Source organism: Uloborus diversus, unplaced genomic scaffold (genome assembly GCF_026930045.1).
Source record: "Uloborus diversus isolate 005 unplaced genomic scaffold, Udiv.v.3.1 scaffold_426, whole genome shotgun sequence".
NCBI lineage: Eukaryota > Metazoa > Arthropoda > Arachnida > Araneae > Uloboridae > Uloborus > Uloborus diversus.
In genome coordinates, this window is record NW_026558600.1 from 35,300 (window position 1) to 107,388 (window position 72,089).

The 72,089-nt window shown below is 33.6% G+C and overlaps 1 protein-coding gene across 1 annotated transcript; it reads left to right on the forward strand.

Annotated features, from left to right (window-relative positions):
• The first annotated feature begins 7,328 nt into the window (after positions 1–7,328).
• On the forward strand, positions 7,329–58,474 carry LOC129233454 (putative extracellular sulfatase Sulf-1 homolog). Its single transcript, XM_054867480.1, has 18 exons — positions 7,329–7,543; positions 9,052–9,291; positions 9,938–10,148; positions 13,290–13,400; positions 23,649–23,799; positions 24,920–25,095; positions 26,407–26,535; positions 29,272–29,340; positions 30,692–30,830; positions 38,838–39,051; positions 39,399–39,523; positions 43,244–43,522; positions 46,287–46,414; positions 48,390–48,589; positions 50,213–50,355; positions 54,833–54,950; positions 55,419–55,476; positions 57,194–58,474. Exons 1-18 carry the CDS (start codon positions 7,369–7,371, stop codon positions 57,273–57,275), a joined length of 2,748 nt encoding a protein of 915 aa, XP_054723455.1. The 5' UTR covers positions 7,329–7,368; the 3' UTR covers positions 57,276–58,474.
• The last annotated feature ends 13,615 nt before the right edge of the window (positions 58,475–72,089 follow it).

The following is a 72,089-nucleotide window of genomic DNA, read 5'->3' on the forward strand; positions in this document are numbered from 1 at the left end:
CGACTGATTACAATAACTGAAATGAATCCAGGACACATAAAATGATGATTTCTTTCAACTAAGAAGCATTTATTTTTGCAACCATAAATTAAAATTACAATAACTCAACTAAGCACAGTTTTAAAGTATAAATTACTAAATTAGCAAAATAGAAGTATCTGAATCATAAAAGGGAAAATTAAAATGTGGTGTGTTTAAACACATAGTAACAAGTGAAATAAAATATGACCGTTTACTTGTGCATCCTTTTTTCTGACATTCGTAAACAACATTTTCAAAGCAGCACGGTTTTGCTTGTTGTTTTAATTTTAATTTAGCTTCACTTTGTTTTCAATCTCGACACGATTTTTTAGCCACTTAAAAATAATGGCTGAGAAATTGTAGCGATGTGAGTAATACAATGACTCGAGGCGGATACAAAACAGACATGTTTATTAAGCTACGGACGATCACACTCTACGCGGGCGGAAACCGCCGACTGTGTAGAGACACAACTGGGCACATGCGCAATAGGCACAAGTGTGACGTATGCGACATCTTCCCCTGTAAAAATAAAAAAAACAGAACATACAATATTACAAGAAACAATTAAAGAGAGTTTATAAGTCCAATCTATTAGGTGGCCTGACAATGCGGCCCGATTTGGTTTGGACATGTTTGGGAGAAAGTTCGGAGAGTTTTGTTGGTGAGGTGTGTCTTAGAGCTGGTGAAGTTACTGGAGGTGGGGGCGATGAATGGACTTCTGCAGGTGACTTGTCGAACTTAAAGTCAACAAAACTTTTATGGGAAACAGGAAGGTCTGCTAATGTTGGGGCTACTTGAATAGTGTTTCGCCGGAATACTTGCTCTCCACTTTTAATGATAGCGGATCTTGGATTAACCATTTTTTCCACCTCATCTCCGATCCATCTTTTATGATCTTTTTGCACTCTGATGTGATCCCCAGGACTGAATGTATAAGCGGGATCTTTTGTATGTCGATTAGCGAATTCTGTCTTTTTCATCCGTGCTGCTTCCAGTAATGCAGACGCATTTTCAACAACTTTTGGCATTAGAGCTTCTTTAGTAGTGGGCAGAAGTGATCTGGTTTTTCTGCTCATTAAGCGTTGATTGGTGGACATGAGATTGTTTTCTCTTGGGGTGTTACGGATATTTAGCAGAGCTAAAGCAATGTCTGTGTTATTTTTATAACATTTTTGAAGAACAGTTTTTGCTGCTTGAACAGCTCTTTCTGCTAAGCCATTCGATTGAGCATGATATGGACTGGAGGTTTCTCTTCTTATATCCCAGTCTTTTAGAAATGCTTTGAAAGGTCTGGAAGAAAATTGGGGTCCATTATCTGATTCCAAGACTTCGGGAATTCCGTGTACAGAAAACCACCTTTTTAACACTTTTATGCAGTCATAAGAAGTAGGACATTTCAATTTTTGAAAGTCGTAGAACCCGGAATAACTATCTGCGATAACAATGTATATTTTTTTATTAAACTCGAAAAGATCTGAACCAACCCTTTGAAATGGGTATTCAGGTATAGGCTTCATCAAAACCGGTTCTTTTTGTTTGTTTGGTTGATGTGACTGACAAATCGTACACTTTTTAATCATTTCTTCAATGTCATGGCACATCATGTACCAATAAAAGGATTCTCTTGCTCTTTGAAGTGAGCTTTGGATACCCATATGCCCCTGATGAAGTTGATTTAGCAATTTATTCTGCAAAGATTTTGGTACAACTATTCTTTCACCTTTGAAAATTAGTTCATCATAAATTGATAGTTCCTCTCTAAAGTTCCAGTACTTTTGCAACTCTGGTGGCACCCTAGCTTTTTCATCAGCCACCCAAATTCGATAGTTTTTTTAAGTTCATTTAATTCAAAGTCATTTTCTGTCTCAGTTTTAAAATCTGTTAATGCCTTTTCAGACATAGGCATTACGATATGTACTACGTAAGTATCATTATCATCTTCAGTTTCTAGACAATCTCGACTCAATACGTCTGCAACAGGAATGGATTTACCCTCTTTGTAAATTATTTTAGGGTTATATTGTAAGATATCGTAGAAAATTCTTTGAAGCCGTGGTGGGCCCTGATTAATTGTTTTTTTTTTCTAATAATTTCTAACAGTTTGTGATCAGTTTCAATTGTTACTTCTTTCCCATAAATGTACTGGTGGAATTTTTCGCACCCAAATAAAATGGCTAACGCCTCTTTTTCAATTTGGGGGTAATTTCTTTGAGTTTTTGTCAAAGATTTAGTGGCATAAGCGATTGGTTTACTATTTTGACTTAACACTGCACCGAGTGCTGATAAACTCGCATCAACGGTTACAGTAACCGGGTCATTAACATTATAATAACCTAATACAGGTGCAGATGATACTAGTTTTTTTATTTTAATGAATGCATCATTTTGTTCTTTAGCCCATTCCCACACAATGTCTTTCTCTAAAAGTTTTCTTAATGGTTCGGTAACATGCGAAAAATTTGGAAGAAATTTCCCCAGATAGTTTGCCATCCCGAGAAATCTACGCAATTCTTTAATACCAGTGGGTGTTTTGATGTTTTCAATAGCTTTAACTTTATCGGGGTCCGGAGCAATACCATTTTCATTAAGAACATGTCCTAAGAATTTAACTTCGTTAGAAAACAAAATACATTTTTCTTTATTTAAACGTAACCCTGCCAAATAAAGTTTTTTCATAACTTTTTCTACTATGCCATTCAATTGTTTTTCATTTTCAGCGTATAACAAAATATCATCCATAGAACATTCGACATTCTCAAAATCTTTCAATAATTCTGACATTTTCTGCTGATAAATTTCAGGTGCAGAAACTAACCCAAATGGAATTCTTTTGTAAGCGTACCTTCCCCAGGGGGTATTAACTGTTAGGTATTTTGAAGTTTTATCAGTGACTCGTATTTGCCAAAAACCTCGTTTACAATCTAATAATGCAAAACATTTTGCTCCTTTAATTTTTACAGCAATTTCCTCAACAGTTCTTAACAGAAAATGACGTCTTTTTACATGCTTATTTAATTTGGAAGGATCAATACACACTCTTAATTTACCATTTTTTCTAACAATTACTAATGGACTTACACACAAACTAGGTTCAGTTATCGGTTCAATTACACCCAATTCTATCATTCGATCAATTTCTTGTTTTACACTGTTTTCAATGGCATAAGGAATTTTTCTAGGCGGGCATACATCAAATTGAGCTTTTTCATCAACATCAATATCATATTCAAAGTCTTTTAAACAACCTAGCCCCTCATAAATTTTTGTTTTCCAATTTGCTGGAACCATTTCGTACTCAGCAGACAGCACTCTTTTTATTAAGCCTAGTTTTACACAAGTGTTACCACCAATAACAGGTTTTACATTACTATTAGCTACAATAAATTTTAAATTAACACTTTTGTTCTTAATTTTACAAGTAACATTAATTTCACCTTTAACGTTGATTTCATGATTACTAAACGAAAACAATTTTTTTACTTTTGTTTTGACAATCGGGACTTCCAGTTCTTTAGCTAATTCATAGCTAACAACGTTACACTGAGCCCCCATATCTAACTTAAATTTAACAGATTTATTAGAAAAATGAACAATTTCATGCCAATCATTATCAATAGAATTTATATTGAAATTTACTTGCACACTGTCTAAGTATACTTTAGACTCACCACTAGAATAACATTTATCATTCTCATTATTGTTGTTCTCAAAATTATTCAAAACATGAATATTCTTAGATTTACAAACTTTAGAGAAGTGACCTACCTTATTACATTTTCTACAGCGCTTGTTAAATGCCGGAACGATTTAACTCCGTGTTTTGTACCACAACGCTGGCACTCGAACTCTTGATTTTTGTAAAATCCACTCCTGTTGTTTCTGATGAGCCGGATTTCTTGATTTTTTTGAAGTTTTGTTTCGATTTGATACGATCAACTTCTAATTTCGGATCGTTCTTTAATTCTTTTAGCTGTTTTGACGCTTGTTCCGAAATACGACAAATTTGTATAGCTTTCGTTAATGTTAGATCTTCCTCTGCTAATAATTTTTCTCGCACGTTGTCATTAATGATACCGAACACAATCTTATCTCGCAAGAGACCGTCGGTCAGTTCGTTAAAGTTGCAGCCTTGAATTCTTTTTTTAGCTTCGGTGACGAATTCATCGAACGTTTCGCTTTCGCTTTGCTTCAATTTAAAGAAATTCCATCTTGTGAAGGATTCATTTTTCTTCGGAACGAAATAATCTTCGAAGTTCTGCAAAATAACATCTATATTTTTGGAATCTTCATCACTTAATTTGAAAGTATTAAATATACTTATCGCTACATGACCTATTGTTGTCATAAGCACTGCCGCTTGAACTTCTGCTGGTTTTGCTTTCAGATTAGAAGCTACGGAGTACCATTGAAACTGTTGCTTGAAGTCATTCCAAACGTCTGCCATATTATCTTGGCGAATTTTGAGCGACATCGGTGGTTTTAAACCACTCATTCCTGCCTCTTGCTGTGTCATTTATTATTTTAATTATTACTTTTGACACCATGTAGCGATGTGAGTAATACAATGACTCGAGGCGGATACAAAACAGACATGTTTATTAAGCTACGGACGATCACACACTACGCGGGCGGGAACCGCCGACTGTGTAGAGACACAACTGGCACATGCGCAATAGGCACAAGTGTGACGTATGCGGCAGAAATGTTTAGTTCTTCTGCAGCATTTCTTTGACTCATCATAGATAAATTGTCCAAGCTTTTAAAAATGTCATTTTTTTAAATTGACAGTTAAAACATTGAGCTTTTTCTCCATGGCTAAAATGTTTGACTGTTTAGAGTGAAGTTTTAAGGTAACAGGACAGGGAGAAAAATTTTTCTGCTTTACTAATAAGAAGGGAACTTGTTTTCACGGAAGCTACATTCATTTTCTTAAAGTGACAGGAGATCACCACCTGCAACCATGCAGATCCTACATCCATACCTGCAACATGTCCAGCGACTGAATTTTTGCATGTGCAAACCAAAGGCATCTTAGGGGGAATCTGTGGTCACTGAGAATGAACTTTTGTTGTTTCATTTCTAAAAAAATTACACTGCTATTGAAAACCCCAAAATAATACACAGAAAGTTAGTCATTGTCAAGGTGTGCCATTGTATTTCTGTTAATTGATGAACAAAAACGGGGAAAAAATTGAAATTTTATGCAAAAGTGATAACATTAAACGAAGATGTTGATTACAATATCCGAGTTTTTTTAACACGTGTTAACATACAAATGTTCCGAGACTTTGTGGTTCTGATAACAATAAGCAAATGAAAACATTAACTGTGATCACATTAAGCGGCGCCTACTGTATTAAAAATTCTCATTGGCTTATCGCTGCTGTTTCAAATAATGGATGTCAAATCCGACCACAACATGCAGTGCGTTTTTGAACGAAAAACAGAAAATCCCCAAAAATGCCCCTCGCTTTGATCCTTATTCTAACTTTAATTCTGTTAGAAAATTAACCCAGGTTGAGAAAATATAAAAAGTATCACAACATCTGTGTGGGCTGCGGGGTCTTAGATGTTTCTCAGCTAGAACAAAAACTTGAAACTTCTGCCCTTCCTATGTTATTAGGTTGGGTTTCAATGGGGGAAAATAACAAGAATAGGTGAATTTACCGCCCCACAGAAGTTGCCGCCCGGAGCAAGGGTCCGAGCTATTTCTGTCTCGCCCCATTGATCCAGTACTGTGCAAGATAATTGTGATTTTTAAATTTCTTGAGAGCTTATTGTATTTCCGGGTTGGGCACAGTCGACTCATCCGTTTCGTGGGTTGATAAAATGAGTACCAAGCGTGCTTGGGAGCTAAACTAAGGGGTGATCCACAACTGGTTGGCCACCCCAGAGCCCCTGGTGTTGTAAACTGATAAGGACACTGTAGACCTTGGCCTCTCATGAGGTATTAAGCCACTGAGTAGAGTGCTTGGGGTTGAGGTAGAACAAGGCTTCAATCCCTTTGCTAAAGGTCTGGCCTAGTTGAATAATGAGTTGTGATTTGGCCTATAACAATTTATATTGAATTATAAGAAAATATTCTTTTATGCAGAATTGTACTTTAAAATTTAACTAGCTTTATCACAGTGTGGTCCAGGTATCCAAATTAAGGCTACGTGTCTCACAGACAAACAAAAAATTGAATTCACTTTACATAGGGTTAAAAAAAAAAGAAAGAAAGAAAGAAAACACTCGGATTGAAAAACTTTATCTGGTGTTGATTTACACGCTTTTACGTGATATGAATTTCAAAACTTAAAAGAAAATTTTTTGTGTAGAAAAGAGTAATTTTATCTCCTTTTATGACTTTGAATTTGAACATTTGAGACTTCTCGACTTCTTAAAATTTTGAAATTCTCCGTACGTGAATTTCTTGGGCAGCAAAATACCACCATACCAAATTTGGTGAATGTCTGATGTAAACTGGATTTGTGTATGGAACATACATTCATACTTTTATAAACATATATTGCTGTTTATTTTGAAAGTGGGACAATTCTTTTCTTTTTTTTCCTTTTTTTTTTGACAAAAATGAAGATAATGGTGATTTTGCTAAAACTGTTTGATCTTATTCGTCTGCACAAGAAACCAGGGATCAATTGAAAGCATTCAATGAAGCATCGGTTGGTGAACAATCGGTGAATAACCTCTGACTTCATTAGCTGTGATGTGATCAACCGACCGATAGCAGTATGCAAACAAAACCACTTTTAACATCCCACAAAAAAATAAACTTGCTCCACTTTCAAACTGAATGACTTATGTATAAATTTAAAAGTGCATTGATTTTTCATTGGTTTCGTATTGTGACTAAAAACTTATTCTCAAATTTATCAAAGATAAGAAGCAAGATGTATCAGATAGAGAAGCAGGCCCATCATCTAGGGGGTCAGGTGTCTCCTTCGCCCCACTTTGGAAAATTAATGTAGTTACATGAAAGTGGGCGTGGTTTTGCAGTCTTTTTTGGTATAATTTACATTGAGTTGTATCCTTTGCCGCACCCAGGAAAAATTTCAAATGTCGGGCCTGTACAGAAGTATTCGTTTGAGCAGTTGTCTAAAAAAAAAAAAGACTATGAGCTTTAAAAAAAGAAAAAAAAGTTAGTGGTCAAAATATAATTAAAAAAAAAAAAGCTTGAAAATAGTCTTTCAATTTTGGAAGTTTCTGGATTTTAGATTTCCGTGTTTTTGAGGATGTACGAATGAATCCATTTGAATTAAATAAAATATTTACATTTATAAGTAAATTATTACACTTTATTAAAAAATATATGTATTTCTTGTGTGTTTATGATAAAGAGATATGTCATTAAATGCAAACTTTCCAACTAGTGGGCCCTATGACTACGAACAAAGTCGTTTTCCTCATCATGGCTTTGTAAGGAAAGATGGCCGAAACAGAAAGACAACTCAGCTCTTAAGAGATAAGAAACCTAACATAATTCTTGTTCTTACTGATGATCAGGATATAGAATTAGGTGAGTTGAATAAAAGATTCCTCCTTGGAACATTTAATGGTTTTAAAAATTCTTTGCTTGGTACATAATTGGGTTTTGTCCTTTTTTGAGACTAGAATTGGAACAATGGCTTTAGTTTTTCAATCGATTTTTAAGCTCACATTCAATAGGATGCAGCCTTTTTTAAAAATTATTTGCTCATCATTTCTTGAGGAATATTTATGCAAAAAATAGCTTATTGAAATGATTCCATCAGTTTAATTCGCTTTATCAGATTATGCTCATTTGTTTTACCTTCCTCAAAATTGTAATCAAAGCCAGAAAATTCATTTCGGATCCTCTTTGTTTTAGAAGGTTTGCTAATGGTGTTTTGACTTGGCTTTTATTCAACACGGCTTTGTCGTAGTAAAAAATTAAAAGGTCATTTGGTTTGCCTGAATATTTAAAAATAATGGATGATGAATTTCTCGCCAATGTGCTATGTTCATTTGCTCCCATATGTTACGGTTCCATGTTATGATAACTTGGTAGTTTACTCGTCTATCTTATGATAATTTTGCTCGGGAAAATGTTCTTAAAATTGGAATAGAAAAAGAACAAAATTGAATTTTCGAAAAATCACTTCGAGGTGCTCAACTCTATGCTACAAACTAATTCTATGCCAAATTTCATGAAAATTGGCCAAACAGTCTAGGTGCTATGCACGTAACAGACATACAGAGGTCCAGAGACACAGACTTTCAGCTTTATTATCAGTAAAGATATTAGTAAAGTCGATGTTCGTATTACAACCACTGTCGCCTAACAAAATCGGTTGCTGACACCAATGAACAAGATATTGTGTGGTCTTAGTCATATTAAAACACACTGAAAGATCTTTTACAAGTTATGCTTTATTTTAAAGCAGATTCAAGAAACTAGTAAAATAATCAATAATTGCTGGTAGAAAACAGTAAATACTACCTCAAATTACCCACAGCTTTAGAGCAATACTGTTCATGACAAAATAAACTTAAAATAACTGACGATAATGTAATTATTTGTTAATTTAAAGCTGGTTCTTTGCTTTGAGATTTACTAAAATTATTTTTTATTTTTAATGTTAGAATTTCACTTCTTATTTAGATACTATTGTAAAAAACTTCTGCTTTGTTTTTTCCCCCCCGACTTTTTCTAAGAAAATATTTTCTTATATCTATCTTTTGAAAGGTTTTCATCAATTGTTTGACCTTTTCATCATGGAAATCCCTCTTGAGATTCTTAAATATTAGTTTTCAGATAGATAATCTTGAAAATTAAAAATAAGTTGAAATTCCTTAACTATGGATGCTATGCTGGAATGAACAATTCCATTTGGGCATTCTGGAAGACATTAAAATAGCATTGCATTTTTGTGAATAGCAAATGGGGCCTAATGCACTGGTCACTATGATGTTAAGATTGCAGTCATGGGAGATAGTTCTGAAGAACTTTGATTATGATTTACTTTGTATGAAAACTCTGATAAAAGATTCCTTTTCTTTTCCAAGGTTCTATGAATTTTATGCCCAAAACGCTCCGCATCTTGGGGGATGGAGGTGCTCACTTCTCCAATGCTTACGTCACCACTCCCATGTGTTGTCCCTCCCGCAGTTCGTTGCTGACTGGCCTTTACGTACACAATCATCAAGTTCATACAAATAATGACAACTGCAGCTCACCCTGGTGGCAGCAAGAGCATGAAACAAGAACTTTTGCGACATATTTGAATAATGCTGGATACAGAACTGGTGATTCCTATTTTGTTACTTGTGTTTACACTTGCATAAATGTGAATTAAATTATTTATGTGTGTGTATGTATACAATAATTTCTTTTCTTTCCTAAACCAAATAAATGACTAAATTGGAACCTCTTAACTATTTCATCCTTTGAGCTGGTAAATATTTTTAAAAAATTGCATACCATTGTGCATTTTTTTTGTTATCAAAAAAATAAATAAATAAATAAATAAATAAATAAAAACAACAACAAAAAAACTAGATATTACACCATAATTTACCTTTAACCAATGGTTAAAGGTAAAATAACTTATAGCTTTTATACAGACAGGTGGTTTAAAGGTATTCTACTGTAATATATTCTTTTTTTTTTTTTGAATATAGGAACACTTTTTAACATAGACCTAAAAATCTCTGATGACCAGTCAAATTTTTCCATAGAACAGTGCATTTTAATCGACTCGGAAATGAGCATAAATTAAGTTTTCTTGTAAAAACGTATTTAAACACTTTTATGTTTAAATTTTTTATTCAAAACCTTTTGGTAATATCCATGAATATAAGACTATGTTGTCATATAATATGAATTTTAACATTTATTTTTACAAATTGAATTCTATTGTTATGCTTAGTTTCTTTATTTTTGTATTTTCAGCTTATTTTGGCAAATACTTGAATGAATACAATGGTTCTTACATTCCTCCTGGTTGGCGAGAATGGGTGGCTCTAATTCGCAATTCGAGATTTTATAATTACTCTATTAATGTGAATGGCAACAAGATAAAACATGGAGATAATTATTTTAAAGATTATTATCCTGATTTAATTGCCAATGACAGCATAAATTTTCTTCGTAGATCTAAAAGGTAACTTATAAAGATTCTATTAAATAAGATTAAGTCAATGTATATTTTCCTGTCATATTCGAACAAAATGGGAGTAAAGCATTTTTTTTTATTGATAAACTATTTTTTTTTGCAAGATGGTCAAAAATGTACATTCTCTTCTCTCTTCCCTAACAAAGCAGTTAATGTTTTCTCTCACCCTTCCTGGTTTGAGCACGTATGGCCATTGAGATGATAAATGCCATCTGCTTCTTTTTTTACAAAAATAAAAATTCAAGAAAAACCAGCTGTTTAATCACAGTTTTATTTGTTTCACTCTAGGTGCTTGTTGTTGTAATGGGAAAGGTACCAGGGTTTGCCGATATATATCAGTCGATTTATATCATGATATATATCACGATATATATACAATATTTATTTTGAAAATATCATGATATTTTGATACTTTCGATATTGATTTTTTCAACTACGGTATTTTCTACATAAAAATTAAATTTATCATAGTAATATTGTTTATTTTTTATTAAAAATAACCAAAATGTTATTTACTATATTTTTATGATGTATTAATACATCATTAAAATAACTTATTTAAATTCTTAAAATTATTAGAAATGTAACAATTTTAATTCATATAAAAAGTGCCTAATTAAATAATACATGTTGGTATGAAAGAAAGAAAATGTCTGATGACTGTGCAGTAACTAATGCATATTTTTTATTTCTGAATCATATAACTGCCAAAAAGTAGCTAACAGAAGAAAAATAAGGAAAACAGCTAATTCTAAATTAACTCCATTAAAATGGATAAAAATGTTAAATGAAATACTATATATAAGTAATAAGAGAAACCTTAAATTTTTAGTCTACATATTGCAATAACAATATAAGGAAATAAAGAGTGATTTGAGATGTATTTATTATTTTAAAGACTTTAGTTTACTGATTGAAAATATCGGATATATATCAAAATATCCGAGATATATATCAAAATATCAGATATTTTCGATACTTTCGAAAATATCATGATATTTTCGAACCCTGCCTAGCTCTATTTTTATAAATTTTTGACTTATTCTAAGAGATGTAACTTTATGTGCTGTTAATATTAAAATAAGTACTGTAGTTTTTCTTTATTATCAACAAATAAGTTAAATTGTTATCATTTGTCAGAATTATTAAGTACACAGTAGACTCCCGATTAATCTGCAGCCTTTCCCACATTAAAAAAAATTTTTTTTTTCAGCGATGATTAATAGAATGTAAATAAATGTACACATTTTAAATTAACAAGTGCAAAACCTGTTTCAAGATGCATTTTTGGTTTAACCTAGCTTGATCTGTTCACCATTTGGTCCCGTATGTGTGCAGGGGCCAATCCAGGATTTTTTTCTCGCTACCTACTTTTGTGAAAGTATTGCATCATTCTATTTTTGGGAAAGTTTTTTTTTTATCAGCATTGTTTTTTTTTTTTTAATTTTAGAGGCATCCTAATTTTTGTAAAAGAGAAGTAGAACAAGTGAAATTTTAGCTCAAAAAAGTGTAAATGTCATCTAGTATTATTTTAAACAGATTTCGTTTTTTGGGGAGGGGGGGGGGAGCAAAAAAACCTAAGAAGTGCGAAAAATATCATCCTAATTTTAGCTTAATGGGCTATGTACTGTGTACAAAATAGGAAATTATGAGAAAAACGGTTTCCCAAAACAGATGTTGAAAGTTTGCAATAATATTGCATAAATACACTTTGGCGAGAAACAGCTAAAAATTAATTAAAATACTACAAAACGTTTTCTATTTAAGCGATTGTTCATATAAACCTGCTTAGAATTTTATTTTATGAGTAAATTTTGTTTTAAACAGAGAAACAAATTTTATATTTTAAAACGCGAATTTTTGTGAAATTTTCGATGTTTTTGTGAAGCCACTGATTTTATAACTTGATTTTTGTGAAAGTACCGATTTCAAAACAAGATTTTTGTGAAGGTACCGAAAAACAGTAGCAAAATCAGCCTGTATTGGACCCTGGTGTGCAATCCATTTGCAAAAATAAGCTATACGTTTTAAACTTTTACATTTATTTTTTACAAACCATTATCATTTTAGCTATAGTTTAACTGTATGTGCATGTTATTGATCTTTCTAAAATTATTGCATACACGGGTACCTTTTTTTTACTTTGCAGATTATCGAAGAATTTGATTACCCACCGTTACAGTGCTACCCAGGGCCGGCTCTAGTAGTTTTGCCGCCCTAGGCGATATTGACAAGTGCCTCCCCCCATTCAATAATAATGATAATAATAATAATATATTTAAAAAATAAAAATAATAGTAAAGTGCTTAAAATTAAAGTGAGTTTCTAGTTAAATTCCAAAATGGGTTTTACATATCCAAGCACTGATACACACTTTAAATTATCTTTTTTATCATTAAAGTAGTGCATCTTATGGCATTGAAACAGATATCAGTATTTTCAAAAAGACTTTTAAATCACGCAATTTGCCGCCCCTAAAATTAAATTGAATTTCTACTTAAATTCCCTATTTTGTCTTGCATATCCAAGCACTGGTACCTCTTTTTTTTCTTTTTTTAAGCATTGAAGCTAAGAATTATACCGCTGAAACTCAAATTTGGTATCAACCTTCATCGGCAAACCTTCATCTTATGTTGCCAGATGCAACAACTTACATTACATCTCCCCCTTAAAAGTTCAGTCTGGACGGTTCGTGAACAGTTCTACCGCTCCAAGTGTTATATGGCACAGTGTCAGGAACTCCATTAGGAGGATTCATACTCAAAAAAAAAAAAAAAAATGAACTTCTAGATTTGCCCCCCCCCCCCCCCAAAATCTGCAGCCCTAGGCAGCCGCCTAGGTTGCCTACCCAAAGAGCAGGGCCTGGTTCCACCTTATTCCATGAATAATCGGCAGTTTTTTGTTTTTAATTTGTTGAGTTTAATTTTGATCTGTCAAGAGTCGTGCAATTTCTACCTGTCATCTGAAAGTCTTAAATGTGTTAATGACTCACAAAAATATTTATCAAACTATTAATGCTGCTTAATATTATCATCATCTTGTATAAAAATAAAAATTAGGAGTATGAAATTTACTGGCGCTTTATGCCGTGGTAAAATGTTTCTTCATTGTTATATTTCTTTCATTTAGACATTTTGTTAACAAGCCTGTGATGATGGTTCTTTCATTTCCTTCTCCTCATGGACCAGAAGATGCAGCTCCCCAGTACCAAAATTTATTTCAGAATGTCACAACACACAGGTAAGATAGAAAAGATTTTAGCAAAGGATGAAGTTTTGCAAATCAAAACTCAGTCAGAAAACCAGAAATTTATTAATTCCTCCCTCACCTGTTAAATGTAGGGTCAGATACAAACTCGCATTTCAGGGAGATCATGCTGGGAACTATGAAGTTTTGTGAGAAAAAAAAGATCTGGCATTGTTTGGGTATCAATAAAAAGCACCAAATCATCCAGGAATAAGGTGTCAAATAGGGCATAAAGTTTATTGAACAAATTCAGAACACAATGTGAAATAATGTTTTAATGATATTTTACATCATACTATCTTTCATACAATTATTAAATTATGATGTTGTTGTTGTCTTGTGTCAGCTAGGCTGGCAATTTGGGGTGCATTGCTTCATTTTTCCAACTGTACTGTAATTTGGTATGTCAAGTCCGACTTCTACAGTATGTAATGTTACTCACAAGTACTTTAAATTGGTTTATTACATAAGACAACACAAGCACACGATACATACAGCTTACAGCAATTCAACATAAAAGCAAAAACCCTCCAGAGTCCCTGATAAGTCTCTTCATCGGATGTTGCCAGATGCAACAACTTATATTACATCTTCTCCTAAAAGTGTTCAATCAGTCTGGACGGTTCGTGAACAGTTCTACTGCTCCAAGTGTTATATGGCATAGTGTCAGGAACACCATTAAGAGAATGGGTATGGCCACGGGATTACTGATGGAATCTTCTTCCCGGGAGCTGTCATACCCCACTGTAGAGTCGGGAGCACTGTCCTCATTCATAAGGGTATCTTCACTCTCCCAGGAGAATGATTTTGGCACCGGTGAGGGATGGAGGTACCTGCGATTCCTTCTAAAAACACCTCACGGAGTCTCGATTATATATGATCTGAGAGCCTGGTGAGCCTCTTTTTTTTACCTTCCCATATGTCCGCATGTCGCACACCCACACCTGTTCGCCGATATTCAGTTGTGGAAGTTGTCTAACTTGATGTTGTCGATCGAAGTAAAATTTCTGCTTCGAAATCCTTTCTTCTTTTTTATGTAAGAATTCCTCATCCAATGCCCTCAGTTTAAGCTTCATGCTTAGCGTAGGAATCAGTGTCCTTAAACATCTTCCCATTAGAAGCTCAGCTGAACTATCCCCATTTTCGAGTGCCGTGGCTCTTAGTGCAAGCAGCATAGGATAAGGATCATCTTTTTCAGCTTTTATGAAGTGTAACTGGAAGTTTTTCACCATGGATGGAATGAAACCGTTACTTTGAGCATACATGGGACTAGATGTTACAATGGAAAACTTATATTGATTGGCAAATTTCCAATACTTAGAATCTATTATTGCTTGGGAAAACTGAGGGCCATTATCACTTCTCACCACTTCTGGAATCCCGTGGTGGGCAAATATAGACTTCATGTGGTTAATGACTGCTTTAGAAGAAAGGCTCTCTAACTTTGCCACTTCAATATATCTGGAGTAGTAATCTGCTATAATAAGATACCAACTACCACTTACTTTGAGAAGATCAGCTCCAACCGTCTGCCAAGGTCTATTTGGAAATGCTGATGAAAGTAGGGGTTCTTTGAAATGGCTTGGATGTTGAATACTCTTGTGACATTTTGAAATGAGATTCTGAATTTTTGTGGATAAACCTGGCCACCGAACAGACTCGTGAGCTCTGGCTCTGCATTTTGTTATTCCAAGATTCATGTATCCTATTTAAAATTTCTTCACTCAGTTTTGGAGGTATAACAATTCTAGAATCTTTCATCAGCAAATCATTTTGAACAGAGATTGAATGACGATATGCCCAGTATTTTAGACATTCTTCAGGTACTTCATTCTTGTCAGGCCAACCATCTTTAGAAAATTTAATCAAGAACTTGCAGACCGGATCATCTCTCTGTAAAGACCATATTTCTGCCAATCTGGCGTCTTATGATGGAAAATTTTCAACAACCATTTGCACATAAGCAGTTATTTCTTTACTTAATTCTTCCTTTCTTTTTTCTGGTAAGGTACTCCGAGACAACATATCTGCAATGATAAGTTTCTTCCCTGGATCGTACTTGATGGTATAAGAGTACTGCATCATTCGTAACTTCATACGCTGAAGCCTAGGAGTTCAATTATCTAATGGTTTAGACATCATAATAAGCACAAGAGGCTTATGATCTGTTTCAATGTGAACTTCCAACCCCATAATGAAATCATGGAATCTTTCACAGGCCCACACGATAGCCAATGCTTCTTTTTCTATCTGTGAGTATCTCTTCTCTGTGTTGGACAATGTTCTAGATGCATAGAAAACTGGACGTAAATTACCATTGTCTTTCTGACAAAGAACTGAACCAAGACCGTAGGACGATTCATCTGCTGAAACGAATGTTTCTTTCGTTGGATCACATAAAGCTAATTCAGGAGTTTGAAACAGTTTCTATTTAATTTCTTCGAACGCCATTATTTGAGAGTGCCCCCAAATCCATGCTATATCATTCTTTAACAACTCGTAAAGAGGTTTCACAACATCTGCAAACTTTGGTATAAATTTATTCAGAAATCTTGCCATCCCTAAGAATCTTTTAGTTCCGTCACGTTCTTGGGTGTTGGAATTCTAGAAATAGCTTCTGTTTTTCCTGTATTAGGTTTGATACCCTTTCCTGAGATAACATGTCCAAGAAAAGTAATAGATTCTTTTGCGAACTGGCATTTTTCAGCATTTAAAGTCCACCCTGCAGCTTGGAGTTTCAAAAGAACTTCATGTAGTCGTTGATTATGCTCCTCTTCGGTTGCACCAAAAATTACAAATTCGTCCATGAAACCAACTACACCAGGACCTTCTCGAATAGTTTCACAAATTTTTTTTGGAACACTTCGGGAGCTAATTTTATTCCAAAGGGCATACGCTTGAACTTAAATCTTCCGAATGGCGTAATAAAAGTAGTTAATTTTGCGGAATCTGGATCTAAGCTTACTTGCCAAAAATCCGCATTAGCATCTATGATACTAAACACTTTAGCATTACTAAACTGATTCAAACTATAGTCGACTGAGGCCATGGTAAAATATTCTCTTTCAGTATTTCCATTCAAGACGGGTAAATCGACACAAATTCTTATATCACTTCGATTTTTTTTTGGAACAATCACCACTGGCGCACACTATTCTGTGGCTTCGACAAATGGTTCTATAATTTCATTTTTTGTCATTTCATCCAATAGTTTTTTCAATTTACCCCTCAGAGCTACTGGAACTCGCCGTGGTACCGAAACTGCGTAAGGCTTAGCATCATCCCCTTAGCTTTATACGGTATGGCTTTTCAACTTTCCCAATTCCTTGAAATAGTTTAGGAAATTCATGCAGCGGGTCTAATTTTGACTTCAAATTAAAAATTTGTGGAATGAGATTTAGATTTTCACTTGCTGTACAACTTAACAATTTGTGCTGCAAATTATTGACCATATGTGCATCATCTTCATAACTAAAATTCTTGTTCTTTAGTTAAACATGAATTATCCCAGCCAAGTTCAAATTATCCCCTTCGGGACCACAGATAATTTTATTTGAACTTTCTAATCTTATATATTGTAATTTTTCTTCATAAACAATTTTGGGAACCACCATCACGTCTACCGCCATATCAATTTTGAACTCCAAAGGTGTGTTTTCCAGCAATATTTTAGCATTCCCACGATTTCCTGGATGATTACGTTTATTGTTAGTGTTCATTATGTGACACATGAAATTCAAACTCTCTGACTGCGTTTTTTCGATTTCATTTACAGGTAATTTTACCTTACACACTTTGGCATAGTGCCCTACTTTTTTGCATGGTTACAGATAGCTTTGCCAGCCAGACAGTCTCATTTGGTATGTTTATTTGGTTTACCACACCAAAAAACATGCATTTGTTTTCATTTCCGAGTTAGATGAATCGGCAGCTTTTGAGTTCTTAAATTGAGTGCTATGTTTATATTTCTTATTCTGCGGTACAGCAACTCTGTTAGCCACTTTAAACGATGTAGAATTATCACTCAGAATGTGTTGTTGATTCTTAATTTTCTCTGCTTGGCGGTCTATTGTAATTGCTTTTTCTAGAGTAAGCTTTATATCTAGTTGTAGATTTTCAGATTTTTTTTATCGCGAATGCTGCAAACAATTCTATCCCTAATCATTTCTGAATGAAAATCAGCAGGAAATTCACATGAGGATACTAATTGTTTCATGTTACATAGTCTTAAAATGTTTAGTAAAGAGATACTTAAACTCCTATAGTACAAAACCAACTAAATCTGTGAATTTATTTACATCTCTGGAATACAGGAATGTTGCCACTCGGGCATAACTAATAACACGTAACATCCTTCCCTTTTTACAGAACTTTCAAACAGTTATTTTTCTTCCATATACATAATGGTGAAATTTTTCTAAACTCCATATAACAGCTAACATTTCTTTTTCAATTTGAGCATAGTTACGCTCCGCAGCATTTAGTGTTCTACTTGCATAGGCAATTGTACCCGAGTCTTGCATTAATACTGCACCAAGCCCAAATTGGCTTGCATCACATTCTACTTGAACAGGTTTTGTAAAATCAAAAATTTTCAAAGTTGGTGCTTCTGTGAGTAGACTCTTCAGCTTCATTAGGGCTGCATCTTGTTTCTCTGTCCAATTCCATGGAATATCATTCTTTAAAAGAGTATACAATGGTTCACTAATAGTAGCATAATCTTTTAGAAACTTCATCTGATAATTACACATTCCCAAGAATCGTTTCAATTCTTCTTTATTATTAGGCTTTTTAAGATCAATAATTGCTTGAATTTTCTTTACATCAGGTTTCACGCCTTCTTTGGAGATTTTGTGACCCATAAAAATAATTTCATCACATTGCAGTTCCATTTTTTCCTTATTGAGCTTCACATTCAGATCTTTGCATCTCTGTAGAAAAAGTTGTACATTTTCATCATGTTCTTTTCTGTCTTTTCCAAAAATTACTACATCATCAGCAATATTGATGAGTCCAGGAAGACCTTCAAATGACTGTTTCATCTTAATTTGGAAAATTTCCGAAGCTACATTCAAGCCAAAAGGCAAGCGCAGAAAACAATATCGTCCAAAAATAGTTTGGAATGTTGTTAGTATACTTGATGCTTCATCAAGAGAAATGTGCCAGTAGCCATTCTGCAAATCAAATTTGCTAAAAACTGTAGCACCATTTAATTCATGTAGCACTTCTTCTAAACTAGGCATAATATATCTTGGTCTTTTAAGAGCTTTATTCAATTTAAGCGGATTTAAACAAATTCTCAACTTACCGTTTGGTTTTTCTACACAGACAATGTTACTAGTCCAAGAAGTTGGTTCAGTTATTTTCCGGATAATTCCTTTTTCTTCAAGTTGGTCCAGTTCCTTTTTAAGTTTATCTCGCAAAGCAATAGGCACTCTGTGTACAGGCATAGTAGAAGGTGAGATATTAGGGTCAGTCTGTAGATGAACAATACCAGGCAAGTCTCCAATTCCTTCAGAAAATATATTATTATAATCAGTTATGTTTACTATGTTTACAGACTGGAATTCTTTCTCTTGGATCGTAATCAATTTCATAGCTTGAATAGCCTTCAACCCTAGAAGTGGTTGTATATGTTCCTTGTCAACAATAGTAAACTCAATATTATACCTTTTGTTGTTCTTCGGATTGATTACATGTTCACGATGAACTCCAACTGGTTCTAAAGTACTACCGTTCCACATCTTTAGAACTTTATGACATGGATCTATGCCAGTAGCATAATGTTTGGGCAAAATATTTACTGTAGCTCCAGTGTCTACCTGAAAAGTTACTTCTTTTCCATTAATTAACATCAGACATTTTATGTCTTTACCTTTGTCTTCAACTTTATTCACCCATTCTTCACTCTCGTGATCTGAATCTAAATGATGAATACTTTCTTTCTTCATTTTGAATGATGATTTTTTTTGCAAAATGGTTCTTCTTTTTACATTTCGAACATGTTTTTCCCCAAGCTGGACAAAGTTCTTTCACAAATTTATGCTTTTTACCACAAAACTTACATGATTTTTCTTGTTTCTCGCTTTCAAAAAACTTTTTAGCTTCAAATTTTTTATTTTGCTGAATTTTGTTCACTATTTCTGGATGAAATTCTTTTCGTTTACTTTGTGCATATTCTGCAGCTCTGCAAGTATCAATGCATTTCTCTAAGGTTAATGTTCTTTCTCTCAAAAGTAGTTCTTGTAACTGGGAGTCCTTTAAACCTAAAATAATTCTATCTCGAAGTAAAGAATCAATACAGTCTTCACAATAATTGCAAGTTTTGATTAACACTCTTATGGCAGATAAAAATTCATCAAATGTTTCACCATCTCCTTGTTTTCTATTATTGAACATAAATCTTTCATATGTTTCATTAATTTCACCGACTACATATTCATCGAACTTTTCAATTATTTCTTCAGTTGTTCTTGCTTCATCATCTGTCGAAAACGAAAAACCATTGTATCTTTGTAATGCAGCGTCACCCAGTGTATGTAATAATAGCGCTACTTGATACTTCATAGTCTGCTTTTCTAAATTGGTAAGAATCGCATAATTCATCCATTTTTGCTTGAACAACTTCCATCTTGTGCATAGATCACTATCGAACAACAACGGTTCAGGAGCTTTGATAATAGGCTTAGCAGCGTCCGTGCTCATTGCGGCTAATTAGAATTTCGATCTAAGTAACTTCTTCAAAGTTATTTAAGAGAATAACAATTTACTTATTTTTCCCGCTGCCACCATGTTTCATGTTACATAGTCTTAAATGCTTAGTAAAGAGATACTTAAACTCCTATAGTACAAAACCAACTAAATCTGTGAATTTTATTTACATCTCTGGAATACAGGAATGTTGCCACTCAGGCATAACTAATAACACGTAACACTAATGCATATAACGACGTGATAAACTGTTCTACCAATTCGCCTTCATCTCGTGTTCTCATATAGAACTTATATCTTTCGCATATAACATTACGTGTAGGAATAAAATAAGATTGAAATTTCTCTTTTACAAATCATACTTTTGATATTTTCTTCGCTTATTTCAAACAATAACAAAATATCTTCAACTTGCGAGCCCATTAGATAAACCAAACTGTTTACCTGTTCTACTTCGTCTTTCGTTGTCAGACCTGACACCAACCGCTCAAATCGATCTTTCCATTTCTGCCAGTCGTCAGGACGAAAAGAAATTGTTCAGGCGCAGGTATTTGATACATTTTTGCTTAAAAAACGCTGCCACCATGTAATGTTACTCACAAGCAGGGCCGGATTTGAAGTGTGGAGGCCCCTAATCAGGGTTCGAAACGATCATCATATTTTCAAAAATATCCGATACTTTGATATATATCTAAATATTTTGATATGTACATATCTGATATTTTCGACCCGTGAAAGTTAAGATATTTTGTAAAAATTTTATTGTGGGTTCCCTTTGTTGTGGAGGCCTTGGGGCAGTGCCCCGCCTGCCCTCCCTAAATCCGGCCCTGCTCACAAGTACTTTAAATAGGTTTGTTACATAAGACATTACAAGCACACAATACATACAGCTTACAGCAATTCAACACAAAAACAAAAACCCTCCATAGTCTCGAACCCAGAGTCCCCAATAAGTCTCTTCATCGGATGTTACCAGATGCAACAACTTACATTACACAGTACACACATGCCATAAGGATCCTTTTAAATGTTAGGTAACCATTCACAGCATAACAACGCATCCACACAAAGAAAGGACAAGGACAGGAGAGAGAAAGTGCGCCCATGCCAGAGCCCAGTGGTGTTCCCATAGGGTATACTCCATATACGCCGTATACTCTCAAACATTTTGTAGACATATAGCGTATACCCTCAAACTTCAAAAATTTTTCTTATGACATATGTATATGATCGCATACACATATTGTGCATAGTGGATTACTGGGAGTTTACCCTCAGAAAAATTGATAGGAACATCACTGCCCAAGCTGGGATTTGAGCCCAGTACCTCCCCATTACTCTCAGACTCCTCTGACAGTGTGGTGGCTTTAAATTATGTATGATCATGTACAATAATGATGGATTAGTAACATTGTTGACAGTTTAGGAGGTCATGACCCTCTCCTTGCATGCATCCCTGGTTAAATATCACAGCATGCACCTGTAATACCGGGTATTAAAAGTCTGAAACAAAAAGATAATAGAAATAGATATCTACTTTCCATTGGTACATTATCGGATTTATTATCAGAAACAGCTATTTTTGTATGGAGAATTCTTTACATGAAGTTTGTTTCAGTATCCAGATCAATTTGGAAGGGGGTGCAGACCTGTCATTTGGACTATGAGGCGGCAGAGCTAATCCCCCCTCACCTATACCCCACCCAGATTTTGGAAAACTATTTAATTACTCAGCCAGGGCCCAGCTAGGCTGGTCTTAGTCAATTTATCTTTTCCAATGAAGATCTATGGCCCTCTTAAAACTTGCTCATTATGATCTGTTCTGGTAAGCTGTTCCAAATACTACAGCCCTACTGAAGTAGTAATTTTTTCCTAATTTCCTGATGAGCCAGAAATTTAAATAGCTTAAAATAATGATCCCTTGTTCTGCCATTTGTGAAAAAATTTAATCCGGTTAACATCCTTCATTTTGATAAATTTAAACAACTGAAATACAACTCCCAATGGGGTTGTTTTCTTCAGTCAAAAGTAGTACTTTTAGTCACTGAAATTGATAGAATAAGCAAAAAAAAAAAAAAAACATGGAAGAAGAAAATTCTGTCATTTTCCCAACAGTTATTTTTTAATAAATTTTTTTAAATGTCTGATTTTGCAAACAAGGCGTGGTCTAGATGATGTCACAAATGATGCTCTTTGGTGCATTTTGTACCGCGTTTCCACGTTATGATAATCAAGAAGTGAATTAAAATTGTGTTCTATGCTTGCTATCAACCATATTGTTGCCAAAACACATCAGTAAAGGTGTGAATTAAATATTTTGCTCTGTGAATGGCAACATTGAATGGCATTTCATCATTTGTGATGTCATCGGCAAGAAATGTAAACAATGAAAACGCACCGATTTAAGTACTTTTTGAAAATATTAAACTTAAACAAATTATTTAAAAAATGGTTGATCCTATGTTTTTAAGCATGTTCTTTCAGAAAAAAATACTTTTAAAATTTTGGAAACGACCTCATTAAATGTGGATATGAGTGACACAAGTGTCGCGGATAAAAAAAATTGCAGATAAATTGGAAAAAGGCTAAAATGAGGGACTTAGTAAGGTAAAAATTGTTCCTCTTCAAAAATGACTGTATTGATTAATGATACTTTCTATACAAAGTAAAAATAAAAGAAGTACAATAAAAATGATTTGTATTTTTGCCCAACAGAACTTAACATCAATAAAGAACAAGTGTACGTACGATGAAGAAAGCGCAATACATAAATAAATAAATAAATAAAGGTTAAACAAAAGAATTTTAATTTACAATTTTTCGAGGAAAAGAAATGCCATTCCTATTTCTTTTTTGCTACAAAAATAAATGTTCCTGATTCTTGATTGACTCACGGATAATCAAGAGTTTACTGCATGTCTCCTTTGGCTCTCCTTTGCTCAAGACCATACATATTAACCCTTTTAAGTCTATCATAATCTGTATGTGAAAGTCCCCTTACTAGCCCAATAGCATTCCTTTGAACCCACTCCAATGAGGAAATTGTTTTTTTTTTTTTTTTTTTTTTTTTTTTTTTTTTTTTTTGAGGTAAGGAGGCCAAAACTGAACAGCATACTCTAAATGAGGTCAAGCTAAACTCCTATGTTAAGGCAGAAGAAGCTTCTCGGGATTTTTTGAAACAGATCTATTGAAAAACCCAAGCATTCTATTGGCTTTGTTACTTGCTTTGCTGCACTGTTGACTTGACTTAAAGTTCTGATTTATTAAGACACCCAGATCAGTACCTTTTTCGTTCTGCTAATGACTCGTCCTGTAAATAAGAGCTTGCATTCTTATTTTCATGACCTACATGAAGTACTTGATATTTTCCAACGTTAACTGCCATATGCTACGTATATGCAATAAAAATTTCAAAATTGATATAGATTTAAGTTGTCATTGATATAAAGATTAAATAATAATATTGATATGCTTAAAATATGCCTCTAAATATCTAAATGGTTCTTTTGCATGCAATTCTTTGCTTTGTAGAACTCCAAGTTGGAATTTCGCTCCTAATCCTGACAAGCAGTGGCTTTTAAGGAACACAGGAAAAATGGAACCAATTCATGTCAAATTTACAGATGTTCTGCATACAAAACGATTGCAGACACTTCAGTCTGTTGATGATGCTGTTGAAAAAGTAAATATTCTTTTTCCTTATGTACCTTTGAATTGAGGAAGTGTGTCCCATACAATGTGTTATATTTATGCCTGAATCTGGAAATCAATTTCAAAATATCCTAAATTTATATCAGTCACATTTGCATTTCCAGAAATTAGCTACTTATCTACAAAAACTTTGTTGTCATCGTACACTAAATATTTGAAGCTTATGTTATACTATATAGAACGTTGCAGATTTTATTTGTGTTAAAATATTAAGTTTATTTAGCAGTTTCTGTTTGGTAACAATTTGAAATATTAATAAATTCAAAGTTACAAAGATGTTAGCTTGATAAAATAAAAATTGGTCACTGTATGACATCCAGTGTTAGTTAGTCCTTTTAGCAATAGCCATTAAGTCAGGGATAAAGCAGAACTACATGCAATATACCGACAGCCCGGTTATGATATACAGAGACTGCAGTTTCATTCCTGTTGAGGAGTCATCAGTCTGGAATAGTCATTAATCAAGCTAAAGGCAGATGTCTTCTCATTGAACCTGAGAGAACTAGTTTATCCTTGTTTATAAAATGTATCTCAAAATAGTATTTATGATTACTAAAGTGGGTCAGATTGTTTCTGTTCTTTATAACAGATTATGCATTAATTTTAATGTATTATGATGCAGTAATTTCAACAATTTAGATTGTATCAAGATTTAGATCTGTTCAAAAGAGCTATGTGATCTTAATATTATATTTGCCATAGATTCACATTTAACTTTCTTTTAGATTCAAATTGATGAAATTCACTATATTCTTAGGGAACGAAAGAAAAGAATTGAATGTTTCGTGGAACAATAAATATTTACATATTACGATAAAAATTTAGCAGCATTTTGCAATGTATTTATACCTTCTAATAATTCCTGTCTTCCTTTAATAACTCAATTTGTTCAGCTAAAACTTGTTCTAAAAAAATTCTTAAATTTTGTGCATTATAAATTTAATGATTCATCAAAATACCAATTAATTTGTAAAAACTCTATCATGAAAAAAGAACAAGACAAAAACTGATATGAAGATCATTTTTATTGGAAGGCTGCACATTTCTTGTTTTGATTCCTCTTGAATTCTAAAGTGGCAAACTTTTTCTAGTTGTATAGGGAATTGAGACTGCTTGGTGAACTAGAGAATACCTACATATTTTACACTTCTGATCATGGCTACCATTTAGGACAGTTTGGACTAGTGAAAGGCAAATCTATGCCTTTTGAGTTTGATGTTAGAGTTCCTTTCTTCGTTCGTGGACCTAGAGTTCCCAGAGGTGTTAGGTAGGTAAAATCTGAATTGTTTCGTGATTTTTTTTTCTTTTTAGCTATAAGTGCTATGCTCAAATTATGTTCTGTTCTTTTTTTGGAAATTCATAAAATAATTTAAAATTTACAAAAAAGTATCACTACTAAAAATATGTATTCATTGCTAGCTATATTGCTTTATTTGTGATAGGCAGTGTCAATGATGTTGTGCTTTTGTTAATACTATCAGGGTTTAAGCTGAGTTTAAAAGTGTTTTAATAAAAAAGCTAAAATTAGGAAAAAAGCTATAGCTAAAATACTAAAATGTCCAAAGTTAATGAATACCTTCCCATAATGCTAATTATGGGGAAGGTACTTCTTTCTAAATGCCTCAATGCATGCCATTTACAATTAGAAATCAAATTCTAAATAAAATTTAAAATTTAAAAAACTTAGAATTTTGTATTTTTTGGAAGAGATAATTCCCATTAGAACTAACTATTGATGCACTTATTAGTAATTTAAGCCTCAAAACTAAGATTTAAAAAAAGATGAAGCTGAATATCACAAGTTCTTTCAATCATGCTTTTTTCCCCCTTTTTTTTATCTGAACAAAATGGCAAAAAAGCCTTGCTTCATTTTCGTAACTTAGAGTGTACTTTTGCATTTTGCTAGAAATCCGACCATAGTGGTAAACCTCGTTAATACTATGAGGTTGCATGTAGCAATCTTAAGAAATGAATGTAGTTTATTTCAAAATAATTATTGTTGTAAGCACTGATTGAAAATATTCTACAGATGAAGTTTTGAAACCATCACCAATCTAAAGTAGCTAAATTTATATATTTGGAGGGTGGTGATGGGTTAAAATTCTGCACAGATCTATGTGTACTACATTTTGATTTGTATGAGTTTCATTTCCCTTCTCTTATAACTACTGCTACGGAAGGGAGGAATCTATTAATGTATACATGTAGTATAACAATTAGTCCAAAAATTTGAGATTTGTTTAGAATTTTAAAATTTGTTGTTTTTATGTTTACAGGAACAAATCAATGTAATTTGACACACTGCATTCTGAGTTAAATAAAGTTTTATTAAGTCTTTAGATATACTGCAAGAGCTCTGATAAACATGCAATATTGTAATGTCATAACTGCAGTTCAGAGCTTAAAAAAGTAGTTTTACTTATTTGTCTATTCAATTCCACTTTAAATTCTAAGCTGCATGATTTAAATTCTTTTTGAGTGATAAAATTATTGATTTTTTCTGTTTTACTCATATGAACTGAACATTTGACGATTCACAACAATATACATGTTTTTTATTTCTTGAAACTTGTTTCAGAATTCAAGATATTGTGCTGAACATAGACTTGGCCCCAACTTTTCTTGACATTGCTGGGGTTGATGTGCCTGACCACATTGATGGGCGATCAGTGCTCTCTCTCTTGAAGGATGCGGATGCTTGGGCAAGGTACGGCAATTAGGGTTTCTTTTCAAGTAATACCGGAGCATAGATAATTTGAAAAACTCATTTTTTACTGCTATTTTGTAATTTTTTTTGAAAATCCTCTTACTAAAAATAAATTACAGCCCATTTTTAGTGTCTGTTTAAATTCAACTAAACGACATCAATATTTTAGTTTGATTTCACCTATGCACTTTAGTCTCTTAGTTTGTTCATACTGTCAAACCTTGATTTAGTACCTACCCTTCAAAGCACCAATCTTGTACTGCATTCATAATTGTGTTTAAACAAATTTTCTGTATAAGAATTTTTATGTAATCAATCTGTTAAGATGCCACCCCAATATAACACCAGTGGATACTGTGTCACAGGAAAATATTTGCTGAAAAATATGTCTCCTTTTTTAAAAAAAAAGTATTTTATTCTTCATATTATGATTGCTTTTCCTCCTCAACATTTAAGTGTATAGTGAGCATTACCTGTTTTTAAAGATTCCAAAAAAGTTTCTAGGCTAAAATATCCTTTCGAGAGTTAATTAGCAATAAACCTGTGGCTACCATAAAACATGATCAGTGATCAAAAAAGATGGACTTGTGCTTTGTTAAAATAAGACTGAATATTTCAAACACTCTTCTCAGTTCCTTTACCTAAATAGATTCCATTTTCTGTTTTTCGCAGCAATGATGCACCTTTCATGCCCTGATGGTAGTTCCCAATCAGCTTAATTATGTTGTTATGCTTCTATTGGTTGTAAAAACCTGCTCTTCCCCAGGCTTACTTTTTAGAAAGACTTTATTTACTGGTTTAATTGCTACAAAACTTATTACTGCTTAAGAGGACTTTCAGATTTAGACTATCATAACAAACTTAATAGGCTTGATATGTATAGCCTGGAGCAAAAGAGAGCCAGAGGGGACATAATTCAGTTGTTTAAATTCATCAAAATAAAAGATGTTAACGGGTTAAATTTTCTCACGGAAAGCAAAACAAGGGGACATTGGTTCTAAGCTATTCAAATCTCAGGCTGGCCTGGAAATTAGGAGAAACTTCTTTAGTAGGGTCGTGGGCACTTGGAACTGCTTACCAGAAGAGGTGGTCATGAGCAAGGGGGTGGATAGCTTTAAGAGGGCTATTGATCTTCATTGGGGACTTATAAACTGACTAGGACCAGCCTAGCTGGGCCCAGAGCCTTTTGCTGGTCGTCACATTTGTATTTGTATATCAAAGTGTTTGTAGTTTTTCTTTTGTGATGGTTTTTGCTTGATACCTTTTGACTTTCATTTATTGTTCATTCTATGTCATAATCTACATCTTACTTTGAAATGCTTACAAATTTTGAAATGTTTCCAGTTTTTCTCTGAAACTTGAAGATCAACTTAATGAGGATTTTTGATTTGTTCCATGTTTTTCTTCTAAAAGTAGAATACCAACTACATAAAACTATATAAAGTAAATGCTGTATTGGATTAACAAGTAAACTGTTAATTAACCTCATCTCAATTGCAGATCACAAATCGAATATCGAGAATTTTCCATATCGTGATGCTACGATGTTACCAAAATATAAAGTACATTAAAAATAGACCAAATTAATATAGTATAACAGTCTAGAAAATTGTCATTTTACTTTTAGAAATCTTTTTTTTTTTTTGTTTTTGTTTTTGTGTGATGCTAGGGTTTTTTTTTTTTTTTTTTCGGTTTTAGAATCAGGCATGTAAACAAACTTGTGTAACATGAAAGAAATTTTGCTTTACTTTTTCAAATGTAAAAAAATAGATAAAAGGAACATTTTTCGAAATTATTCTTGGAAATATTAGAATATCTTACTTTTAACTGGATAACCAGGTGCATTGTATTATGAAAGCTTAATTCACCTAATATCCTAGGCCACCAAACTCTAAGGCAAGTAGTAAGGTAGGTCCCTTGTCAGTTCGGTTGCAGAGCTCCCTCCCCCTACAAAAGCTGTAAAACTTATACTACTTTGATTCCGAATCAGGCTTGTTTCCGACTAGGCTGACATGGCCTCTTGTCTGACCTGCTAACATCAGAAAAAGCATTGCTGTCAAAAATTAGAGTGAAAACATGAGGCTGAAAATGAGTCGTTTTTTACACTAATGTTTTTTTCCATGTGCAACATTGCAAAAAAGGTAATATTTATGTTGAGTTATTGTAAAGCCAGAACTGCCAACCCCTGCACATTTAGTCCCTATTTTCCTCGGATGATCGATTGTTCTGCATTTTCATATTGTCGAACCATTTGTACTTCAGAAAAAAACCTTGTAAATAAAGCACATAATTCAAAAGTTTTTTTAAAGAAAGCAATGAAGTGCAATCAATCACTGCTTCTTCAAACACAAAAAATAAATGAAATTTATTTTATTAACTAGTATTTACTATTTATTATTTTGTGTTGCATAAAATTAATGTAACGTTTTGTAAAAGATGATCAAACTGTAAAAATTATCTGTTTTTAACAACTATGGTGGTATATATAATTATATATATACACATCTATGTTTTGTTTTTGTAATATCTAAATTCATAATCATGTGTTTTGTAATGAGAATGTCAAAATAAAATAGTTGTAAATTCAAATTTTAAGGTACTTCTGCAATTTTTAGTTAATATTCTGCATTTTAAGTTTTAGTTTTTTCTTGTATAAAACTTGCTTATTTCAATTTATTTCTGCATAAACGTATTGGAAAATACTCTTATGAGCTTCTAATAATTTCTTCTTCGTAGCTCAGGTCACCGCCACACAGAAGTGAAGCGAAAGAGATCTTGGCGAGACACTTTTCTTATTGAAAGAGGGTAAGCCAAAGTTGCATTTTTTAAAAAGTGTTTAACATTAAACAGTTTTGCATATTTCTTGTAAAATTTGCATAATTACATAGTGGTTTTTTTTCTGGAAAAAATAAAACTTTATTTAATTTTATCCTTTCAAGCAATGAGAACAGCATCATTAGCCTATGTCAGTAACATATTCCATGTCTGGTGCTTTAGATGGTTTTGGCAAAATACATCAGTGTTAAACATGCTGCTAGTTTAAAAAATATGTTTTGGGTAATCTGTTTTCCATGTTAAAACTTATTTAAAGTTTATCATAGATATTCTTTTTGAATAGTAAATTTTAAGTAAATATAAAAAATAGATTTTAAATGTTAAAATCCAAACAGTTTTAAGAATACTTATAATGTTGAGAAATGATAGCCTAGTTTATCTTAGCAATGGCAATAAGTTGGTTTTTAGCAATAATTTCTTAATAATAACAACACCACAATAGTATGTATATGATGACCTTAAAACAACTAATTTTACAAATTTTTATTTTGTGTTTTTTACATTTGAAAATCTTGAACTTCATTTCAAAAAATAATTAAATATTATGTGTGGTTGAAATTAAACGTTTAAGGTTTGAAAGTGTAATAAACTCCCAATTGTCCGCGAGTGGATTATCTGCGGCCTTTCACACTTTGGAAAGAAAAAACAAATTCTTTGATGAAAAACTTAATGCAGAAAAATGCACACCATGCATTTAACTTATTTACAAACTCTATATTTAGACATTCTTATTTTTTTCTTCTTGCTTCCATCCAATGACATAAAACCTTTCTAGGTCCCAGAAACTCTACTAGTTAAAACCTGATTTTTATATCTACACTACTCACTGCTTTAAATCTACACTACTTTCTAGTTTTTAGATCTGCTCTACTTTCTCATTTTTAGATCTGCTCTACTTCCTGATCCTGGTCTACATTAAGGTGCGAAAAGAATGAGCAGATCAGTCTTGTAGAATCCAACTTCTTTCATTTTTTTTTTGTGTTACCTAGCTTTATATGTTGCAGTTACTCTGCTTGCACTATTCGCTCGCATATGTGTGTAATTCGGTTGTAATAAGAGTGATCTTTTTTTAGCTTTTACATGCATTTTCATACCCTGTTATCTTTTCAGCTTTTGTTTACATGTATGCAAGTGTTATTGATCTTTTTAAACTATTGTATGCACTAGCATCGCTTTTACCTAATTTGCAGACTATCCACGGTTAGTGTGCCACCCTTTTCTGTGGATAATCGGGAGTCCACTGTAATGAGGAATGACAGTGTGGTATTCAGTCGAATATAGTTTCACTGCTTTCAGACTCTACATAATCTTTTTTTTACAGAATAGTTAATAGTCAGCGAAAAAATGCAAAGAATATGTATCCAAGTTTGTCCCCAGTGCTGCCCAAGCTTACAAAAGATCAAAGACTTGCTGTTGAATGCAAGAAAGCTCATTATTCTTCTCCATGCAAACTGTATCAGGTTTGTTTACTTGTTAGTTTACTTTTTAAACTTTAATTACAGATGCTTTAATCAACTTTGAAAGTTTAACTAACTGCATTTATCCTATGTTTTAAAAAAAAAGGAACTTTCAATCTGTTATTTAACTGATGAATGAGTCAATCTAGGTCCTCTGCAACTAATATCTCTTCCTTAAATGATTAGCCAAGCTTTCTGAATGCTTTATTAACAATACATTCTTTATGCTTTATACCCTGAACTTCATGATATGAGAGAGTATCAAATTTTCACTGAGTTGAAAACCACGCAGAAAACATGAAACCCTGGACCACAAGGGCATCAACCATGGCAGCTCAGGTTGTCTGGGAATGAGGTCATGTTTTGAGAGGGGAGGAATGTTCATAAAATTGTGAGTTTGTGACAAGACGGAAGAGAGGAAGTGTCACGTCGCACATTTTTGTTGAAATAAAAATATTTTTATACAATGATATATTTATGCAATATACACTCAGTGGCCAAAAAATTAGAGACACCCACCTAATAACGTGTAGGTCCATCTTTAGCTTTGATAACAGCCGCTATTCTTCATGGCATGGACTCCACAAGTTGCTGATACCGCTGCGAAGGAATGTCAACCCATGCCGTCATAATTGCTGATCACAGTTCCGTCAGAGTGGATGGTTGCATTTCCAAGCTTTGAACTGTTCTTTCGACTTTGTGCCACAAATAATCTGTAGGATTTAAATCAGGGGACTGAGCAGGCCAGAGAAGCAGTTGAACCTTTGATTGATGTTCTTCAAACCATTGGGAGACCGCTCGAGAACATTGGCATGCTGAAAGCTACCATCCCTGTGAGGGAACATTATAGCCATAAATGAGTGCACATGATCAACAACTATGCAGAGGTACTCAGTGCTGTTCATAGATGTGTCCACAGATGTCAAAGGACCCAGTGTAGACCAAGAAAACATTCTCCACACCATAATTCCAGTGTCACCAGCCTAAAGACTTGTCATTTGGCAGGAGGAGGCCATGAATTTGCTGTTTACAACATATTCTGATCCTGTCATCTGCATGATCCTGCAGGAAATGGGATCCATCGGATCAAGCTACCTTATGCAATCCTCAAATGACCAATTTCGGCTTTTCTGGGCCCACAGGTGGCGTCGCTTCCGGTTGGTCTGTGAAACCAAGGGCACTCGTGCAGGTCTCCGGCTTCAAAAGCATTCCTTGCAACTACGTCGTGTTTTACTTTGGGATATGTTTTGCCATGCACCTGCATTGAATGTCGCTGTAATTTGCCGTGTTGTTGCCCTTCGGTTGCTGTGGACGATGCGTGCCACTAGTATTTCACCTCTACCATCCACCAGCTTTTTGCGACTTGAATTGTCCTTAGCGCTGGAAGTGTTTGGGCTTAATTGCCACTCTAGGAACCCCTGAGATATTGTTGCATGTGAAAATCCTAAAAGCGAGAACATTTCTGAAATGCTGGCACCGACTCTTCTCGCACCGACGATCATACCTCTTTCAAACTCATTTAAATCTTTTGTCTTAACCATTGTGTTCAAAAGTTTCATACTAACTATGTAGTCTGAAGCTAGATGTTACTTATATACCGACCTTTCCACTGGCGTATATATGTTTTCATTTTGGAGAGGGCCCAAACAACCAGGATTTGCTCCCCCCCCCCCTTTTTTTGTAATTTCAATTTTTTTTGAGGGGAGAGTAACAGTGCCCTGATCTTCTCATTTTACTTTTATAGATGCGGGGAAAGGACTTCATACTGTCATACAGTGGAGCAACCCAAAAATAGTTTTAGGAGGGAACTCTTAAGAAATTCTCGCTCCAGGGAGGACTTGAAATTTTAAAAACGCCATTATAGGCTATATTTGATGACGTTAGTGTAATGAGAGGAATGGGACTTTTTGAAGTTGTCCCCAAATGATTTTTTTTTAAAAAAAGAGCGAATTCCATCACCCCTACGTCCAATTTTTCGAAATTGAAGTTCTAAAAACGCAGTTTCAGACTATTTTCGATTATTTTACGGGCAGGGCGGTTCTGGGACTCTCTCCCAAAACTATTTTGAAATTTAAAGTCCTGAAAGACGAAGTTCTGAAGAGATATTGAATAATACTGGATGAAGGGATTTAAACACTCTCTACCTTAAATTTTTCGAAATTGTAAACTTTTAATTTTCAGATTTCATATGGGAGCAGTGAAGACTTTTTTATTTTTAGACCGACAAGGAAAAAGAAAAAAAAATGGGGCGGAAAGGGTAAAAGAAATAGGAGGTGTTGCGCGTAATTACCTGATCAATAGTCAGTAACTTTTGAAATTTTTATTTTAAGGTTCTTTTCAAAAGTAATTCAGATTTTTTCCCAACATTAGGCAATCTTTGGAAAGGAATAGTTCGAGAATCCTCCCCTGAAAGGCAAAACGAAATTTCAGGTCATCATTGGAGATATTTAGAGATAAGCAGCGGTTTTAGGGATCTTCCTCCGAAACTTTTTAAAATTGAAATCTTAAGGCACAATTTCAGACTATTTTTGGCAGCAACCTTAGTGAATACGGGTTGGTTCGGGAATCCTACACCAGAAATGTCCAAAGAACGCCTAAATAAATGCGTTTTTAGAGCATCAATTGCCATTATTACTCTTATTACTTCAACCGAACAACTAAAACTTATTTTAAATATCTTGCTGGGGATGAAATTTAAAGAAAGAAACATTTTAAAGATCCTTCTTTTTAGACTGACTAGGAAGAAAAAAAATGCGGGAGGGGAGTGGGAGGAGAGAAAGAGAGGGGAACTTACTTTCCTCAGCAATAAACTGCATCTGTTAAAAACATTTTTATTTAAAGATTTCTTTTTGAAAGAATTGAGATTCCCCCCCCCCCCCACCCCAACATTATCTGCTCTTCTTTTTGTTAAAATAACTTCGTTTTCCTAAGAACAAGTTCTTCTTAAGGGATACGGATCCCCTGACACCTTCTGAACACCATTGCTTGGTGCTATCTAATGTAGGGTTCCCAAACTTTTTAACTATTCGCGGCACCCTTTGAAGAACTTGAGTTTTCACACAGCATCCTAATCTAATTTTATATATATATAATTCTTACCATGCATATTTCGCTGCACCCAGTTCGGAAATCTCTGATCTAACGTGTTATGATTATTATCACCATCATATTTATTTATCCTTTTGTTTTTTTTTAGCTAAAATTTTGGAAATTGTTTGTGAGCAAATAAAACCAACCTTTATTTCAGTGTTTTTCAGATTTTGGAGGGGCCCGGGCCCCCTCAGCCCCTCCCGTATGTATGCCCTATCACATTTCCATCGTGCCGTCGTCTCTCTATGTCACTGGCGGATTGTTTTCTTTTGCACCGGGAGTGTCTAATTTTTTGGCCACTGAGTGTATTTAGGGGATTAAGCATCATGGGCAGGGGATGGGCTGAGGTAGAGTGTGACATCTTGTAACAAAGCGGAGTAGGAGGCTCAAACTGGTTGTGAAAAAAAAAAATGTGACATCAATTTTGGATAGCCCCTAATCAAGTACTGCACGTCTGCATACAGTTTTACTGGTAGAATGGTAGTACAGTGGTTTACACATACTGGAAAATCCTCTGGTCACTACAGTAGTGTTCTGTTCATGTCTGAATGAGAGCAGTACCGCTAGGCGATGAAAGTCGAGAACTAATCAATCAGCCATTCAGTGTTCTGAATGTTACTTTCCCTTAGGGCAAAAGTACAACAGTAGAATAGCAATCGCATCAAACGGAAAAACATCCAGCACACAACATTTAACATCCAGCCCCTGTCATTACATTTTGACATCTTGTATTCAAATTATGATTTTTGCAATCAAGAATTGCAATGCGACCCCACTCGTTGTGTATCTTGTTTCTACAAATGGCTCTTTTCGCTGTCATAATTGTGAAAAACATAATTTTAATTCAATAAGTCAAAATTCATACTAATGCCAGGGGTGGTATGCTGGATCCTATTTTTGTTAAAAGAAGTCAATTCTGGGTGACATGGAGACCACCGCTCAGATGGAGAGACATACCTCTGAACTAGAAGAGTTTGATTTTATTTTTAAATGCTTTAATGCAAAGGAACATCAACTCAACATTATGGTCAAGTGAGAGAAATAAGCAATTTGTGATTGCTCAAACAAAAAGTTCTATCTTTGAAAGCTGTCATCAGCAAGCTTTCAAAGCTTGCTGATGATGTCAAAGTTATGGGGAGTGTAGAAAATGAAGAACAAGCAAATCAGCTGCAAGAGGATCTAGATCATATTACGGAGTGGACTGATAAATGGGGTATGGCTGTTAATGTTGGGAAATGTCAAGTGCTACATTTAGGGCATGGAAATAAGTGTACAAGTTATTATCATGGGTGCAAGACCTTCCGTCTTGGACAAAATTTTCGAGACGGAGGTCGGGACGGAAAGAAATTCGAGGACTTTCCTTTAGTTTTTACTCAAAAAAGAAAAATTGAGTGTTTGAAAAATATGCTTTAATATTACTGTACCGTTTCATAATCGCGATTTTACATCGACATTCTCTCGATTTTCCGACATGGACTTGTTTTATTTGCAACGTGTGCTTCTGGAGGAGCAGCTATTAGACTAGCGCTGTTTAACTTTTTTTTTAGGTTGCTCTGTTATTTCCAACTCATTGCATTGCAGACCGCGGAGTTGCTCATTATTCTCCCTGATTTATCGAATTTATCGTTTCTATTTGAAAATTCAGCCTTTTCTCTTTGTATTTTCAATCATCCTTTCGGCTTTTTTTTTTTTTTCATTTTCTTTTTTTTTTTTTCGCAAAAAAGTCTTAGAGTTGCATCTGAATCACCAATTGAGAGTGATTGCAGACGGGATGAAATGTTTACGCCTCAGCAAAGGCGTTCACATACTAGGCAAAATGAGAACTATCAGGGACTTAAAGATTTTAATGAAAATGGGAATTTTGGAAAGAATCGGGGGGAAATTTCAAGCTGGTTTGAAACACTGATGGGCAACAGTTCCTGCAGTTTTGACATGTTTCTGATAATATAATCTAAGACTTGAGGAATCACTAAATTCCAATGTCTTTCAATCTACCACTCGCTAGAATGGAAATATGGAGGGGAGGGGAGAGGAGAAAAAAGAAACGAGAAAAATAACGGCAGCACGAATTTACGAAAAAACGCTGCTCTTGCAAAGAGGGTTAGTTCGCAAATTAACCCACGATTCTGAGGTCCTAAAACGTTTGCATTTTGGACAATCTAAGAAGGGGAGGGGGAGGGGCTACTCAAGGGCTCTATAATGAAATATCGGAAAACTGAATTGAAAGTCATTTTTGAAGCTAGGAGTGGTTCGGGATTTTTCCTCTGAAAACTGTTAAAAATTTTTGAAGTCAAAAATGTTTAGGTTGTCCTTAATGATGTAAAAGTGGAGCGGGGGAGGTTTTAAAAAAAAATCGGAAAATGGAGTTTTTTAAAAACACTAACTTTCTCGGAACATTTTCGAAATTGAAGTCTTAAAACTTTGGGTTGTCTTTAGCGATATGAGGAGGGCAGTTGCTCTTACAATAGAATAATAAATCTTAAACACAAACTTACACTGCCTTTAATAACCACAAAGAGAGGGGGGGGGGTATTTTGCCGCCCAGCCCGAAATATTTCCGTTTCTGAAATTTTAAAAGCTCTGTTTTAGACTATCTTTGGATGACTTAAGGGGGAAGGGATTAGGAAGCTTCTTTCAAAACGTTTCCAAAATTAAAGTATTAAAACTTTTAGGCAGTCATAAGTCATGTTTATAGCTAAGGGGGGGGGGTACTGTTCCTAAAAACAAATTTAGAAACTAAAGCCTTAAAACTCAAATTTAGGATATTTGTGGTGAATTCAGAAAAAGGGGTTCAGGAGTTCTGTTCCAAAAATTTGTTGATGCTGAAATATTTAAAACGCTACTTTAGACTATATTTGAGTGCTTTAAGAGGGATGTGATTCGGGCCCCCTCCCTGGGGTGAGGATTCAGTTCCCCTATTGCTTTTTTTAATTAATGAATATTGGAAACTGTACCTCGTTTAAAAAATGTATCTACTTCACGGAAGTGGTTTTTTTATGGCTAATTTCACCACCTGTTATCTTATAAAAGAATTCTTTTTCAAATGAAGACTGTGTGGGGGAATGGCGCCAATTTATTATAATTAGTCACGCATACCCTTCCCCCACCTTTCTTTCTTTTCTGGTTTGTTGGTGCTAACTTGGGTAGACTTTCCGATCATAACTGAATTATGCAGCAAAAATGAAAATCTTATGTCCCAAGCGATTTTATTGCTGCAATAAAATGTTTACGATCGGCAAAAAACTAATGGCGGGGAGCCCCGAACGCTTTTACCCCTAACATTATCCAACATCGTCTAAAATTGCGTTTTTGGAACTTCAATTTCGAAATATTGCCGATGGAGAGTTCCTGAACTCCATCCCTTCGATAATGCATTCAAAAAGCGTATAAACGTCATGAAATATGGACTACAATTTCGTTTTTAAAGCTTTAATTTCGGGGAGAGTCAATATTCCCCCTCTTTTTCTAATATTTTTGAAGGTCACCCAATATTGTGATTTTGGGACTATCGGTTTGAAAAAATTGATGTAAGAGTCCCTGGACCCTCCTTTCACTGAACTTTACCAAAATGGCCTACCATTGCGTTTTTTGGACTTCAATTTAAAAAATTTCTGGGGGAGGATCCTCCCCCCCCCCCCCCCCCGTTATTGGCGGTTTTTAGGTTTTTTGGAATCACGATATCAAAACGCTTAAATATTACTATTTAAACTAAGTTCATGTTCAAAAAATCAGTAATCCAACGTCAGAAAGCACAAATATTGCAAATATTTTGCAATATTTGTGCTTTCTGACGTTGGATTACTGATTTTTTGAATTTTCAGCACAAAGGTATTTTTTCGTTATTAAGTTCATGTTGTTAGAAAAATCAAAAGCTTAAAATTCAAATGAAACAGATTCCAAAACTGGCATATTTAAAATCTCCAACATTTATACACATAAATTTTTCTTTAAGCACACAGGGCGGGGGGGGGGGGGGGGAGCTGTAAATATTTTCCGTCTTGAACACATCACCAAACTTGCACCCATTGTTATTATTTGCAAGGTTCTGTCATTAGTCAGGCAGAAAAAGATACTGATCTGGGCATCTTAATAAGTCAGGATTTAAAGTTTAGCCAACAGTGCATCATAGCTAGTAACAAAGCCATTAAGATGCTTGGGTTTATCAATAGATCTATTTCAAACAAATCTAAAGAAGTTCTTCTGCCCTTATACAGAAGTTTGGTAAGACCTGATATGGAGTATGCTGTTCAGTTTTGATCTCCTTATCTTAAGATATTAATGTATTGGAAAGGATTCAAAGGCGAGCTACAAGGCTAATAAATGGACTTTCTCATTTAGACTACGATTCCAGGCTTAGAATGCTAAAAATGTACAGTCTTGAGCAAAGAAGAGACCGAGGGGACATGATTCGGTAGTTTAAATTTATTAAAATGAAAGATGTTACAGGGCTGAAGTTTAGCACTGAAAACAGGACAACGGGTCATTGTTTTAAGCTATTTAAATCTCTGGCTAACATGGATATTAGGAAATTTTATTATTTTAGCAGGGTAGTGGGACCTTGGAACAGCTTACCAGAAGAGGTGGTAATGAGCAAGGGAGTAGATAGTTTTAAGAGGTCCATTGATCTTCACTGGGGATTGTAAATTGACTAGGACCAGTCTAGCTGGGCCCAGAGCCTGTTGCTGGTTGTCACTTTTGTATTTGTATTTGTAAAATCACCATTCCGGAGCACTCATTCTAGAAGAGTAATTATGAAAACTTACAATGTATCTCAACTCTTAAAAAAGTATCAGGTGTGTGTGACTAGGGACAGCATTTTTTAAAGAAAGTATTATGTGTTCTTTTAAATATTGACTTTTATTTTTCAGCAATCACAAATTGCTTATTGTTATTATTGCTTTCGTTTTTTTTTTCTTCCAGAAATGGGAATGCATTCATGATGGATATCGATGGAGAATTCAAAAGTGCAGACTCCATTTTTCTAATCCAGATAACTGCTTATGTCCTGATAGGGACAATGATGATTTTCTGGATTGGAATATGGAAGAACTACAGAGGAGACCCGACGTGCTGATGGAATTACCAGCAAAGAAACGTAAACATGTTGAAAGAACCAAATTTCTTATTCCTAAAGGTAATTGGCAGCCAAAATGTTTCGTTTTACGAAAAAAATATTAGCTTGTACTCTTAATTTACCGCCCCCACCCCTTGAAGTAGAGTATTAATGTATTTTCTTTGTTGTTCATTATCTTATTTTACATTTATACCATAAACTTGAAGTAACATGTTGAGCTTGGTTTGCTTGTATGTTCAAATTAATGAACTTGAGCATTAAATAATGATAATAATTAGAAAGAGCATTCATAGAGAAATATTTAGATGTTGCTTCATGGCTCAAATAGGGGAGAAAAGCCATGTAACAGTCTTTATTGCTGCCTTTTTTTAATAACTTTTAAAATTCTATCCTTTTTTCTTCTTCAGAGTCAAAATTCCCAGGCATTCCTTCACGTTGGAAAAGATTTGCTGCTGAGCCTGAAATATTTGATGTTGAAGGCATTGAGCAACTTTATCAGTTATTAGATGCAACTGTTGGGACAAGAACAGAAGTAAGTTTCATTTTCCATCCATGATAGAGCAAGTTATAGGGTGATAAAATTTTATATGCCTTATGCATAGGCGGCTGGTGCACCAAAAAAATGGGGGGGGGGGAGGGGTCAGAGGAATACTGAGAGGGAGGGGGTTAGGTAGGGGGCACCTTTTAAGCTGACTTTTTATTTTGGAACTGCACAATTTATTTTAAGGCCATTATTAATTAATTGACCTTCTCGAAAGCATTCAGGACACGACCTTGAAAATCGTGGGGGATATACTCCTTCCTTCCAGTTTAAGCTTCATTTTTTATTTTTATGAAATAATAATGTGAGAAAAATTAAAAATATACACACTTATTAAGTCAATTCTTCGATTTTTAAACATGTGAATTAATCAATTTTATCATTTATTGATCAAATGTTAATTTTGAACTTTGAAAAATTCAAAAGTAAAGGGGTAAGCCCCTTTACTTTTGAAAGTAAGGGAGCAATTACGCCCCTCCCCGTACGAACCGCCTATGGATGGTAAGGAAACCATTTATTTTTACTTTCTTCTATATCTAATATATAGAAGAAAGTATTGGATTCGTGCAAATTTTCGAATTTCGAATTTTGACGGATTCGAACGTTTTGAGGTGTGCTGAGTTCATTTCGACTATTTTTGGAAAATGTCTGTCTGTCTGTGTGTGTGTGTGTGTGTGTATGTATGTATGTGTGTGTGTATGTATGTGTGTCACGTCTGTGTGTGACCAGTTTTTTGTGGCCGCTCTACAGCAAAAACTACCGCATGAAATCGAACGAAATTTGGTACACATATGTGCCAGTATGTGAACTTGTGCCCATTGGTTTTTGGCGCGAATTCCTCCAAGGGGGGTGGAGCAATGGGACGTTTTTTGAGTTACGCGTGCTTGCTATTCCTCAGGAAGTAACTGGCGGAATCAAACAAAATTTGGTCCATATGTTGCCATTAACAGGAGCAGGTGCTGATTCAATTTTGGTGTCAATAACTCAAAGGGGGGTTGAGCTATAGAACGTTTTTTGTCGTCAATTGTGACTGCTGTATCTCAAGAAATAACGAACGGAATCAAACAAAAATTTTTTGACAAGTAGCCTTTAGTGGGTATAAGAGCTGATTTTATTTTGGTGTCAACAGCTAAAAAGGGGGGTAGCGCAATCGCCCGTTCTTTTTTTCCATTGTGAGTGCCCTATCTCAAGAAGTAATTCTACGTTCTGGTTGAAATTTGGAATATATGTGAATCCATATGTAAACAGACTTTGGTTCAATTTTGACGCCAATCGCTCCAAGAGGTGTTGATTTTTTTTTTTTTGCGAATAAAAATAGCTTTATTAATGCAACAATAAGAAAGATAAATCGTAATAGATTGTCGTCTGCGTATTTCTCGCGATTTTAATTGTATGGAAATGATCGGAAATATTATCTCAATGATTTAAAGTTTTTAACTGTTGCCATCTTATGTTTGTTAACAAATAAAATATTTGTAATTAATTCAAGCAAGGCTTTTAAAATAACTTTCAATTTTCGCTCTTTGCTTTGCTTTTGTAATAATTCAGACATTGGGATGGTCGTCAAGTTTTTGCATGTGTAATTTTGTTTTTGTTGGGAATATTGCTTCCTCGTTAAGCATGGGGAGGGATCAGAATTATAAGAAAGATATAGAAGAAAGTTTCGTGATGGCCACAACATACTAGTTATGGAGTGTACTTAATTGATGCAAACCTAAAATTTTGAATTTTCTAACATTACCATAGTAATCGTTTGATATAAATAATTAAATCATTTTACTTTAAGTAATATTATTATAAAATAAACTCTATTTTAATTTTTTTTAAGCTTATTTAGATGTGTTCTTCGCCAAAATTTATTTAAGTACTTCTTTCATTCTATAATATAGTGTATATTCCATTTGTTTTCTTGTGCAAAAATTGATGTACATTTACCATTCTATTTAACTATGGTGAATTTATGTAGTCAATTCTCTCAAATACACTGACCCAAATTGCACATTAGTCTACAATCTAACGTAAGATTTCCATGTACAAATAATGGAACAACCAGTACACAATATTGTACTCAGAAATGTTTTTCAGAGAGGATCCTGTATTGGAAGTGTATCAGGATAAGTAAAGCTGTTAATACAGTATACTCTCGATATCTCAAACTTCGATATTTCAAAAACTTTGATATGACAAAAAATTATTTTTCACCCTTGATTTTGCATATTTATTTAAAGTTATTTTTCATTCTTATGTCAAAGAATTTTTGATCAAAACCTAGTTATGTCGAATATTTTTCGAAGTCAAATACAATTTGTTTGGAATTAATTTTCTCAGAAAAACCAGTTTATTGTCTAGAAGCAAATTGAGGAATGTTTCCGAAAATGTCTCACACCCTTCATTATTTCAGGGTTTAGGAATCACTCGAAGAAGCTTATCTACTGTCCCTTTCATTCTAGAGCCCAGAGGTGTCGGAACATGTAAGTCCTGAGAAACCTAAAAAATCTACTTAAATCTTTTCGCCCCCTTCTCACATCATTTTGTTGAGCCTTTTGACTCTAATTTACCCTCTGTAAAAAGGGGAGATGAACAGAAAACCACTTTAGAGACAATGGTGTAATTCTTTATGCAACTTCTTTTGTTCCGGGGTGCTCGAAACTTGTTTGAGACCGTTCTGCAGTTTTGGTAATCCAATCTTTCATAAGTTTAGTCAAGGTAAATCACTACATTTTGCTACCTCACTAGGGCGTTCTTTTTTTTTTATCTATTATTTTTGGCTCATTTTAAAAATAAAAATTTTTGTTATTGTATTAAGACTTTTTTTTAATTTTCATTACGTGTTCCCACATATTTTTAGCTATTGTAACTAATTTTTAGAATATTTTATTATAATTAAGACCTTTAATTTTTTTTAACCATCCCTTTGACTTTCTGATATCGAGAGTATACTGTATAATTCCCCTGAAGTACTATTTTGTGTCATTTCGAGGTTGTCCAGATTTGTAATTCCCCTCTGGGTTAAGCCTTGCCTGCATATGAACAAAATGTGATGGTGATGTAGTCAGTTGTGTTCCTTTAGAACTTCTGCCCTTTTAATTCGGCAAAGTTATACTTGCTTTTTTTAAAAATTATACTTGCTTTCCCATTGGTTAGAGGGACAAGCTTTTTAATCGTGACTAAAAATAAAAATGATTAATATTAACTCACAATTCTGATTAGCTTTAGGAGGTGCTGCAATCTCTGGCTAATGGTGACTGAAAGAGGTGAAACAAACAAATGCTGTAACTATAACCTGCTTTTCAGTTGGTGAATGACAATAACTTTCCATCGTGTGATGGATTTTCTCTTCTATTCTTTCAAAATTACATTACCTCCCCCCCCCCCCCAAATGTCTGAAACCTATATTCTACCACAAAGGGAAAATGTGGAGCAGAATGTTTTACCTTTTTTGGTTGTTTCTTAAATCACTGTGAGGTAGCTCATTTAAACTCTAGAGTTGCAAATGATAAAGTTAATTTTTAAAGTTAACTGCAAAGCTGAACTTTCACTAGCATAAATTTGTAGTTTGTTGGTTTTTGAAACTTTTCAAATAACAAATGTTTTCAAGGCTCTCTTTGATTCAAGTCATCAGTTGAAAGTCATCAGCAAAAGCTTTTTTTTTTCACCACATGCACTTGTTCAATCTTCATTTCATCTCATCACAAGTGATGGTTATTTCAGAGCAAGAACATTTCAAATGCAGCACAACTGACTGACACTGGCACCTCTTCAGAGGAAGACATGAGTCTGTTCACGGAATCGTCTGTATTCGAAGAGAGGGACAAGAGGGAGACTCCGGCCAGCTTTCAGCTTGGAATTCACAATGAATGCATCCTGTTGCCCAATGGAAGCAGAACCTGTTTTGATGATGGCCAAACAAATCCTCTGCAGTGGCAGGAGAAGAAGGAAAGACTGGATGGAATGATCAAGAAACTTAGGCAAAAACTAGAGGAACTTAAGGTATATTAATTGATTAAGTGTTTATATAAAACCGCTCGTTAATTGTTAGATTTAGAATTTATGTTTTTACTTCCTTTTACAAAAAAGGAAGTATTGTATTAACAAAAAAACTTTCACTCAAAAATCGGTCTTAATTTCCATTTTTCTCACCCCACAATGAATGTTGAGTTTTTTTTCCGACCCGACCACACGTGGAACCTACAGACACCCGAAATATCCATTTTGACGACCCCCGAGTTAATTACAACAAATTTTCTCATGACGTCCGTTTGTACGTATGTATGTGTGTATGTTCGTATGTATCTCGCATAACTCAAAAGCGGTATGTCCTAGAAAGTTGAAATTTGGTACCTAGACTCCTAGTGGGGTCTGGTTGTGCACTTTCCTTTTCGGTTGCATTCGGATGTTCCTAAGGGGGGGGGGGGGGGCTTTTGCCCCTTTTTGGGGGTAATCATTGTTAATTTCAATGTAAACTCAAGTTGTGTTATAATTTGTCGGATACTTGGCAATATATCGCCAGTCTTTTGGTAGCCAAGTTTTGTTGCCAACTTGGTGACAAATTTGGCGATTTTTTTAAAATATAAATTTGGTTCCAATTTGGCCACTGTTGGTGATATTTAGAGAGTAAATAATTGAATCACATTAAAATTGCCAATAATGGGGAAATGACATTAAATTGGAGTAAAAGGAAATCTTGTGATGCACACATCAGCTCATTTATTTTCTTGTATATACTAACTAAAGGAAGTATTGTGTTCATGAAAATTTCTCTCTCAAACTTTCGACATAATACATTTTTATCATCCCTCAATTAGTTTCGACTAGTTTTTCATCATGTCCGTTCTTTCAGACTTGGTGAACCATTATTCCTTTTTGCACTGATGAAAGGGCTTGTTTTTGATAGCCTTGAAACTGCTGTTTGTTGAGTTTTTAACTCTTTGTAATGCTCTTTTTATGTGCTGGTATGCAGGTTGTCGTATTTTACTCATACATTTCTTTGTGCTTAAACTATTTTTCCTAGTGGAACAATAATCAATGCAACTTTAGTACCACTCAACTAAAAAAAAGATTTAGATCTGGTTATGATGTTTAACGTTTTTTAAATTTAGAGCAATTGTATCAATTTAGTGAATTGAAAAATTATCCAGTGATCAAAAATATATGTATGTTTTCAAGTACAATTTTTTGCTTCTTCTTAATATTAAAGTAAAAAATCCCTGTGCTGCCAAACTACACCAAAAACTACTTTTCACACAGTTGAATTTTCTCATTCCTTAAAAAATCTTCATTTTTACATGGTATAAATATCCGATAAGGAAATGGGTAAATATTTTTTAAAGAATCTATATAAATAAAACAGAGAATATATATGTATATATTTATGTATGTATATATATATATATATATACATGTGTGTATATATGTTCCCTATGCAAATCCACAGTTTTCGTCGAATCTTGGCCAAATTTGGCAGGAAGGTTCCTGGGCACCCGAGAAGAAACATAGGTTGGTTTTCATACGCCAAAAAAGTACCCACCCGTTCGAATTTTAATTTTAGAGTCCAAAAATGGCATTAAATAGGTCTTTTTACCCGAAATAATTATCCGATTTTCTTAATTCAGTTCCCATATGAAAGCCCGCGAAAAATACCCCTGAAATTTATATTTTTCCTCCAAATTGAAAAAAAAAAGCAAGGCTGAAAAATCACGGGGAAATAGTTAAAAGCATTTTTAAGCCTAATATAGAATAGCATTTTCATGTGGGAAAATTATCGTTTGTGCGATTTCATTCTAAATTTGTGTGGATAAAACCATTCAGAAGGATGCCACTTTTTTTTTCTTGACTGTGACTAAATAAAATTTGTTTTTGTTTTCCGGTAAAAATTTCTCTTTTTGATTATTTTTTGACGATTTATCTTCTTTCTCCCCCCCCCCCTTTTTTTTTTTTTTTTGTACTGCCAGCAGGAAGTTAATCAGGAAACTTGCATTTAATTTGTTCAGGAATTTTTTAAGTGCCGTTTCCTTTCTTTAAAAATAATATTTTGATGGGAAACTTTACATTATTTTTTTTCTACCCAATTGAAGCCTGTTTGTTGAACATGGGTCACTTGATGTAACGTTTATTTTCGAGGTACACCGTGCAAAGGCGGGCGATGCAGTTAGTTGTGAATAAAAGCAGAAAGAAAAGCATAATTACAGAATACAACTTCTTCTTCGAACAATCTTTGATTCCAGACAGTTGGAATTCTATTGCCCATTTAGTCTCCTACAAAAGTGTCAAGCAGATATAAAACTGAAGTCTGGTCTCTTTTATGCAAATTCAGTTAAATATACTCTGTTTTGTAAATCACCTGATTTTCCCTTTTCGGCAATCTCATGCCTGTGATAAGTGTTGCTACACAGTATTATCCAGAAAAACTTTTTAATTGAAACCTACCAGGGATTTTAACTTTGCACACGTTTTACTCAAAGCTTTAAAAAATCTGCTTACGTTCCTTTGCTTTTCATTGTCACATGTTAACTCCTCAATGCATTATTCAATTCTCCTCTATTGTTTAAGTGACTGTTTTACTCAATCTGATGAATGTGAGTGATACTCTCATTTTTTTATTACTTTCCTTTAATTTTATTGCATGAAGTAAAAAAAATATTTAAAATAAAAAATGCTCAGTTTTGTTTTATATTACATTGGATACTGTTTTTTCTTCACCCTCACTTAGTAAGTTATGTGCAAGAGCTTTTACTATTGTGTTTTTACTTTGCAGGTTATTAGAAAACAATTAAAGAAAACTAAGCCTAGTGCACATAAGAACTACTTTAGCACAGATTTGTATGATTTGAATCCTTTCAATCCTGCTTGTGTTTGTGACCCACAAGATCAGATCCAAATAAGGTATTTCTTACTCAATGAAAATTTTATTCTTCTCTTAAAATTTAGAACAATTGCAACCATCTAACTTTATTTAGGAAAGTATGAATATTATTATCAGATATAGTGAATTTTCATATCACCTTCCTGATTTTGTATAAAAGTACTCTTGAACTTTTATGAGTTTAGAAATTCTTCTTAATGTGAACATTTTCAAAATTGACTGAGAAAATTAAAAAGGTGTTTTATAATGTACCATAATTTCAGTGTTAGAATTTTGTTCTTTTTAATTTATGTTACCTTGACTGCTAAATGTCTTACGTGTTTTGCAAAAATTAATATATATATATATATATATATATATATATATATATATATATATATATATATATATATATATATATATATATATATATATATACACACCAAGAAGAAAAATTGACAAAAATTGATTCTTTCTTCTATTCTTTTCATTAACTTTGTAAGTACATGTGTAACATATGGTGAATTTTATCAAACAAAATACAAAATTATTTTGTAAACTTTGTATGGGTTAATTTGCACAAAGCATTGGCTTCAAGAAAACTTGAAGCAAAAAGGGGAAAGGAAAGTAAAGAGAAAGAAGTATATCTATATTTATAGTAATTCTTTTATTTACAACACACAAAACCACAAACTTGAATAAATAAAAAAATAAAATACTGCATTACAATAAGTACAATTATGACATAAGTAAAGCAATACATTTTTATAATAAACGTTCAAATAAAGCATTTGAAAGTTTTAGAATTGCTAAATAAATTGAAGTTTACTATTTTATTTTTTTTAATTTGAGGTTAGTTTCCTTACTGTTATATCAAAATGTGATCAATCGCAGTCAACTTTTGAAGTTGATATGTGGTGGAAATCTGTCTAAAAGTGAGATCTTGGCTATAGCTTTAATATAGTTTGTATCTATGAGCTAGATTTTTTTTTTTTTTTTTTTCAAATCTTTAGGAGATAAAACTAATTTCTTTGTACTTTTCAAAAATAGTGAGAAGTTGGTGCTCAGGAATTGCATTTACTACAAAATGTAATAATTTTAAAATTAAGAACTGTTTATCAGTATATCAAAACTTAGTTCCTTTGTGTGATACTCTTGTTTTGTCATGGATATTTGCAAGCAGGGATATTTTCCCCTTTACAAAAATTCTGCAATAAATCTCGCCAAACAGAGGTATTAGAACAATACTACAAATGTAGGAGGGGGATTAAAGAATCATGAAGTAAAAATAAATAATTATATTAGTTATATTTCATAATTTTATAACTAAATACCGGGATATTTTTCAAAGAAAGGTTTCCATTAGTCTAAGTAGTTTTTATATTTTATCCTTTTGGAAAGAATGATGCTGTTAGATGGATTAAATATAATATACAGTGGAATCCGCTTAATTTGACTACCAGTTAATCGGACCAGCCGCTTATTCAAAAAACAAAAAATGTTTTGTTGTAAAATACGTAATTTACATTTCATTAGAATTTTTAATGACCGATTAGTACTTTTTATCTCGTATTTTTTCGCCCTCACATTTTTAGTTACTTCTGGTTATTGAATTGAATTGATACTGACTGGAAGGAATAATTAAAACACTATTGGTCTAAACGCATTGTTGAAAGAGTGTAAACATATTATTCGCTTTATTTTAACTTATTTTGTAATGGAAAAATTTCTTAAACAGCAATTTTTCTTCTTTGTATGCTCACCATACATATGTGGCTCACAATAATCATAAGGGCATTTAAATGTTTTGTGTTTATCATGTTCGGTCGAGCTTCACAGGTCCCGTTCCCTTAATTGGACCAGCCGGTTATTAGGTCCAAAATGGCCCAGTCCCAACGTGGTCCTATTAACTGGAATCGACTGTAGTTAAACATGATTTCTTGTTGTCAGGTTTATTTAAAAAATTTTGTTTTAGCGACTATTTTCTTTAATTATCTTTAATATTCATCATTTAAGGCAGCAGTTGAAAGACGAGCGTCGACAGAGGCGAGAAGATTTGAAGAGGGAAAGGCAGTTACGCAAAGAGGAGCACTTGAAGAAACTGGGCAGGAAATTGAGACGCAAAACCAAGTTTGAGAATATGACCTGCAATGCAGAAAAGATGAATTGCTTCACTCAAGATAATAATCACTGGAAGACTCCACCTCTGTGGACAGGTAAAAATGTTTAGGTTCTTTACCTTACCAAACTAATAGCATTTTCTTGCTTATTAGCACTCATCAGCCCGGCATAGGAGTGACTGATCTGGAGGTGGAAAACCTCTTACGGAAGCCAAGAGTGCCAAACAAACTGGTAGCTAATACAGAATTAGCACTGACCAGACATGTGACCTAAGCAATGGTTTGGTTCAACTCTAATATTGAAGGCAAATGCTATTATTCAGTAAGTTACCACCCTATAGCCAGGGCTAAGGCAGAAATACTTAAAATACACCACCAGCTCAGTCAATTCCAGCCGAGGACTGCAGTTTCGTTTTCTGTATTAGCTACCAGTTTGTTTGGCACTCTTGGCTTCCTTAAAAGGTTTTCCACCTCCAGCTCAGTCACTCCTATGCCGGGCTGATGAGTGCCAATAAGCACGAAACTGTAGTCCTCGGCTGGAATTGACTGAGCTGGCGGTGTATTTCATGTATTTCTGCCTTAGCCCTGGCTATAGGGCGGTAACTTTCTGAATAATAGCATTTGCCTAAAAACTTCTATGAGGACCTGATGCTTCAATTGTTTACACAGAAGGAGGGAATTAGAATGTCCTAGTTTTGGCATTGAAGCATATGCAGTTTAAATAAGAACCTTCTCCCATTTGCTTTGTTTGTAATTTTGATGTTTACTTTAACTAATGTGTATGTTTTTCTTGGTTATTCTTTTCTGCGTTTACTTTTCACATTTAGGTTTCTTTATAAAAATTTTAGTTTATAGAGAAAAGAATGATGTAATAATAAGCAAAAAAAGTGAAAATTATTAATGACGTGTAAATTTATTTTGTACCCCTTCAAGAATTTACTTTTAAGTATCAGGATAGCTGCCTATAATCCTCACTCATTGGAATTCATTCATTAAAAAAAAAATGTTGCCTCATCAAATTATCTTTGTAATCAAGTTCTCAAAACCGTAGAGATGAAAATTTAACTGAGGCCTGGTGATCTTTTTAGGTTTCAATCACCATTTACTAAACTTTCATTATTTTTTCTGCATTTTGATGAGCAGTATTAGTAACATCATATGTTATTCAATATTTTGAATAATTCATTTCAGGTCATTTGTTGGGAGGATAAAAAAATCATTGCATATTTTTTACATTTGATTTCAAAGGTAACAAGCATGTAAGAATATGAGCATACAAAAACTTTTTTCAATAAGTGACAAAATTTGTAAAATTTAGATCTTACTCATCACCAACGGTAAAAATAATTCTCAGTTTCAAAAAATAGCTGTGTTTAAAATATTTAATCTTACTTGCAAATCTGGTTTGCATAAACAAAAAGTTGTTAGTACTGAATGTTTTTGACATTAATGTTTTAGATGTAGGCTCATAACGGTTGCAGGGTAAAGTGCTTTGCTTTTTTTTTTTTTTTTAATGCTAATCTTGCTTTGCAAAACCCACAAAAATCTTGATTTTAAGAAATTGAGTATAAACTATTTTTGTTTTTCAAAACATTTTCTTTGTTACGATTGATATGTGTGTATTATTAACTTCTCAGTAATAATTCTCAAATATTTATGTTACTACAATTTTCCCTACAAAACATTAAACCTTAGCTTTTTGATATTTTTTTTCCTCAGAGGGTCCATTTTGCTTTTGCCAGAATGCAAATAACAACACCTTTTGGTGCCTGAGGACAATCAATGAGACTCACAACTTTCTTTACTGTGAATTTGTGACAGGGTTCATCACTTTCTATGATCTGCGTACAGATCCTTATCAGGTACTTTTTTTTCCTACATCATTTCATTTTGATCCTAAAGTATGTATTGTGCATTTCCAGGGTTTGTACGCTCCTTCAAAACTCCTCCAATACTCCTTCATTTCGGAAATTTTTTTGGAGGGCCCTTCAAACTCCTTCATTTTGGTTTTAACTCCTTCAAAACTCCTTCTTTTTTAGTTCAAGACAATATAATCTTCCTTAATGTAAAATACTTCGATCAACAATTTAACTTCATCACAAGGGCGATTTTAGTATAATAATTTTGTACATTTATTTTTTTCATAAAGATGTGATTCAGAAATTAATCATAGAAGTCATAAAAGTTGAAGATGAAAATATTATTAGATGACTAAGACATTTCATAAGTGAAGTAAAACATGATTAAATCGTGATTGGCTTTCTTTTTTTTTTCTTTCAAGTTTTATGATTATTGTTTTTCCCTCCACATCGCTCTCAGCAGCAAAAGTCAGGTTGTCCATTATTATTTAAATATTGAAAAATGCATAAGTAGAAGTACTATATTAAGTGATTGTTTAAAAAAAAAACAACTGTCTAGTAAATCGCAGTTATGATATTGTAAAAAGGGTCATCCACAAGTGATATCATGCCTTGAGAGGGAGACGAGCTCATGAAATAGTGACATCACACAGTATGTTTATGAAAAATATGGATATGTGATAAGAGGAAGACTTGGGTGAAGTATGACACTTACTGACAAAAGGGGAAGGGGGTCAAATATGTTGAAAAAATGTGCAACATCATTTAATGACAGCCCATTAGTACTCCTTCAAAATCTTATTTTACTCCCTCAAGACTCCTCCAAAACTCCTCCATTTTATTTCTGAAATTGAGTATGAACCCTGATTTCATGAATTAACTTTTAAGTTTGAACAATGCATATATTTGTCATTGTCATTTTGATTGTGATTCTGTTGGAAAGGACTTTCTATCAGTTCTATTCAAAATCAAAAGCTAACAGATTGAGTGATAACAGTGTTTCACACATTGAATGGGACCAAAATGTTACTGTCGGCCCCACTTAATCGAATACCGTCGGTTCCAAGAAATATTATTCGATTAAGCAAGCTATTTGATAAAGCGGGTAAAATTTCTTATTGACAACATTCGTCTTAAAATGAAAAATTATAAATCAATAGCTACATAAAGGAAACAGCTAATGTTATTTGTAAAAAGTTTTTTAAATAAGCTAAGTAAACAACAAAATAGTTTACTAATTTATTCATATATTATAGTACGTATGAAAATTATAAAAAAGTAACTTTCAACTTGAGTTATAAAATGTTTGTCTTAACACCTCATTTGAGTTCAATATCTTTTGGAAAACACTTTTCCAAGTCTTTTTCTCCCTTCTCGTCTGCCGTGTTTTACCAATTTATTATCGTCTGAAATGTGTATGTTTCTTTCGTTTTTTCAATTTAATTATCGACTGCGCTGTTTACTGTTTTTTGTAATGGCAACGACAAAAGAAATTAGATAGAATGGAGGAAATGTTTTGATGAAAAATAGAAGTTTTTTTCAAACCCATGAAGGCAAAAAAAATTGTTTTATATTCTCACGTCAACAATTGTTCTTACTTAATTTATTTCTAATTTATTCAAAAAGAAATTTAACAAAAATGTTTGCGAAAGCTGATAAATATTATTCGATTATCCGGGGAAATTATTTGATTAAGCGAGAATCTTTAACATTGCGGCTATGGGGAAATATTCGGTTCTAGGAGGTTTTGTTTGTATAAGCTGAGTATTTGTTTATCCGTTTCCCGAAAAAGTGGAGATGACAGTATCATATGAGGCAGTGAGAAGCAAAGGGATGCAAGTGGCAAAGTTAAAAATTTGGAGATAACCAGTAGAAATGGCAGGTGGACCTCTCATCTGTTTTGGGGCAAGAGATGGTACTAGTAGCCCTGGGTAGGTGCTGCTATACAGCATGATTTAGAAAAAAAATTTAATGAAAGACTACCTAGGATCTGATCTTTAAATGTGTTTTACTCGAAACTTAAAATAGTCCACTTCAGTGTTGCCAGATTGGGGAAAATTTCCCCATTTTGGGGAAATCTGGTGCTCTCTGGGGAAATTTTGGGGAAATGGGTCTTAAGGGGAATTTTTTGGGGAAAAAAATTTTTCTTGGGGAAAAGCTGGGGAAAAAAATTTCGGGTAAAAAGAATTTTTTTCGTATTTAAATTCGCATCAAGAAGTAGTAGTTACATTGTTTGTATCAAACAGTGTTGGTTTAGCTTTGCTCAACTTTACGGAATTTGCATTTCGCATTATGTGGAATATTATGCTACGGAATCAGAGTAACTAGTTAATACGTGAAACAGGTAAAAATAAGTAATGAAGTTCTTGGATAAATATATACAAAAATCATAGTTTACATGTACATACAGAAGCAGAGTAGTAAATGTGAGTATAAAAAAAATATATTTGGCTATTTCTTATCTCTTGGTCAGGTGCTTGTACCCACACGGCTTTGCCCATAGTAAAAAATTAAAAGGTTTTTTGGTTCCCCTGCATATTTACAAATAATGCATGATGAAGTTCTCGCCAAATGGCTTGCCCTGCATTACGGTTCCACATTATGATAACTTGGTTATTTACTCGTCCATCTTATGATAATTTTGCTTGAGAAAATGTTCTTAAAATTGGAATAGAAAGAGAACAAAAACGAATTTTCGAAAAATCGCTTAAAAGTGCACAGCCCCGTGCTACAAATTAATTCTTTGCCAAATTTCATGAAAATCGGCCGAACGGTCTAGGCGATATGCGCGTCACAGAGATCCTGACAGACAGAGAGAGATCCGGACAGAGAAATATCCAGACAGAGAGACTTTTAGCTTTATTATTAGTAAAGAAAGATAAAGATGATAAGGGAAAAAAAAGCGAAAATGGGAAGAAAAAAAAGTTGGGGAATTTTGTAAGAAAATTTGGCTATTTGGGGGAAAAAATTTTCAAGAGACAAAAATATTAGAGGAAGTCGATTCATTTTATGTAAATATTAGTGAAAAAATAATTTTTGAATTTGGGGAATTTTGGTAAAAAACATCGCTTTTTGGGGAAAAGTTGGTAGGGAGTTGGGGAAATCTGGATTTGACCATCTGGCAACACTGGTCCACATGCATCCCTTTGCTTCTCATTGCCTCATATATTACAAATTCTGCTAATAGTTAATTTATTCCAAGCTAATTAATGTGTGGATATGGGAAATCAAAGTTATATATATATTCAAAGTATGACTTAGTTTTACAAATATTTTATTAATCAAGAACTGATAATTATTTTTATGATAACATTTTAAATGATTATAAAAATACAAATTCAAACCTTAGGTAAGTGGTTTTAATTTTATCGACAAAACTGTCAAATGCTCCTCAAAACCATAGTAGTTCGTTTTCACATTGTTTATTTAAGGTTAGCAATTTTCCATTTGTCTTGAAACTTGTGTTTTTGCTCTTAATACTTGTTTACACTGTAGTCCTAATTTTTTCATTTTATTTTATTAAAATTTATGTTTTTTGTATTTGCTTATTTGTTACTGAGATCTCCAGGAACTAGACATAAAGTATGCAAATGTTGTGATTTACCAAGAACCCTTAAAAACATCTTAGTATGAGATGAAAATACCATGCTTTATTTTGGGTTCCGTTTTGCTGTGGGAACTCTGTTAAAGTTTGTTTTGTAGTGTCTATAAAATCCAAAGCAAAGGCAAGGAATTTAAGCAGAGTTTGTGGTTTTTTTTTTTAAATTTTTTTTTTTAATTTTTAAAAGTTTTTTTCATCTGAATCAGATTTTTCATGTTTTGTGAAAAAACTTCAAAAATTTAGATATTAATTACTTTGCATTTGTAAACATACTATATTTCATCCATTAATAATATATTTTTATTCATTCATCTTACTCTTAAAATTAGGAGGAGTTCTCTAAATATTCAATATTTTTTTAAGATTTATAAATATGTTGTATAATGTTTAAATAAGATGTGATTTTGTTTTATGTTTTACTTAAAGATAAGTTTTCCACCATCATGTATGTTTTTAGTGTAAAATATATTGAACAATCACTTCTGAACTATATTAATTGTGGTGTATAAGAAAAATTGCAAATTTTTATTTTGTTCTGAACAGTAATTTTGGAGTAAAAGCAATATTTTAACAGTGAAAATCTGTTACATATGCAGAACGAGGGATCTATGTAGTTTTGCCAGTTAAAGTTAAGATTGTATAGTGCAGTGTAGTTTAATTTAGAGCAACACATTCGAAAAGGGCAAAATTAATTTATAAAAATAAAATCAATTGATTTTAATCTGATTTTAAAAAAAAAAAATCTTTTGATTTAAATCAGCGATTTTTTTTTTTTTTTTTTTTAATTTTAAACCAATTGCTTTTTATTTTACAAATATTATTGCCAAGACCATGTTTATTGTGCATGATTTCCGCAAATAATTTACCTTTGTTCTTTAGATGAGAAATGCTATTTATGACCTGGACTATGGTACCTTGGAAAAATTGAGAATGCAACTCAACCATCTTAGAAGTTGCAAAGGTTCTAAGGAGTGCACAGTGCGGCATAGGTTTGAAGGTTCATATCACTCTTATTCGAACTTGCCAAGTCTAAATTGATTTGCGTAATGTTTTCTAACGTTCATAAAATATTTTTCTTAAGAAGCTTTAATAATGTACATCTGGTCTGCATTGCCAGTAAGGTTCTTTAAGCTCAAAATTGCGAGTAAATTTAGGACGTTGTTGTAGTTATTAGTTCATGTAGGTATTAATTCAATTTTATTTTTTGTACTTAATATTCTTTAAATTTCTACTTTAAAAACAATTTAATCATTTAGCATTCATTGTTAGAATTATTTATTTAAAATTTTAAAATTTACTTTGATATAAAGTTTGAATTATTAAAATCCTGTAATATAATTTTTCTATGTAAAATTTTATAATTCAAAAATTTACTTGTATATTTTAAGTATGAAGTTTATTTACTGTTTCAGCAAATATTTTTATTGTGTAGAAAATAACATGAATATTTTTAAAACATTTACAGGTCAAAAGCCTCCACATAGGCAAAGAGCAGCTGTAAATGCTAGAAGCAGATCTATTAGGTAATTTTCAGTACTAATATGTATATATATATATATATATATATATATATATATATATATATAATATATATATATATATAAAATTAGTTTAAATTTTATAAAGGAAGCAGTGTAATATAGCATCTTAGTTGTAGATCACAATTTTGAAAATTGTGAAACTTTTAAAGACAACATGTTAGTTAAAACTTAATTAACAATAATGTATAAAAAGTCGAATTCAAACCTACTTCTCTCGACTGTTTTTAACTTTCCTGTATTTGTTACCTAAATTCAGTTTATTTTTTATGCCCATGTTAAAGAAATTTCTTTAAAATTCTAAAAAGTTCTCCATTGTTAAGAAAAAGGCGTAAATATACCACTTCACAGATTTTCTGATGAAAAACTGTCTAAAGAGGGGGCGGGGGGGTCGCCCTTTCGCCTTTGGCAAGAGAGCCCCAGTGTGAATTCCTAAGCATCTAAGGACCTTTGTGCCAAGTTTGACAAAGATCTGATGTAAACTGAATTTGCTAAAGGAAAATCACGTGTGGGGTGCTTCAGCCCCTCCTCCTCTCCCCCCCCCCCCATGAAGGAAACAAAAACCCTCTATGGCAGTTCCTGAGCGTCAAATTACCTCTGTGCTAAGTTTAGCAAAGATCTGATGAAAACTGGATTTGTGTGAGGAAAACCCTCTATGGGGGAGTGGGTTGTCCCTTTTAGGGTCAACTATAGATTTACTGTAATAAACTATTTTTATAAATAATATTATAAATTTATCTCTATGGAAACTAATTTCAAATGACATTTTAATTAAATAAGTTACCTATGTGTGATCAAGTGATTTGAATTGTAGCTCTTCCGCCCACTGAAAGTAGAGCTGTTGCCTTGCAGAGGTATTCAATTGTTAGTTTTTATAGGATTCAGTATATGTTATAAAACTAAAATAAAGGGGTGCATACAAGCATCATTAATTATCACTAATTTTCGAGTCAAAATACAAAATCCGAAAAAAGTCGCGGTCCCGAGCATTCCGGATTCGGGGGCCCCATACCACTAACTTCTTTTTGAATTTGTATATCCCAAAAAATGTGGCAAAACATTCCATGTTTTCTTCAATTTTCCTGGATCTTTACATGCTGCAAGGAATTATTACTAGTAAGAGGAAACAAAGTTAGGCCTGTTTTTTAATATTTTTTCAAACCTAAAATCTATACTGGTAATTTCAATTTCCAAACACTGATTTTCAGTTCTTATACCAACCTAATTTAAGAAATCCTTACTTATAATTTTAAAATCCCTTTTACATTCCAATTGTTGTCATTATATTTATTCATTCAAAATTTTGTAGTTAAATTAATTCATTCATGTCTCCCTAATTTTAGGCATAAGTCTTCCTAATTTTCAACTATCAAAGTTGGCAGCTATGTGTGTTCATTAATAAATACAGTGAAGCACCGTTTATACGTTTTTAAAAGGACCGTATGAAAAAATCGTATAATAGGTCTACGTTAATGCGTATTAGACTCTGCAGGGACTAATTTAAAAAAGGTGTAATTGATAAAAACGTATAAAAGATAAACATATAAACGGTGCTTCACTGTATCTATAGATCAAATCACACTGGGTTTCAAATTACTAATTGTGTTTATATGTCACATGTTTCAGACATGAATATTTTTTAATTGGGCAAAAGATCTGAATATTAAACCTTTAGATGATCTTTTTAAAATTAATGTTTTAGGCACTGGAAAAATGATCAAAGATGGGCGAATCGAAAATCTTCCTCTTGGCCAGGTACAGAACGGCAAAGCAAATGGAAATGAACTTTTCTCTTGGCTGACTCGAGATCTGCATTTCTTTGTTGTTGAGCAAGGTGGTACCAACAAGCTTATGTTTTCTCAAAGCATTTGGTACAAAGCTGATTCCCATTCATCTGTGATTTAGACTATTTCAATTTTTTGTTTCTTATCAGCAGACTTTCACATAATGCCTTTTACTTTGCTTTAAACCGGACCAACTTCAATCATATGCACCCATACATGTATATTTGCTGTATTATTTTCGGACGTTTGTTTTTTTTCATTCCTCGGAATGTTAAAAGCAAGAAAATATACAATGATTGAGGAGTTTTAATAATTTGTCTTTATGTATCGAGAATTTTATAAATTTGCATTCCTAGTTTGATTAGGTTTTAACTGTACTGTGTACTATACTTGTAACTATACTGTGTTCAGGGAAAAGACCGACTAGATTTATAAGTAAATAACTATGCGGCGAACTATTTGGCGGCGTCAATCACGTGTTTGCCATGGACAATGACAATAACAAATCAGTGCCAAGTAGAGGGCAAGTATTGGTTTATTTTTTTTTTTATTATGAAGAATATCTCAAAAAGTGGCAAACCTTCTGGCAACCCATTTTTTTACTTTTCGTCTGTCTCATTTTTGCCGAACTGTGTGTAGTTTAAAATGTGCAAATTTTATGATGAGTTTTTAGTAACCTTGGCTATGCACAGGAGTCCCAAATACTGTATATGTGTGTGTTTAAATTGTATTGGACCTGATTCTTCAGTAATAATAAAAAAGAATGGAAGTTCTTCCTTTCTTTTCCTTGCAATTTTAAAAGACGCAGTTACAACTATTTTAAACCAGGAAAAAGTCTAATTAGAGGAATGGACTAACTGCCTTATTCATATTCTGTGATCGCTGGCTTCTCCCACATGAGGTCTAATGTGCTCAGCGCCAGATCTTCAATTTTTCTGAGCCGGGGCAGAAACTTGAAACTGAGGCCCTGAGCCATCCTTCTTCGATGCAGTTTTTTTATATATCAATTATCAAGGGAGAAAAAAATGCAGAAATGGGGAGGGGCTTTGGCTTACTACTCCTTAGATCTGGCACTAGCAGCACCAAATCAAAACTTTTTTTTTTTTCTAAAATAAGCAATCTCACGCCTGATTTTGTTGGAATTTCTGTTCAAGTACAGAAGAACCTTTATTCACCAAAGTTTTCGACAGAGCCAAATAACAGATATGAACACGCGAAAGGTCGTTTGTAGAAATTTTCAAAGTTAGCTGACCCATTTTGATATTTTAAAATCAAATATTTGTTTTTTTCTTTTTTGTGAGCAAAAAATGTTAGTTGCAAATTTTGACGTACTACATATAATAATATTGGGAAAAAATATCAAGTATAATTTTGAAACCATACTGGTCAGTTAATAGTACTCAGATGGTTTTCAACTTCCCTATTTTCGCTGTTGACAACAATATCGGAAGGAGCGCAGCGCTTTTTGCCAAAATTTTGTAAAAAAATATTTGGGTTCGCAGCCAGTTTTATATTTTATCTAGGTTTGGTCACACAAATCAAAAAATGCATTACAAACTTAGTGAGACATATTGCAGTGATATAATGATGTAGTTAACTTTGTTTTGTTCTTTAATTGAAAATATAAATAAATGCATTGCAAAAGTGCAATTTGCTCATATTCAAATTGCTTTTGAATTTTACAGCACTTTGAAACCTAGAATTCTTATAGGTTCCAAGCATTTATTAGATTAAATAAATAAAATTCACTAGGAAACAGACTTTGTTTACATAAGGTTCCAAATAAGCGAAGTTCTATTGTACATTTGATTTTTTTTATATAAATGCGAAAAAAAAAAGGGCAGTAACTTACCGCCCATAAGGCATAACTAAATACAATAATTGACAGCCGGGTCATCCCATCCAGAGACTGCAGTTTTGTTCTTGTTATGAACTCATCAGTCTGGAATAGGGAATAAACAAGCTGGAGGCAAATGCTCATCTCATTGAAACTGAGAGTGCCAACAAACTGGCAGATAAAGGAAATTTATTCCCGCGGGGGTCCACAGACATGGTGCGAACAGAAAAACTATCATAGATATTCAATTGTGGCAACAATTGAATATCTATGGACAGATCAATTGAATATATATGGACATATCTATCTAATTGTGGTACAATTTGTTAAAAAACTAATAAAAATAGCAAATTAGTTTTAAAAGCTTGGCAAACAACTGTTTCAAGGCTATTGAAATAAACTTCTACATTGCTGTGTAAAAGTGGTTAAAGAAAACCAGAGGTGTAGCCAGTGAAGGGGGGGGGGTGTCTAGCAGAGGCAGCAAGTGGGGCTTAGAAGTGCGGGGGCAACTTTTTTTTTAGGAAGTTGACTATTTTAGGCTACCTTGAGTGACTGGGAAGGGGGGGCTTTGATGTTCTCTCGCGTAAATGTTTTGCAATTGTAGTTCTGAAAAGGCTTTTTTAGTAGAGTTTTGTCTGCGTTTGGAGAATGAAGAGTTTCCTGGGTTGTTCCCATAATGTTTTTTTTAAAAATAGTCTAATTAATGATGATAATAATAAAAAACGAAGAAGTTTGGACTGTCTTTGGTAATGTAAGGGTAAGGAAGGCTCTTCCCGAAAAAAAAACTTAAACTGATATTTTAAAGATGCAAATTAAAGCCATCTTTGGTAAACTAGAGCAAGGGGTTTGCGATTCTCTCCCAGAAATTTGCTAAGTTTAACATTTTTTGAATGTCCTTTAATACATATTTCAGAAGGAGGAACGATAGGGTTCGGAAATTCTCCCAGTATTTTTTTTTTTTTTTTTTTGAACTGATGGAATCCTAAGAACTCAGTCTAGAATTTCCTTTGTGGACTTCAGAAAAAGATCTGTTTTTTTTTTTCCTCTCTCTCTCTCTTCTAAATTGGAGTCTTAAAAATGCAGTTTAACGCTATCTAGGGGGGTTCTCTTCCTCAAACTGGAGTCTTTATAACACTAATTTAGGTCAACTTTGAATTTTAAGAAAGGGAGTGCGCTCTAAGATTTTGTCTGGGAAAAATTTCAAAATTGAAGCTTTAAAATTGAAGTTTTAAAACTGAAATTTTAAACAGTATTTGAGGATGTTAATGTTCGGGTAACCTCACCCAGAATGTTTTGAAATTGAAATCTCAACATTGAGGCAATCCTTGATGATAAAAAAAGTGCGGGGGCAATCGCCTCCCATTGTCCCCCCCCCCCCCCGATTCGCCACCACTGGTGTCTAGGGATAACACCCACTCAAATTTTTCATTTTTGATCATAAAAAAACTTTCAATTAGCCGTATCCCCCGCCAAAAAAAAATTCCTCATGTACCACTGAGAAAAACTCATTAAGTAACTAATAATTGAAAAATAAAGTTTTACACACACACACACACTATAGCATGCATATTTATTTAAAATATTGCTTTATTGTACTGGATGGTTCAAACTGTACATTCTTTTTGTGGGCATTATTAGTATAGAAAGTAAAACCACGAAAACATTTTTTCATCATGAATCTGGGCCTATTCTTAACTTTTGATTTCAATCAGCATTAACTAGTGATAAATATATTTACATATTTGGATACACAAACAGCAAAAATTTATTGACTGATCATACTTCTCTTTCAAGTGAAATGTTGATCATTGTATTCAAATGTTATTGTATTTTTCTTGTATCTGGATGTCTCAAAAGTAGATTTTATCTGAAATAATAATGCTGTGTGAAGATGTTATTCTTGCTGCCTTAAAAAGTTTAATTACATGTAACAATGTTTTTGACTTTCTTAATTCTATCAATAACAAATGCCTTTTGTCCATTTTAAAATGTTTCATGATTTTGCTAGTAAATAATTTACTTAAGAAATTTTTGAATGGTATAAAAATTTATGTAACTAATTAAAGTTGTTCAGACTTTTTATTCAAACTTTATGCCAATTTTTGATGTGCATCTGCCAGATTTTTTAAAATTTTGGTAAAATGTGCAAAGGAAGACACTTTTGGCTTATTGCAAAAAAAAAATCCTCGCATTTCAAAAATACATCAAATTATTGTTAATATTTTATTCTAAATTTCAAAAATTTTGCAAATTTGTTTTATTTAGTAATAAATACAAAATTACTAAACTTGTGCCAAATTACTTGAATGCCAAATGTGAGCTGTTGATATTTTATGCATATGAACTAAATTTTTAAATGCTATGAATTTTTAAGAGATATTTACTAATTTTAATACTGAGCATCATACAAAAATAGAAATATTAGACCTAAGTTATTTGACCAATATTTTAATGTAACTTGAACTTTAACCAGTGTCTATGAAGAACTCTTTTAAACTGCTATAAAACATGTGGTTATAATATTAATTTCATTTGCTATAAACTTAGTTTACTGCTTGGGAGTTTACTGCTTGGGAGCCATTTTGGAGAATCTGTGCTTTTTATGAACTTGTTCTTTTATTTCTTTGACGTAATGATAGTTTGCAAATACTCGCTTAAATATTTTAAAATTGGAATTAAAATGCTTAGTATGGATCATAATGTTAGTCTATGTATAATGCAAATTTTTTTTTGTCCAACTATGGTAGGTGGGGTTCAGAAATGGGTATAAATTCGTTTAAATATCTTCCTAGTTGTAATGAAAGTAAGTCGTCATTAAAGGAGGAATAATTCACTAAATAATTTATCATTTTTTTTTACTTTTGCTCATTTCTCTCCATGTACTTATTTCGACTTCCTATCAGGGGAGTTCTATGGGTTGGGGTTACTACTCTTACATTATCCCTCCCCCTTATGTGTGACTTTGGTCAGTACTCATTCAGCTGTTTGGATCATGAATTCATGTGTCTTGTTGAACAAATGTTTTTGCCATTTTTTCTTACAGTACTTGCTTATCCATTAGAAACCTTAACAAGCAGAAGAGACCGTAACAACCATTAAACCTTCCATACTGTTAAGGAAGTCAAATTGTTGCTTAAAATGTGTCTCAGTGATCCAGTGTCCTTGCTTTTAAAACCTGCTTTGTATGAAAATTAAGCAGAAAATGTTATTTATTTGGTGATGTACATAAACCTATGTAATGTTTCATAAATTGTTGTAGCATATCATTTGTAGCTTTTATTAGTAAATGCTTAACTGTCAGTTCTTCTTTTCTTGCACAAACAGCATCTCATGTACATATGTACACAATTTTAAGGATGTTCAAAATGAATCGACATTTTATATTTGCTGCCTTTTTATAAAGCCTTTCGTTATTTATTTATTCCAACCCTAATAGAGTTTTTTTTTTTTTTGTCATTATTAAATATTAAGATTGAATTATGCTAAATCATTCAATAAATGTTTAAAAATTCCAGAATCTCATTTAGAATTGAATGGTGAAATATTTATGGAAACTTGGCATGTGTGACATGCACAAGCTACCAAGAACATTTGATTTCAATAATTTTTTTTTCTCCTATACTAGGGAGCTCAGCCCCCTGCTCGCTAACGCTCACCAACCCCCGAAGATTGCTCTTCACAATATTATTTGATTCGCAAAGATTTAAATCATCAGTTGAAAAGAAACAGATTAAAAAAGCACCCCTTCCCCAGGTTTAAAAATAACTTGTACCAACTTGCAGAGTCGAAAGGGCTAAGGGGCTCCTGAACATTGCAAAACTGCAGTTTTGCATGTTATATATTCATATTGCGTGTAATATATTCATGATCTCAGTAATATATTATTCTCTTTAGCTCGGGGCTTGAATTGAGTTGAGCCTAAGATTTTCTGTTGAATTCAAAAGCTTTAAAGTTTGTGAATAAGAGAAAAAACATGGGAATCGAAAAGGAGTAACTGTGGCAATGCCAAATAAAACATCAATAATTTTAATGGAGATGAGGATTATTCGAACTTGATTTTTAACGGTTTGTAACTTTTTTTCCTTTGGAGATAGAAGCTCAGTTTTTCTACCATAGGTGGAGTTAGATTTGGAGTAAAAAAAGCCGCTCTTTTCAGTGGCGTTAAAAAGAAAACTGCAGGACAATTCCTTCGCTTTTTAACACGCTTTTATTAGCTTCACCTGTATGTATGTATCTTGTAACGGAATCTTGCAGCTCAAATTTCACCCACTTCCTGCGATCGGATTCTTTTGAAATTTGGCACGCGACCTCAGACCCGATGACAATGCAATATTCTATAATCAAATTAATTAACTCTTCTAATTGTTAGTTTCCTCCAATTTTAATCAATATTTTGGTATAAATCCAACAGTGTAAAAAAGGAAAAATTAAAAAAAATACATTAAAAAATGCTCTCAAAAATTACTTAAAAATATCTACAAAAACCTCTAATTCTTCTGCATCAGACAAAATTTGTTCCAATGTTCCAAGCAGGGGTGCCCATCCCCCCCCAAGCTCAATGGCGCAAATTCCCCCCCAAAAATTTTCTTACTTTCGAATCGGGTTAAATATAACAGTTTTTAGAGTGTTTAATTTCCATTCAAATTCATGGGGGGGGGGGGTGTAACGCTAACAAATAGCATTTGAACTGAAATATTGTTGGATTATTGACCTGCCTTGGCCTTCACAAATTTTACAACGTGCACCTTGAGTAAACAAGTTTTGGGTACCCCTGAATTTTGCTACACTTTTTTTTTTTAAATTCAAACATATGAACAATTACAGGAAGAGTGGATTCAAGTTTCTGGCTTGGAATGGAGTCATTACTAGATGTATACAATATGAATCTATAAAATATGAATCTTATTTTATCGTCACTTAAATAAGGAGTTCGGGGGTTTCTCCTCCGGAAAATTTTCGAAATAGTAGTTTTAAAACCACAGTTTTAGACGATCTCTCGTGATGTTTGGGGGATAAAAGGTTTGGTGTTCCCTTCCCGGTAATTTTTCAGTATTGAAACTTTAAAAGCGCAATTGTAGATAGTTCAAGCTCATGTGAAAGAGGGCTTTTCCTTTGTTTTCAAAATTGTAGTTCTAAAAACGCAGTTTTAGACTATCTGTGGTAATGTTAGGGAAAGAAGAGATCCTAGGGCTCGCCCCAGGAAAATTTTCAAAATTAAAGTCTTAAAAACGTTACTCATGGTTGGGGGAAAAGCAGTTTTCCGAAATTGAAGCTCTAAAATCGCAATTGTAGCCGACCTTTGTGACGTTAAGAAAACGAGTTTTCGGAAGCTCTCTCGGAATTTTCTCGAAATTGAATCCCTGAAAACCAAATTTAACCCGATTTTTTAATAATGTTGACGAGAGTAAGGGAGGGGGGGGGGGGGAGGGTGGCGCTCCTCTTAAATTTTCGAACTTGTAGCTTTAAAAACGTAGTTTTGATAGATCTGGATCATGTTAGTGGAAGGCGAATTTCGGCGCCAATTGTTTGAAATTGATACTCCAAAAACGCAATTCTAGGCTTCTCTTTAATCACGTTAAGGAAAAAGGGGGCAATCAGGGGTTCTCTCCTATAAATTTTTCTAAAATTGCAGTTCGACAAACTTAGTTTTAGATGACTCTTGATGATAAAGAGGGTGTTATTCTGGCGCTACAGTGGGGGGGGGGGGGGCGCTCTCCTGGAAGTTTTCCAAAATTAAAGTTGCATATCCAAAAAAGATGGATCAGACACACCGTGACAGATATGTTTCGGAAATCCTTAAAAATGGATTCAGCTGTTCAGCACACATCGAAAATCAGAACTCTTGAGAATTTTAATGAATCAAATATTCTTCAATACATATCAGATATAGAACAAAGTAAATATGATTTACGAAACATAATTTAAACACCTTAAAAACAGACTGTTCTACCTCCGTAAGCGAAAACCAACATCACTGAAAGTATTAATAAAAATCATCTAATGATAAATTGAAACAATCAGTTTAAAAATGGTAGAGAAGATGGGAGTAAAGTGAAATGAAAAAAATTCTTAAAGCTTAAGCTCGTTAATGAAGAAAATATATTAATTGTCAATTGGAGGGATAAAAAATGTTATTCGCAAACTTCAAAACTAGTTCTTAACGATTGTCGAGGCTCAAATGAATTAATGGAAGACTAGAGCATACTGGTCAGAATTATTACAAACAATAAAACATTTTTGACCTCTCTCCCTCTCATCATTTTTACACACGCATTCATCATGCAAAATTGTGCTACTTCTGAAAAATTTATAAAAAAACTGAAAAGAAATCAAATTGTCTGATCCAGCTTTGAAACGGACACTAACTCCATGCCGTCTATGATGTTCCTTTCATTGAAAAAGAAGAGACACGGTCATTAAGTTTTGGAAAGAGTAACAGGGCCGTCGCTAGATCAAAAAAACTGGGAGCGGAGGGGGGTACGCTTTTGGCGGCCCGGTAATTGTTTCAAACGCATGTTCCAACATGCAGAGAGAGAGAGAAAAGATTTGGCTTCTGGTTTAGCAGGGATAGTTATATTACTAGACCTTAGTACTAGTAATATAAATTTAATCGTAAGGATAATATTCAGTCAGAATTAGGAGGTGTCGGAGGGCTACCGTCTTGCATTATTTCAAAATTGAAGAAATTTAAAACGCAGTTTTCGACTATATTTTAAGTTTGGGAGGAAGGGGGAGAATAGGTCCAGGATAGCCTCTCCCGATAATATTTCCTAATTTAAGTTCTCAACACAATCGTACGTTATATTTAATTATGTTCAGAAGAGGGGGTCTGGGGCTCACCCACGGGAATTTTCAAGATTGTTATTTGAAAAACAGTTTTAGACGACCTATGTTGATGTTAAGGGAGGAGGAGACTCGGGGTCATCGTTCTATAATTTTTCAAAATGCAAACTTCAAGCACGCATTCCCAATTGTGAATTATTTTGTGATTGTGACACGCAAATGGGAGTCTGGGGGCTCTCCCCCTAGAGCTACCAAAACTTGCTCTTGAAGCAGATAAAATAGCTCCACTCGTTGATTTTTGTAGCTTTGGGAAAAATCTGAAAATTGTAGTTTGAAAAATGCGGTTTTAGATGATCTATGGTGATATTAAGGGAAAGAGAGATGCGCCCCCCCCCCCGAAATTTTTTTGAAATTTTGAAGCCTGAAAAACACGATTGTAGACTTTTTTTTTTTTGTTAAAATTTAGCGCACCGCCAGTTTCTTGAAATTAAAACTCCGAAAACGTAATTTAAGCCAACCTTCGATGAAAGGGGGAAGGGAAAGTTTTGAAAGGGCTCGAAACCGGAAATGTTTCGTAATTAAAGCACTCAAAGCGAGATTTAAGACATTTTTCGATGATGTTGGCGAGAGAGATATAGAGGGGGGGGGGCATTCTCTCGAAAAAATTTCGATCTGTTGAAACCAGTTTTAGAAGAGTTTCGGTAATGTTAATGGGTGGAGAGATTAGGAATCCTCCCCCGGCAAATTTTCAAAATTAGATTCAATTAACGCAATCATAGACGATTTTAAATACTGTTAGAGGAGTAGAAGGTTTTGGAGATCTCCCCTGAAAAATTTTCTGAATTGAAGCCTTAATAATGAAATTTTTGAGGGTCTTCGGAAATATTTGGAGAACGACAGTTTCGGGACACTTCAGGGAGTTTTTTTAAAATTGTCCAAAAGACAAAGTTTATTCGACATGGAATGATGATGAATGATTGATTGAGAGGGCGTTTCTCGGAGGTTACGTTGGGAGCACTCCTACAGCTTTTTGAAATTGCAGTCCTAAATACTTAGGTGTAGGCCATCTTTAATGACTTTAGGGTAAGGGATGGAGTTTGAGAACGTTTTCGCGGGATTTTTTCAAAAACTAAGTTTTAAAAACTCACTTCCGGGCCAGCTTTGGGGACGTAAAAAGAAGGGTTTGGAGTTCCCCACTCTTCCTTTCAGTTTGGCTACATCTCTCCTATTTTCATTGTAAATTTCAATAATTGATAAACATATTGTGGTAATATTTTTTCCCAATTTTCCTTTGCCAAACCCGATTATTTGGTTGGATTTTCCATAATAAAGTTTTCAATTTCCCGCACAATATTTTTGTTTTCTTGCAATACAAGCATTTGCGACCTTAGAAAAAGGACTTTTAACATTTTGAACGGATGTGGTAATTTTCTGCGATACCTTAGGTCTCTATACACCACTTCATTTTATTTTAAATATGCCACCTGCATCTCTTGATCAAACTTTGATTTACTTACGATTTTTACATTTAAACATTTAGAACTTTTGGTGTGAGTATTCATTATACTGTAATACTTTGAATCTCTCTTTGCATTTAACTGTTATTTTTTTTCTCTATCTCTCTATTTCAAATTTGTTTCGGCAACCAATACATTTTTCTCCACTTAGAAATGATTTTCAGGACAACATTTTTCATCAAAAAAAAAGGATATACATATGGGAATGTTTCGGTGATCCCTATCCTATGGGCTGTCCTATTTATTTATGTATTTTATTTATTTTTTTAAAACTGCAGAACCATGAAGCATGGTTTTGTATAACCAGGGCCACCGAGAGACAAGGCGTGCAACATGTTAGTTTGGTGGCCTGTCCTCCCTCCCATCATTCAAACTTTACTCTATACACGATATTTTTCATTCGAGCCGAGCCCATAGTTTCCGACTTGGCAGACATACGCACTCTGCGGCCTAGTAAAGAGTGTACTGTACTGAATACTTTTTTTTTGTGTGTTAATAAAAATGTTTGCAGTGTACATTTCCGCGGCCCTTACTTAGATACTCTTGTTAAAAGAGAATCATGGATGTTCCTAAATTGTATTTTAAGATTACATTTTTTATTCAAATTTGACAGAAAAAATACTATTTGTCACTATTATTTCACTTGTTCATTTATAATTACTATTTCAATTTTTTAAAACAACGAAGAGTTTTCCTTTTTCTTCGTTAGTTGCATCGCTAAAATGAAATTGGCTGCCACACTTCTGAAAAATGGGAAGGGGGAGTTGCTACGGCGACGGCCCTGAAAAGTACGCGAGAAAAGTGTTATTAATGCTTCTATTTCTTGTTGAATGGGTTTAAATATTTTTTCTTTCCAAAATTCAAAGTTTTCATGTTCTAAATTTAAAAAAACCTGATGAAAAAAAAATCCCCCCCAAAAATTTTGATGGCGCAACTTGCGCCATAATCCCCCCCCCCCTGTGGGCACCCCTGGTCAAACATAACCAAAAAATATTATATAATTATGCCGTGGCGCGAGTTTCACAGGAGCGTTACTCGATCATTCGCTATTATATATATATATATATATATATATATATGACTAAACGAAAACAGATTTAATTCAAATTTGTTTGGAACGCTTTCCTGAAAAACGTGTTAACGCATCTTTACGTAACTTCAGTGTTTTAAAATTCAGGTCAACCTTATTTGACAGCTCAAATAAAGGAAGCTGAAAAGATACGCAACTACACAAGACAAAAAAAATTGGTGGGCCCATCGATGAGGAAACCCAGAATTGGTAAACATTTTGTTTTCGCGATAACTTTTCCGCAGATTTTGTAATTCAGACGAGCCCTATCAGGCAGAAACGAAAAGTTGAAATAACCGATAAAAATCGTAGATGCCGCAACTATTGGAAGTAAGCGCGATAACAGCGGACGAAGTTCGCATAAACCAAAACTAGCATCTCGATTAGTTTTCAGAACTGATTACTCTGTTATTTTATCGATAAACTGTCGATTACGATTCGATTAGTTTTCGATTAGCAACCCGCATGACTTGAGCACCTCAAGCTTAAAGCTTGAGGTGTTGTACCATGATACGGGGAATATTTGGTTAAGACTAAGGAACATCATGAGGGGGGTGGGGGCGTTCATTTTGAGGCAACATTTCAAAATAAAAAATATTACTCTACATAAAAATGCCCTCTTCAGCTCGTACATTTTCGAGGAACGATAAGGTACGAACTTTTTGTCAGTTAAATACGTCTGCCCATTTAATATTTCTGTAATAGATCGAATCCTAATAAATGTCGATATTCACCGCTGAATGTCAACATTCGCACAGCTAAGCCATCGGCGAAAGTCTGAAGATTTCCGATGCATGTTCACTTTAATTTCAGGCTTTTATAGTAATGTATACGTCGACTCGTGATTTTAGCGTCTGTATGTGGCAGGATATCCATCTGTAAAGCGTGTGAAAGATGTCTTCCATGGCTCACCGAAGCTAGCTAAATTTTCTTCGGCAGACTTGAAGACCTCATATTTCGATATTGCGGACACAAGAGCGAATTATTTATGATCCAGATTTTTTTTATCTTACTATGTTTTTTTTTGTTTGCTACTTATTTATTTCATTTCTACACTGCATGGTTTGATGGCGAAGATAGTAAATTATTAAAGCCCAATGGTCCATTCACCGTCACGTGACAGTCAGACGCAATAATTTCACCAACATTTTGTTAAAAGTCTTAACATTTTAATTAAACAGAAGTGAGCATATTTTTTAATTTTTGCATTGATATAAAGATACTCCTGTCACAGTTATATTTTTATTAACTTTGTTTTTCAAAATTTAATTTTTTTGCATGCGTTACTTACGGGACATCCAAAGTCAACCTCTTGTAACTTGCTATATGAATTAAAGTTGGGCAAACGTAACCTTGCAGCATTGTGAAGGCTACTCAGATCCAAAACACAGCATTGCTACGTTGCCAGGCCAGGTTTGCCCCAACTATAGTTAATATTTTTGCTCTATTAATAAAGCAATGTTGAAAACTGCAGGTTGCAAAAGTTAAGGGTTCCAAAATAAAGGAAACATATTTCATTTGTTGAGAAATAAATATTTAAGTCTTTGAAGTGAACTATGTATGGGGTCATTCCATGAAAAAGTAACCATTTTGTCCCGCACGTGATGGTTCCTATATTTCTTTCAAAAATGATAATTCTATAAGGTGGTGACGAAATTTTTTGCTTAGCCCTTTATGACCCAAATTCCTTTATATTTAAAAAAAGAGTTTAAAAAACTTATTTTTACCTATAGTTAATGCGTTAGAAACGCTTCATTAATTTTTACTTCCTTTTACAAAAAAGGAAAATTGTATTTGGCGACAAATTTGGCGATTTTTTAAAGAAAAGCTAGTTTCAATTTGGCCACTGTTGGTGATATTTAGAGAGTAAACTATTGAATCACATCAAAATTGCTAATAATGGGAAAATAACATTAAAATTGGAGTAAAAGGAAGTCATGTGATGCACACACTAGCTCGTTTTAATTAAAAAATGGGAAGTGAGAAATAAAAAGGCGAGATTATCAGGATATGAAAAAGTCCTAATTACTAAAAATTTAGACATTTTTATGGGACTTTTGAATCCCGTCAGGTCATAAATGGTTAAGAAATCACACATACATCTGTAATTCATTAACCAACAAAATGCTGTTCATTACCATTTTAAAGAATTACTTTCGATGAAATATATAAGGCATCACGTGCGGCACAAAATGACCGTTTTCCGTGGAATGACCCAAAATAGGGATGAGATATGAGTAGGGGAACATTGAACTTGACAGGATAGTAAATGTATTGTCTTGTTTTTTAGTATAATAGTAAGAAACTAAGCTTAAACTTAAATTTTTCTGCTGTGTTGTTGAACTGTGAGTAATGAATTGTTGTTAAAAATGTGTAAGAACAATTTCTCCAGTTCATCAATTCGCTGGAAAAAAAGACTTGGAGGTTTTTACTTTTTCATAATAAATTTGTTCAAAAATTTGATAGATAAATATTTTGAGAAAGCTGTAAAATAAGTCATAGTTTTCAAAGTAGGGAAGAAATAGGACAGTCGCATTTATGCCGAAATAAATTGTGAAAAATAATTTCTAGCTTTTCCAGTGGATGTAGCAGATTAGAATCAAGAAAGATTCTAAAGTTGTTAAATACACTGGACAAACTAGAAATAATTCTTCGTACTTTATTTCAGCGTAAATGTAGCTGTCCCACTTCTTCTGTCGTCCCATTCCTCTTGGTTCTCCTCTACTTAATTTTTTTTTTTTTTTTTTGGATTTGATATGTGTCTGAAATTCTCTTTAAGAAAAATATTACACATTGTAGATATTTAAAAATGACCTTCCACTCACACCCTAAACTCAATTTTTATATGCGCCTTTGGTCTATGCACTGAACTATTGGGTTTAAATATTACAATTTTCGTCCTAAGTATCACGAGCTAAAATTTACTGAAATATGACGTTTTATAAATTGAGGGAGCGAATTCGATACGATTTTCATTACAATTAAGATTTTACATAAGGGGTCTTCCACAAATGATGTCGCGTTTTAAGGCGTCCGTATGGAGGAGGGGGGTTAGTTTCGTGATGTTGTGATGGTTTGTGACAAGAAAAAGGGAGGGGGTTCCAAGAAATAGAACATCACACATTTTTGTTGAAAATAAAAAAATAATAGTAACATGTTCATGTAATACAGCGTGAAATATGACAAGGGGAGGAGAGGGGGTAAGGTGAAGTGCGACACTTTGTGACAAAGGTAGAGGGGGTCAAATATGTTGAAAAAACGTGTGACGTTTATGAACAGCCCCTTTCGTAAAAGTTGGACTTTTAAGTGATGAAAAAAACTTTGAGCTATAAATATTCCAACTTCATGTATCCTATAATCAACTTTCGATTATGTTCATATTCGCAACTCCAGAGCTCGAATACGCTACCTTGCGGTGATTAAAAAAACTTCAGAAAAAGGTAAAACATTCCATTCCACGTATCTCCTTTGAGGTAAATTACAGGCTTCAGACTATTTGTGAATGTAGTTTCAAAAGAATACAAAAGAAAACTTTTCCCGAACACAATGAAAAACTACTGCCATTCACTAAGCTTCAAAGGTAGTTATAAGTTAGGGGATTTGTTTGT

What these genes read in the sequence shown, in the direction of transcription:
- LOC129233454 (XM_054867480.1), top strand. Translation starts at nt 7,369, where the DNA reads ATGTCATTAAATGCAAACTTTCCAACTAGTGGGCCCTATGACTACGAA. An exon ending in TTTCTTCGTAGATCTAAAAG is followed by an intron (nt 10,149 to 13,289) that starts GTAACTTATAAA and finishes TCTTTCATTTAG; the next exon opens with ACATTTTGTTAACAAGCCTG. An exon ending in GATGCGGATGCTTGGGCAAG is followed by an intron (nt 26,536 to 29,271) that starts GTACGGCAATTA and finishes TCTTCTTCGTAG; the next exon opens with CTCAGGTCACCGCCACACAG.